The sequence below is a fragment of the Dreissena polymorpha genome, chromosome 7, assembly GCF_020536995.1.
Source record: "Dreissena polymorpha isolate Duluth1 chromosome 7, UMN_Dpol_1.0, whole genome shotgun sequence".
Taxonomy (NCBI): domain Eukaryota; kingdom Metazoa; phylum Mollusca; class Bivalvia; order Myida; family Dreissenidae; genus Dreissena; species Dreissena polymorpha.
The window spans coordinates 99,659,226-99,731,314 of record NC_068361.1 but is presented as its reverse complement, the minus strand read 5'-3'; the positions used below and the strand labels follow the sequence as shown (position 1 = coordinate 99,731,314).

Here is a 72,089-nt window from a genome sequence, read left to right as displayed (position 1 = left end):
CGAAATCTGTAATGGTCTGACACAGTTTTCAATTGTGTGCTTGTGAAATGAGATTGTCGAGCAGATAAATGTTCCTGTTCGCCTAACACCAGCGCTGAAAATACAATACGCAATCTTCAGCGTGGTTCATCGAATGTTGATTGTAGCATAATTTCGTTTTCTTGCAAACAACCCGTATCTTTACAAATCTAATATCAAATATCGTATTTTTGAATTGATACTAGTTTACCTGCAGTGAACCAGGATTGGTGAAAGATGGTCTTTCTGAGTATCCCCCCGCTCTCCAAAGTCAACAAGACACCAGGCCGTGTCAGAAACACCTTGTCTAGCCACGATTTAAATGTGAACTGCTTGACCATCCTGGTATCATGTCCCTATTGACTCCAATACAGTCAATACATACTTACAAATACCGAAAATATTAAAGTGAAGGAAAACAAACAAAATAATGAATGATCAAATTAATGCTTGCAAATTATTAAATACCCGTTTGATACAGCACGTTTGTGTAATGAAATTAAATGACCGCTTTTGTTGACCGGTTGCAGTAAACGATAACGAGGCATGGTATAGGGGAGAATACCCTTGTCTTATGTGAGTTAGGGTTAGGTTAGGGATCTGGTTAGGTTAAGGTTATGGGTTAAGGCTAACCCAACCCAAAACCGACCCTTACCCTAACCCTTACCATAACCCTCTACCCCCCCCCCCCATGCGCATTACAATACCATGCCTCGCTCGTTGTCGATGTCCGCTTCCCAATTAAAACATACCTTGTGATTGTAAATGTCCTGATGTTGTAATCAAGCATCTGCTCTCGACATCAACGTGCTTGACGTCAATTCGTCCGTACTTGCACACCCGTTCAGCGCATCGGGCCAATATTGCAAGCATTTTATCTGCATTATAATACGTTTTGTAAAGCACTCTTAACTTGTGTTTCATCATACAAGATACAATATCAACGAGTCTTTAGCAGTTTTATACGTTTGTTTTTATTGTCAACATGTATATCAACAATTATCACATATGATGCACTGTTAGTATGCTTATGCTTTGATTTTAAATAAACATGAACTGTAAACAAAACATCAGGTATAATGCAATACCGTTCCTGTTTCAATCAAATTTGTCAGCATCACAATGATGTCCATCCTTTGCTGCCATATCGTTCGCCAGAAGTCATCTAAATTTTTCTCCGTTGCCCCCTTTTTTTACGAGACTTGAAAATATGTGAGTTATACTAGCCGGTGAGTTTAAATTGATAAAATATATTTGCGAAATGTTTTTTACCAAAAAGAAGAAATTCGCTACACTAAACGAACAAAATTCACGGAATATACTCTGGTATGATGTGTTTGTTTTTCAATAAATACGATGCTTTACTTACCCTGAGAAGCAATGCATTTCTTTGCCTGTTTAAAGCCCTACATTAAAAATTTATAATTTAAATATTTAATTACTTTAAGTTTTCTAATTTTCATATTTCAGATTGTTTAATTCATTAACTTATCTTTAAATGTTTAATTGAACACGCGATGTCTGTAACAAACAGTTCAGATGAAAAAAACATTAAAAAAAAACATGAAAAGAAAAACATATTGATGATAAGAATAACACTGATATAACCGAAATAAAACGTTTACGTGTATATAGCTCGCGTTGATATATTCAGATTCTCCATCGAACTCTATCGTCAACGGCACACGGTTATAGTCGTCTGAAAACAATTGAGCGTATGGTATATCCTTAAGAACCAATATGTAATTCGACGAATTTTTGGTCTAAAAATGTACATATATGATTATTGTAAGTGCTTCTGAAACAATGACATTTGAAATGTATATGACGATAGTGTATTTTGAGTCATTTGCCTTTAAAATATTGTGAAACTGGACCTGACGAAATACAAATAAACTTAACGTACAAGCAAACATCAGCTTGTAGCGATTCCTGCCTTTGTTATCTTCGGAAGATGCTATGTCGTGCTTATGGATATGCCCGCTTCTTAATTTCTTAAATAGAATAATTTTATTGTTACGATGATGTTTAATAATTAAACATATAACTGATTATTAAAAAATTATATTTAAACTATTTTTTTACTTTAAATTCGTCTTCAAAGAATGTTGAACCACTTCGCAATTCCTCGTGGATGTAGTCCCAGAGTTTATGATTTTTATTCCACGGCTAAGTGTCTTGAAGCTGTAGTAATCATGGTCATCACTTGGGACGGGATTCTCTTTTCCAGACAATAAACTGCTGACATCTACAATTTCAGTAGACATTTTAAAAAGATTTTGCAAAGAACAAATGTTATGCTCTATATAACATATTAACATGCTTGTTTATTAAAATTAAACGTTTATTTGCATATTCGTTTACGCCCTATGGTGCTTTCTGATAGTATGTGCCACCTTATATGGGCAATTCGGCGTTCATCGTTTATTTTTCGAATGTTTATGATGATGTCCACTGCTCGATACGTATTCTTAGTTTCGCTTATACATGTATTCATCTTAAATGAAACATTTTAAGTTATGTGCAGTTATTTTTCAAAAATATGTCACGTATACTGTTAAAGCGGCGTTCGCTTTGTCTTCTACGGAGACGATTTTTTCCATCATTAGCCCGATCGAGATGATCAAATCTCGTATAGGAACATGTCTCTATCTTGCTGATGTAGAATTTAGTATGACATTCTTTACTGAAATTAAATCAATCATAAGATCTGACAGAATGATATTGTTTTTAAACAATGGCCTAAATAAAAGTCCGCGACTTGATATTACTTTGTATTGTAACATATAATATTGTAACATGCAAAAGTACTTACGCATGTAGCTTTTGCCGCCTGCAATATAAGGTAAATACAGTCATTCCTATATGATAACAACAGCTGCGACGCAACCGCCAACTATTCAAGCCACGTTTACGGTTCTACTTTCTCCTATCTGTTTGTGTTCTGAAATTGAACACTATATTTATAAATTGGTACTTTACATATGAAACCTGCTTTATATTTTTCTCTCGTGTATGTTCATGCGCGTGTTCTGTGAAGGGTAACGAAAAGTTTCGTAAAGCATTCACGGTTAATACTGAAACAATACTTTTTTACGTGTACAGAAACCATTTTCCATCATGAATCCATCGTGGCATTGAAGAGACATTAAGCAGGATCCATTGACGTGATGACACTTGTCGCAGTGGACAGTTGATAGGGCAGCTTTGCCGTAGAAACCAGATATACAGGCTGTGTGACAACAATAAAATGAATATAATGCGAATAGTAGTATGCGAAAAGAATTATCTACACACCATGGATTGTCACAGGAGTAAGGAATATTCCTCGACGCCGCAGGTCGTTATATATTTGTAATATTAAATTATGGGGCATGTTTCGACGTAATGGGGCAAGAGGCATGAACTATTATTACATACAAATATGCTGTTTATTTCTTCTCTTGTTTGTCCAAGCAGGAGTTTTGCGAGGAAAAGGCAAGCTTCGCGGAGCATTCACAGTTAATCCTTTAACAATACTTTCTTACGTGTACAGAAACCATTTTCCACCCTGAACCCATCGTGGCATTGAAAGACCCTGCGCACGATCCATTTACGGGATGGCACGTTTCGCAGTGACAGTTCATAGAGCAGCTTTGTCCGTAGAAGCCGGGTGTACAGGCTGTGTTACAACAATAAAAGGAATATAAATTGAATAGTAGCATGCGATAACAATTTTCTAAACACTAATGATTGTCATATGAGTTAGGATTATCCCTCAACGCCGCAGGTCGTTATATAGTTGTAACATTTAATTTCGGGGCATGTTTTGGCCTAATGGGGCATGAAGCACAGTATATTATTACATACCAATGTATTAAAATTTGTGGACAGAAGTTTTCAGAAGGACAAGATTTGTAAGGTATTTGCTGTACATGTCTATATAAAATACATGACGCTTAAGGTTTTCAGAGTGTTTGTTTAACTTAAGTTAAATGATGTAATAATACATTGTACGATTTTAATATGTTATATATCGAATATACCATGGTCGACCTTTTGTTTTCAGAGATGTTAATTTTTTAAATTATATCTATATGCATTCATTACTAATCATCATAGAACAGCTATTCTAAATGGAAAAAGGGGCAAAAGTTATGTGTTTGTTTTGAAAACCATAAAATCGCACATAAAAAACTTCCTATCTGAAGAAAAATTTAAAAACTTACACTGTGTTGAAAAGTGTACGAGTACTTATGTGGAAACATGTGGCAAAAAACTGACGGTAAAACAGACAGAAATCATATATTAAAACGAAACAACTAGAACTGAGGAAAATTATATGATAACTTATTAAGCGAAAGTAACCAGCTATTTAAACAACACAATTTCACAATTGTAATATCATAATTAATAAAGTGCAATAAGTCAATAATGTGGAGGCTAATGACGATCGAGCACTGCACATTCCCTTAATAAAATGTATATGCCAAAGATGTATCACCAAATCATTATTTTATTTTTGAAGTGAAGGGGTATAATAATGAGCTTAAAACAAATCTCATAGGAACAATTTCGTTACGTTTACGGGCTCATTTATATCTGCGAAATCCATAATACATTATAGTTAAACAGAATGCAACATTATAAACATGCATTTTTGTGGAATTCCAAGGTTGACTTAATTAAATCTAACTTAAATCAGGTTAGTGTTCTTTCAAAATAAGTAATTAGAGCACAACTATTGATTGCATTATTCAAATGTATGTCAACCTACCCACGCTGAAGTTAACACGTGTCGAAAAGGGACGCCATCCCCATTCTGACATTTACCGGAATTTATCAATATAATAATGACATGCTCATTTGCAATCTACGACAAAGATTAATATTTCATACATAAGATAACATTACAAATAATGCAAACTCCATATGAATTAGTAAATATTTTTTAATATTACCAACGCTACAGTTAATGTTAGTCAACCCAGGATCACATTGCTCATCGGGACAGTTACCGGAGACATGGTTACAGTTGGCACCTTGTAGACAATGACACTCTGAGGAGCAGTTCAAACCAAATAACCCTTCTTCACATGCTGTAAAGGTGGAACAAGAGGAAGTAATATTAGTAGCTATACAGTAATAGTTAACAAGGTTAATCTAAAATCATGTATCGAAAACAGTAAGAAGTATGCTTATTATTCAGGTTTTTCGTGCAATTTTATAAACACCGTAGCAACGTTAAAATATAACGTTTAGCTGTCAGCTTTCAAAAAATTTACTCTTTCCAATGCTACAGTTACTATGAACATAAAGAACAGGCCTGAATCACAAGCTTTAACATATTATTATATTATTAATATAGTTTAAATTAAGATTAAAACAGTAAAGGTCTACCCGGCATAACTAAACAACAATGCGAAATACAATTTCAAACTGTTGAAGTATAGAAAAACATTATATTGAGAGACGACGAACCCCCACACAAGTTAACGTCGTAATATTGATCGCGCGTTAAACACGACTTGAACAGAAACCTTTAATATTCCTTATCATAATTATATCTAAATCGCTCGCTAAAAAGTCGAACACGCTTTGTTTACTTGTTTTTACATATTACAAAAACATTACTCCGACATTCGCTGAAATATAAATTATGATAATAAGTAGTGCAAACATATTCACATTTAACCTTTAATATTTTTGACTTTACTAGTCTTAAAATAATACTTCATTGAGTAAATTAGATACGAAACCGCATGTTTTTACATACCTTCGCTACAGTTGCCATGCGTCCATCTAGCTGCACATGTGTTATTGGGGCAGGTACCATCAATATGATGGTAAGTTTCATTGTTGTAACAATGGCATATATAAGAGCAGTTAACACCAAAAGTTCCAGGGCTGCAGGCTGTAATAATGAAATGTCGATTCATCTATACAAAATCAAGTCTGCGACGTGCTTTAACTTCAGTTTTACGTCAAGACAAGAAAGGAAGTTTGTAAGAAAAATGGTTCTTTATTAATAATGAAATACAGATAATTTATAAATGCAAAGTTGTGAACATTATTTCTGATAAAATTTTCATTTGTCAAGTTGATCTTCAACGGTTCTTTTTGGCGTTGTGGTAATTTCTCTCCTTGGAAGAAAGTTTTATTGAAGACAGTGAAACAGAGGAGATCACTTGGTAATTGACATATGGAATACTATACATGTCTTTTTTCTTTACATAAGATAACATTTACAATTATACGATCACCATTTGATTGAGTAAAGCATCGTGGTAGGATTAATCTTGTGTTTTAATCTTACCAACCTTACAGTTACTCTTGGTCCACCCAGGCTCACATTGCTTATCGGGACAGTTACCGGAGACATGGTTACACTTGGCACCGTGTAGGCAATGACACTCTGAGGAGCAGTTCAAACCAAATAACCCTTGATCGCATGCTTTAAAGGTGAAACAAGAGGTATATTAGTAGCTATACAGTAAAAGTTAACTAAGTTAATCTTTAATCATGTCACGAAAACAGTAAGAAGTATGTTTGTATGTTATTATACAGGTTTTTCATGCAATTTTATAAACACCGTAGCAACGAACAAATTTAACGTTTGGCTTTCAGATATCAAAAAGATCTTACCAACGCTACAATTACTATTAGTCCAGCCAGGGGCACATTGATCATCTGAACAGTGGCCAGAAACATGGTCACATCTTTCCCCCTGTAGACAATGGCATGGGAAGGATCAGTTGTTACCAAAAAAGCCTTGATCACAGGCTTTGAAAGTCGAACAAAAGAAAATATCTTAGAGAAAATATCATATGTAATAGGCATTTGCAAACACATTTGCTTTGCATTCAACATTATAATACATTGTTTTCGTGCATACACATTATAAAAAACTACATAATTAATCATCTAGCTGCCAAAGAGTGTCAATATTAAATCTTACCAATGCTAAAGTTGCTTTCAGTCCATCCAGGTGCACAAAGGTTACCAGGACAGTGACCAGAACTTTTGTCACAACTTGCTCCGAGCAAGCAATGACAACGGGAGGAGCAGTTCTTACCAAACATGTCTGTATCAGCTGTGATAGTCGAAGTAAAGATATTATTATAATAGATTAGTTGAGGAAATGACAACAGTATTACATGAGAAAGTATATTTGCATTCATGATTTACCTGAACAATGAACGTAAACGGCTTTTTCTATAACACATGCTAATACATGCCCTTATTTATAATTTAGCTGGCGCCAATCGTCAATTAAACTCTTACCTACGTTGCAGTAACTTTTGGTCCATCCAGGTTCACATAGACCATCAAGACAGTGGCCCAAAACATTGTCAAAACTTGAACCGTTGTTACAATGGCATGCATATGAGCAGTTCTCACCAAAGAGCCCTTGATTGCAGGCTATAAAATATTATACTTACAAATATTAGTAGCGATTAAGCAATAGTTGTTGAAACAGTTTACCCTGAACTTTGAATAGAAGCAGAAAAAATGAGTATTTGTACCGTAAGAAAAACATGTATTGGTAGTACAACTATAATCTAACGAAATAATAGAGATTGAGCATTTTAAAGTTGTACCCACTGTAAGTCCATGCATGAAGTTGCAATCTATAACAAAACTATTTACTCTCGCTACACACTATTATGAACACAAACATCAGCCCTAAAGACGACACATATCGCAAATTGCGATCTTATCTACGCTACAGTTAAATTGAATCCACCCAGGCGCACATATACCGTTGGGACAGCGGCCAAAAACAGGCTCACAATCGTTCCCTTTTGGGCAATGACAGGGGAAGACACAGTTCAAACCGAACATGCTTGGATCACAAGCTGTGAAAGATTATTTTAATATTAATATATTCTCAATTAAGGTTTAAACTGTACAAGTCTACTCGACAAAACTTAACATCCATGCGAAATACAGTTCGAAGCTAATGTTAAAGTATAGACACTGTTTCGACGTGTGCAAAAATGATATTGAGAGACGAACCCCCAAAAAGTTATCGTCGTAATATTGATCGCGCGTTAAACACGACTTTAACAGAGAACTTGAATGCCGTATTATTATTATATCTAAATCGCTCGCTAAACAGTCGAAAACGCTTATTTTACTTGTTTTTGCATATTAAACAAACAGTACCCCGACAATCGCTGAAATATAAATCTTTCTAATAAATAGTGCATAAATATTCACATTTAATATTTAATATGTTTGACTTTACTAGTCTTAGAATAATATTATATCGAGTCAATTAGATAAGATAGCGCATGTTTTTACATACCTTCGCTACAGCTGTCATGCTTCCATCCAGCTGCACATGTGTTATTGGGACAGGTACCATCAATATGATGGCATGTTTTATTGTTACAATGACATATATATGAGCAGTTAACACCGAAAGTACCTGGGTTGCAGGCTGCAATCATAAAACTTCGATTCAGCTATACAAAATCAAAGCGTTGAACACTGGAAGATTGCGACTTGCTATAACTATAGTTGTACATCAAGCCAATATATAAGGACATTTTCGAGAAAAATGGTTCTTCATGAATAATGAAATACATGTAATTTATAAATGCAAAGTTGTTAACATTATTTCTGATAACTTGTCAAATTGATCTTCAACGGTTCTGGTTGGCAGTGTATTAATTTCTCTCCCTGGATAGTAATATTGAAGACGGTGAAACAGAGGAGATCACTTGTTAATTGACATCGAATTCTATACATGTCTTTGATAGCTGTACTAATGACTCCGCTTGTCGCAGCAGTCTAAAACGATCAGTTTATCTTGTAAGAACAGTTGCGAAATAGTTATGACCTATTTGGTATTATTTTATTTTTGGTAAACTGATTTTGATGAATTGATTTCAATCGATTATCTCATCGAAAATTCCATAAAACTCAATACATTTTAAGAGTCAATCAGTGTCAATCTGTGGCAATCTTTCTAATGATATCATTATTCTTTTTTTCATTACAGGCAAATCCTTTCCAGCCGTTTTTACATACCGCAGTCATACATGTGCCAGTTACACTTTCACATGAACCCAAAAGGCAATTACACTTTTTGGAACAGTTTGTACTGCACTTTTCGGGTAGACAGTCTGGAAAAAATGCATTTTGAATAGTTTAAACATGGTGTTAATAATAATTACTAAGAACACCATTATATTAAAATAACTATTGTGACATATGCGGCAAACGTCAAAAAACATAGCCCGACTATATGATTGTGATGAAAAATAATTGAATTTATAGTTGGACGCATAGAGCAAACAACAAAACAGTAGAATATAGAAATGTTTCATTAAGGCAGGAATAATCTCACGTTCCGCATTGCCTGAGATGTTGAAACAAGAAATGTCTTATTAGCAAGACCATTGGCACACAAGGCCGGTAAATGAAGTTCAAACAAAAATAAGTGAAATAGTAGCTTATGGTTGGTGAGATGTCTCTGAACTTACCAAATGCAAGTTAATGATTTACCTATTCGGGTCCATTGGCGAAAAATATATTTAACATTCCATCAAATACTGATTAAGGTCAATTATGGTAATACAGAAATGCCGAAAAGCAGCATAAGGAGGTAAATTTACACGCCGGTTTATATGATTGTACAGTTTCAGCAACCTGACAGCAAATTGATATTAGTTATGCACGACACAATGGGTCATGGTGCGAACCAACAATTTAAATTTTTGCATAGCGCGACAGATGTAAAAATCACATAACATTGGGCAATAATTTCGATTGTGACGAAAATCGGCGAACCAAAATATGGCGATGTCCAAGTTCAAATGCTATTAAATGTGTTTTAAATTGATATAAAAAATGGAATGGGCAGACGGAAGCGTCCCTATTCTTAAGGAAAAATCAATATGCCCCATCTAAGAAGGGGGGGGGGGGCAAAAAGCAACGATGATAAGAAGTACACATTCAACCACCTTGAAGTTAACATTGCTTTAACATTTGAGAACAAAACACGTACAGAATAACGATGTTATGCTCAATCGAGTTACGGTTTGTTTCCTGTATTCAATATTTTTTTCTATAATTAGCCTTTTATGACATGTATACGTATTCATACATTTTATTTCCTGGTTTATTTGTGTAAAAAAAAATTAATATGCAATTCGAATATAAACCATGATTTTGATTGCATTTATATGCGAATAGTATCCTAAGCGCAAAAGCCATGTTGACATTTGTGTACATACACATATAATAGATTGCAAATTTAACAAGACCAAAATTGATATCGTATTCAGGAGACCTGTTTTAACGTTCACGTTCTTAAAAACGATAAAAAGCCTACTAAGCAAATGTATCCATAATACCCGCGTAGCTATGTTTTCAACGACTTGAAATAATCGCGAGTTAAGCAAAATATATCATTAAAATAAATGTAGGCAATCTTACCGTATCCTCGTTTGACAATGCAAATTCAATATTATATAGCCAGATATTAGAAAAAGATAACTCTGCACTGTAATTGTTTCGGGATTATATCACTTCTTTGCAAGTCGGTATCAACGATAAAATTATCACGTTTCCGATCTCGACGTCACGTCAATCCACACCACATTTCGGTTATTGAAAAAAAGAAAGATAAAAAGGTTCCATTATTGATATCATTCGAAAACACTCAGCGTCGAAACACTTAACCTGCTTGTCGGTATATCATAATCGCGCATATTGTCGTATATGGATATGATGTCATGCCACCCGAAACTCGTACAGCATATACTTCGCGTGGGGGAGCCAGTACCGGCATAACAAAAGACCGGTTTTGCAAATGGACGCTTGGGCCAGAAGTGATTGATCATGTCTTCCCAGTAACAATGTGATGTTTTTAAACTGACTAAAAGCTGCAAAAAATATATAAACGTACATGTGCGGCGTTTATGAAGGTTATCTTGATTTTATTAGATAATAATTAGTTGTTTAAATAATCTTTGTTTCTTGCTATAATCAAAATAACTTCATGTTATACAAAGCTCATATCATTATAAAATACCGTCGTTTAACAGTATCTATTAAACACGGAAAAGTATTTATTTTAGCTGGAAATAGTAACACAATCTAACATTTGATGTTACAATCGCCAGTTACCTAAAGCCGTTAGTGCTGATGTTATACCAACTATGGAGGTTGACGAAATGTATGATAATCGTTGTGACATTATTCGAAATTGTGCAGAACCTTCGGTAACGAGGAAATAATTTATGTGATAAAACAACGTAATGGAGGAAAGCAAGGTGACGGACTTGTTTTTAATGGATCTCCATGTCTTGAATGTATTTTGAACACAATATTTCAAAATAATGCAATCCGACGGACGCTTCTCAATTCGATGAAATGTTACAAAAGCTGCAATGGGCGAAACTAAAAATGCAATTTACGAAATCATCATTGACCCGGACGTATTAATAGAACAAACCATAGTGCAATCATGAAAACAAACGTTTACACGTGGAAATGCTAGTATGCCAGCTGATATTACGCACGAATATTTATGGCACAATCACTTTTGCCCAGCCAATGTCCTGTTAGTACAAACACATGCTAAAAAGCGGATGTTTTTCAGGCAACATGAAATAGTGAATTTCTTTTTACAGAAATGCTGGAACGACAAGAAGGGCGACCAAAGCAGTTATTGATTAATTCAATGTGTGAAAGTCCAGCTATTTAAATCTGTAAATGACCCAACTGTACCGCAGTAAAAGGTTAAATAGATTGAAAGTTTGTTTTCAGGACTAGCTCAGCTGTTTTATAACTAGTTTTGCGCTCCGCTAATATCATTATTTCGCACGATAAAACTCGGCTTCCTTTTACTTATGGTTAGGATTAGGGTTATGGATAGGCTCGACAAGCCTTATGTGACACGAACGACTGTTTTATAAGCTATATCCATCAAATAACGACCTTATATAAATACTGTTGACAGCAATACGTCAATTAACGTACGCCATATTTACCGCAACACACAAAATCGTGTCGAATACCAAGAATTGTTTTCCGGTAAATTAGTGTTCTCGCCCGAGAGGAAAGAGGTCACCGCGCCGTTACCTCGCATACATCTATGGGCTTATAAGCGAGATTATGAAATGTTGAAATAGTATATATCTATTAAGTAAAATACTTGTGTGCTCCGACAGTTGCAGACAACATGGATCTTTAGGCATTTTGCAAAAAAAATAAACTAGATGAAATGTTTATATTCGATTCAATTATTAAAACGTGTTTTTTTTATAAAAGTCGAATCAACGTGCAGCCGTTGCGTGTTGTGAGCACGGCCATCAATTCAAACAGCCAACATTTACGATCCCGTACCTATAGCAGATAAAGTCACACACCTGTATATACATGTAACAGTGTGTTTTCGAAAAAGGAGCTTGTACATGAGGCATGCAATAAGCTCCATAGGACAAACTGTGACTTGAGCATAGCAACAGATACTTTAAATGCCAAAACATAAATGACGATAATTATATAGATCATCCGCTCTGCCCAAAGCCTGATATGAATGTGACCAATGCAGTAACTGCACTACCAACGCTTTCTTAAAACAAGAAGCCGCGAATAGATTTATGCAGGAATTCAATACAAGTATATCAAAATATATCTGCCTGTGTACAGCGAACACCACTTCAATTGCAATGCTGGTGAAAAGTTAAAGTTCATAGGCCAGGTTTACTGATTTTTACCTTTGTATCAAGTAAAGGAACACTTTATTGCTTCAAGAATTCGGACAAAGTACATGTTTAGTTCCAGATGTTAAAAGATTATTACAATTTCTATGAATGTCTTAATGATTGCGTACTCTCGGGATTCTTTCCACCGAAGAAAACAAAGATCGTGGATAACGCAGACAGTGATAAATAAAAATTGTGGTGACTTCAGAGTCACAATCTCTTGTAAAGTTTGATATAATCACAGAAATTCTCAACAGACGTAGGCTAAGTTAAAATCCAAGCCTTTGGTCTTTATAAGGAAATACTTAATAACATCAGAGTAAAGAAGTGTTCTCCATACAATTACTGCGAGATTAATATAACTGTGCGTTGCATTTGTTTCTGTTATTCTTATTAAGAAGCGCTCCAAAGCTGTAATGGGAGGGTGTTTAAACATGCCTCTTCAGTTCTATCCGATTATAGTCATTGATTCATTGTAATCAACGCTTACGATAAAATCGTTATATTTCTGAATTGAGCTCAAGCAATAAGGATGCAGGTTTTGTTATATATATATAACTTTGACATTATAATTACGATAAGAACTGATGAATGCATCCCGTTACATACTAGTATTAGTATCCCTATTTCAAACCGTTGAAGCTGCATGGTTACTGTTAGTGACATGCTTTGATTTTAATATGAATGCACTGTTTGGATTTGATCATTTAGTTAAATTAAAATATTTAATACATATAAATAGTTCAATTATGTTTTACTAATTATATATATATATATATATATATATATATATATATATATATATATATATATATATATATATATATATATATCCTCTTTTTTAACATTTGCTTATTATAAGAAATAAGTGTATGCGTGCACAAGTAATTATACATGTTTTAATTATTGTAAATCATTTATGTTAATATGTAATGCTTTCCTTGGAGGAAGTTTTAGTTTTAGACCAATGATGTTAAACTGTAATATTAACATTACTAAACCTAAATATGTTTGTATTGATTCAGCTTTTGTTTCTACGCACGTTGATCTGTACGTCCTAGAACTTCAATCTTTTCCACGAGATAAGTCTAGTCCAGTGTCAGTTGCACCCATGTTGGTCTTTCTAGAGCTGTGCAACATCTACAATCGTCCGCACTGCCATTGTTATTCACAATACCATCGTTGACCTTATCAGCAATCCAGTCATTGTAAAATGGAGCCCCGTTTGATGTCACCGCGATGTGTGAATTAAGGATCTGGATGGGATCTGAAGTATAAACAAACAGTTCTGATTATACAAATATAAGTGTGATTTAATGAATCATATATCTATCGTACACGGTATGTTTGTAGATGTCAAGAAATATTTATTTTATTGTAAGTATGTCGTTGTCTAAGAAAGCATATCTTAATGCTACGAATTTTTCTTTAGATGTTGTTCGCACACTTTATATGGAGTGATGTTATCGTTTGAAGAGGATCTGTATGTGTGGGTACTTATGTAGATAAACTTCATGCAATGTCTGCACAATAACGAGTGAATCTACGAATTCATGCCTTTTTTGTTTTGTTGATCTGAATTTCTGATACCTTAGTAGACCACATTATAAAATAAAAAGGTATATGAAGGTTCACCAAAACGGCTTATCGGCTTAAGAGATGCCATCAGCACTTACACAATAACGTTCGTTTGAAGATATTTAACGTATTTATGTCGAGCGAATCTATTTTAATTGGATATGCTGACCTATTCACGTTAAACATAACATAAATAAACGGGATATTATGCTCAATTAACGAACACACATCATAAAAATAAATACAAATATAGTATACAATGTTTTTTATTTGGACCAAAGTTTAGTGTACGGTATATGTCGTAAGTGTAATAAGATACTCATATTCTCGTGTATTCATATCGTACAAGCCAACTCATACATGGTGTCATCTCGTTAAATTGACACTTACATCTCTAGAATATGAAATTAAAATATTGTTTGTTAAAATACTAGCCCGGGAATATGGCAAAAGTCGATAGATTAGTAGAAAGGCACGCATGCCTTATAATGATTGGTCCTCGCTTGGAAATTGCGGAAAATAATACAAAATTGTGATGGATAATCAAATCCAAAGTTAGTAACGCAAACATCAAGGAATATGTCTCATAAGACTCTAGAGCATAATTTTTATTTTTAGTCTGCATTCAGTTCATGAATATTCTTGAATACCATTAGATCGGCATCAACAATAAGTATTATCATTATTACTTGGCAATACATTCAATTAAATTATTTATCCGGTACGATCTACATTTGCAGATTGAATCAGTATATGTTTGTTAATGCACCCACTCTAAACACCTGACACGCCTTCTGCTGAGCAGTTTTGGGCTTTTTCTATTGTTTTATGATATGACGCTACAGTTTTTACAAGCTGTACCATGCCTTATATGACATGTGACCTCTTATTATAACCATGACTCCTGAGTAAGAGACAAAGATCGATTATGACGCCTCAGCATAGTGAAATGAACGACTCAAAAACTTAACATTGAACTTAATTAAATTGTATGATGCCTTTCCTATAACCATATCTTAACTGGCAATATTTTTTCTATATTTTACATCGCATAAATAAAAACATCAATGTGTACGTTGGAGCGGTCAATTATTAGCAAATATTAGTTCATCTCTTATTGCTAAAAAATTAACCCGCTAACCTTGTTACTTTTTTTGACAACTTGGGCATTTCAACCATGAGTAGTAATGCTAAACCTGATATGGGTTATGGTAATACAATTAAACTACTCTCAGATGTCATTAATTTTAACGATTACGTCTTCAAGTAATACTGATGCTTTTTTAACCGCATTACCAATGGAAAGCTAACAATAACATCAAAAACAAAAATGACTACTAAAACTTATATTATTACACCAAATACTGCGATAACTACTACAGGAAAAGTGAGTTGGTAAGTGTAAAAATACAACAGGAAAAACTGCATATCAAGTATTGTAATGAAAACGCATCTTATTTAGTGTCTTATTAAAACTTCAAATAAGAGTGTGATTGTTTTGCATTAACAGAAATAAAGGGCCATATCAAGTTTGTTCGATCCTAGAAATGTACACTATCAATCTAATTGTAATTGTTTTTGATGCATGACATACATTATTACGCTCATAAAGGATACATATTTTAGGCTTTTTTAAATCACGTTTTCTGCAAATATGAAAAGCCTGGTTATATAAATAGGATATGTCCGATAGGCTCGGGTTTTGTCGGGCGGCTTCAAGCAGATGGTTAATTGTACAAATTTTGCATTTGCGTTGACCAAACTTGATGACTGATTGGATCTAGCAGGCTAGGGAATTTACTTAACGCTATTCGGGAGAAGGTCAAGGTTTTTGGTCACTAAAATTAAAAGAACATTTTCTGCCAATTAACTGGAGATTCGACAGAGATATTGCATTTACATCTGTGTTGTTGCTTACACTAACATATAGCTTGAGATTGCTTTTGGGGCGAGAAGAATCGAGGGATATGCAACTGCTACCATAACTAAAAAAATGAAATCATATGGTTTCCGGTCCATAACTTTAATTTGTATTGACATGTCTTGATTAAACTTGACATGCGGGGAGACCTATCAATGCGATTTTATTTGACGTGTGTCGGCTTAACGTCAATTTTGCTGTTTCTTAAATTTGAAATTTAGCGTTCACTCGATAACTATAGTTTTTATAGAGGTATTACATTAAAATGTATGTGTACTTAGCTCACATGCAGACCCAGTTTGTGATTACCTTTGGAGCAGGTATAGTCAAGGTCAATGTATATTGGGATTGCATTTGAGACTTTGTGGATTAAGGTCAATGTCACTGCAATGTATAATCATTTTTATTTAGCTTCATAATTTGAGTTCGGATGGAGCTATTGCGCTAAAAGGTGGGTATGTCGCTTAAATGCAGACTTAGCGTGATATTGCTTAAATTACATTTTTAACTAAAGCCATGTTGTTGTTGGTTTTTTTTCCAATATATGTTCTTTTTTTATTGTTATTACTTGAAATATTAATAGCATTTCCGTAACATGCAAAATATATACCATTGCCACCATTTACAATGGACTGATACGTGGAAAGTATATGTTTAGTTTGGTATTCTTATCCGATTCAAATAAACAAAAAAATATCGTCAGTCTCCGGAACGGCTATAGATTTTTTCCGCTTGTAACATCAGTCAAATTTAAACGAAAAGTATGTTACAGCAATGCTACGGTCTTTATTATGATTTATCATATTGTTATTTTTTTCTTATTAAGCAAGTGTTCATATTTGAAAATACAAGTATGAAACGTTTATGTTAATGCTTTCCCTTTATTGTCTATGGTAATAGATCTGATGCCCTACAATTAATTATGCAGTTTATAAAATTGATCCAAGGTCGAACAATACTGTGCAGCTTCAAATATGTATTTACGATTCCATACGTATTAACTTGAAGACTTCAGCGGAAAAAATGTTTATTTTTACAAAATTGCGCTTTAGCAAATAGAATAATTTACATCAAATCATTGTGTATCCCTCCGTGTTCCGAATTCGAAAGTAGTGCCTATTAATTCAGGCTTCTATTCCTATTGTAGCTGGTATAAAAGCCATGGAGCATTCGCATATATACTTAAGTAATTATATCCTGAACCTAGTTGTGTCCACAAAATGTTGGTGTTTCGGGATAGCGTTTAAATCTGAATGTTTAGCGCTTGCTCATTGAGGGATTTGGCTTTTTGATATTTCACTAGCTAAAACATGAAGGATTTTTCCGAAGGAGTTTGCATTCAGGCAATATCCCTTTTCTTAGAAGTAACATGACGCACTGTTCATTTCAATTTTCAACAAGTTACATCGTTCTTTAAATTATTATTTTTGCACATTCATAAATAAACGAAAAGCAAGAAAACATTTACTTTGGCCGTGTTATGATGACTAGTATTATATTGAATTGATTCTAATCCAACCAAAAGCCTGACCAAGAAACTCTCTCTCTCTCTCTCTATCGATATTTTGTAGATTGCTTCAGCAAGCGCTCTCAGTTTGCATTAACACACGTCAATGTATTATTGCATTATATGATCACGTTCAAATTGGTTATTAATGTTGAGGGATTAGTAATCGTTTTAAATCAAAATATATACATTATAGTTGCTTCCCATGTTTGCAAAATGGCGTCGACACAACAAAATTAAATGTGAAAGACATTTTTTGTATTGATTATTTAGAAAATGTAAATAATCGAGCTTTGAACAACTGGATATGATTTACAGAAGCCTGGTGATAAACACTGAAGTCAATATGGTATGAAAGGTACAATAGTAAAAGTTAATTGTATCAGGCATACATGATTGGAATAAGAATGATTGATGCAAACGAACCAGTCTTATCTGAATTTCGCAAATACATGTAAACACATGAACATTATGTCTTTGCGTCCAGTGCGTTAATTATAACCTTAAAAGTAATGTCTAAGTAACTTAGTCGCAGAACAGCAGTCCTACCGATAATATTATCCGGTATCGTTTATGCAATATTTATATTTTAAGAACTTTAAATAATATGTGAACCTTTGAACGTTTTTTAAATAGACAATATTTGCTGAAAGTTTAATACAGCGGAACTCACAATATACCTGAGCAGATATATAGACATTACAAATGTCTCGTCTCATGTTAAAACTAGATTTGTAACTGACCAATCTCAATGTAACTAAATGTATTAATTAAGATAAAGCAAAGCGTTAGATACGTTTTATAAAAAAAGAGTATATACACATATTGATGCATATTGCATCAGATTTTCGGATTATTTTTTAAGATATTTTTATTGTTTTAACATCAATAGTATATGAGATATTTAAACATATAGACCAGTTGAGTGTGAATTGTCAAAGATTTTTCAATCCTAATTCACAAATGAAACAATTTTCAAACAATCATTTTAAGACTTTATTCAAGTTTAAAATACCACTTTATGTTTTAATCTAAACACCTGTAGTGTTGGCTCAGTTAATTGTTCTAGGACGACACATGTTGTTATGCAACAAAAATGATAACGATATAAAGATATTTTGATCATAATTCATGATTTTTAGGATATTTGATCATTTTAAAGGAGTGTTGTATGACTGTCTTGCATTGATTTGAATGAATTTGTTTTACGTTTGATAGAGTACTTAATCAAAAAGTCAAGCTTTATGGTAAATAAACTATTAAAGTCGCTTTATTTTTTAAGTCACACATGTTTGTATCGTTAAACGAATGGATTATGAACATGACACATTGACCACAGATATATTTACAAGGCGATGATTAGGTTAAATAATAACGAAAGTAATTAATACAAAATAAACTGTCAAACAAAGCAGGAACTATAACTGAAAATTTACAAACACTGTAAGCAAAGCAAACGCAAAACAAATTTTAAAGAGTTTTCAAATAATATTGAGTAAATTGATTAATCAAAATTGACAAAAATAAAAAAGCACGTATTACATTTTGCAACCTATAGTTGATAAAACGATATTTCATTGAGTATAGTTAAACATCAACACAATTTATATTCTTTGCATTAATAATACAAAATAAGTACACAGTAGTAAGCATGATAGTATATTTTCAGTACAAAGTCCTTTATAAAATGCCAGGTGATCAATAGCCGAACTATAACGATATTGCATGGCAATATATGGAGATTGAATTAGATGTTTAGACCTTATAGGTTATCCTAAACCTTAAACAATTACATCGCTAAGTTTTATAGTGTCGACACCAGGTCTATACACTTCAAAACTAGTTGCAACAATGTCTATACACACATATTTAGACAGTATAAATAAAACCCATATTATATGAATAATGCAACTCATGCAAACATCAGACGAAACAAATTCGTAACAAATTCGTAACAAATTGATACATGTTCCTCATCGGAAGTAACAACGAGTCTATATACTGTAGCACATTATATGGCATTGTAACATTAATAGTTCTGATAAACCCCTTTATGCTGAACATAGTCCAATATCACATCATAGCAGAACTTGAACTGCATCTGCAAAAGACAATATGTCATTGTAAAAGTAGAGCACATTTCGTAAAGTGTATAAACATTCATTAATTAACTGGGTTTCAACTACTTTCTCAACTACACAAACAATCCGTGTACTTGCAAGTGTATCAAGTAAACATACCATGCTGCGGATGAGAAGGCTTTTTCCGTACATCATTGTCTTGACTGATTGTAAAATGTTGATCTGCCCATTCTGTTGTAATATGCGATAAATCTCGTTCAATAAAACAGCAACGACTCCGCATTTCTGGAATCCACCGCTGCAAGTCATCGATTATCGGAAATAACGTATACATTTGAACAATACGTGTTTCAAACGCTTAAGAGACAAAAGGAATACATGTACATGTACACCTTAGTTTTTAATAATTAATATTTCGGGTTGGTATTCGAAAAATATTACATGTTTACCAGCATACAACATTAGAAATGTCCAATATATAACATTTCAATAGGTAGGTATACGAACTTGTTTTAACAACAAAATATGTCAACTAGCTCTACGTACTTGTCTAGTATCACTATTGGTGTGTCGTCTGACATTTCAGGCTGCCAAGTTTGCACCGCCTCTATCATCTCAAGCACTTTTGTCCTGTCTGTCGGTATATCTACTCCTTTCCACGAAGACAGCACGAAGTGTTTTATGATTTTGTCGCGGCAAGTCTAATGTTTTGTATTTAAAAGAGAGAGTTATTTTCAAAGTAAATAATAGCAATAATAGAAAAAAAAATGTTATAATTGAAATAAGTTAAAAAAACACGATTAAATAATAATTATCTTCAATGTACCTCCTGTGTCATGGAATAAGTTATTTCAACAAATCCATTTTGTTTTTCCTCTTTCATAACATGTGTGCCTTTTGTTGCATGTTCCCTGTCTTTTCTGTCTATTAGTATATGTTTCTAGCGATGTAAATAGAAACGCTAATAAAATTTGTATGGAATAAATAACATCATTATATATATATATATATATGTATATATATATATATATATATATATATATATATATATATATATATATATATATATATATAAGAAAATCATATTATTATTAATTACTCGGGCTCTTAGTGACGCCTTATGGTGTGATACAAGGTCAGTAAATTAATATTAGGCGAGAGCGTAGCTCGGCCAAACATAAATACACCAACGTGTATCACATAGTTCGGAGATAAGAAGTCGCGTAACGAATTTAACTTTTTGTTTCAATAAAAAGGTCCATTTTACCCCGAAACGAACACAAAAATAAATTCGATAATTATCAAGGCATGCTTAGTAATGCCAAAAGTTGTTTGTATAAAATGACTTTTTTTAAATACAAAAGTAAATATTACCAGTTCAATGTCATCCGATGAAAGATCAATCACCGTTATAGAGCCAAGCTTTTCAAGACGTGACCAAAACATTGCCAGCTGTTTCTCAGTTGGTTTGGGTAGCACAATCATACCCGTCTTTTCATTGAATGTCTGTGCAATATACGTACATTACTGTAAACGTTTCACATTATATAAATAAGTTCATCAATCGCATTAAAGCATTTTCCTTTCTATCGATACGCTTTATGAAAAATGAAACAACACCATAATATAAATCTCTACCAAATAAGACAACCTTAGATTAAATCGATAACAGTGTTTATTACCTCACCTGAGCACAACGTGCTCGTTTTGAGCTCTAGTGAACACTATCGAAGTCACTTTATTTGTCCAATCTTCATGAAACTTCGTCAGAACATATGTGATCTTGTGATAACGGGATATAGTTCGAAAATGGTTTCAATCTGTTTCAAACATGGCTTCTGGGGGACTTTAAAATTGCCCTTTTGGCTTAAGTAAAACATTGTTATCACTTTAGAAGTCATATTTATTTTCTAATCTTCATGAAACTTGGTCGGAACAGGTGTTGCAATGCTATCTCAGCTGTGTTGTAAAATAGTTCCGGTTTATTTAAAACCATTGTACTCATTGGGCATGGAAGTTTTCCTAATATAACTAAAGTAAAACCTTCTTAACAATCTTGATGTTAGATGTATTGTCAAAGCGTCATGAAACTTGGTCAGAACAGTTTTTTATGATATTTAGCCAAGTTCGAAAATGATTCCAGTCTGTTAAAAACATGGCCACCAGGGGGCGGGGCGATTTTCCTTATATGGCTTTAGATGAACTTGTTAACGCTCTGTTGGCCAATGCTAGTGTCCAATCTTCATGCAACCTAGTCTGAACATTTGTCCTAATAAAATCTCGGCTTAGTATGGATCTGGGTCACGTGATTTAAAAAACTTGGTCACTGGATTAAATCTAAAAAAACATTTTATTGACACTCTTGAGGTCGCATTGTTTGTCCATTCATTCTGCAATTTGGTCAAACACGTGTTCTTATATTTGATACCTCAGATATCTCAAGTTCGAAAATAAAAATGTGATTAGAAATTATATATGTATGTGTTTATGAAGTACTTTTGTTATTCTCAGAATAGTTTGGTTCCTTCGGGTCTAAGGTGAGCACCTTACGGTCCATGACCCTTTTGTTAAACCACTTTCTCGTTAATTTAAATTCAATAGCATATTCTATTGAATAAGATGAATTAAACGTTTAATTTATGTGATGTTTAAATGCAAATAACAATAACTCGTATGTGTTGTTTCACATACAATATCAAATATGCTACATTAAACGTTTTACATTTGGGATCCCTGAAAACAATAAAACTCAAACAAAAGAACCACATCATCAATTTACATCAACTTAAATAAATGAAAAGGTATGTAGAATTAACGTACAGGGAGATAGATTTCAGCTGGCGGTTCACTCCTCCTATAATGTTGGCGTCGATATGCATCTACTGCAAATTAAAAGAAAAATACGTATACTTCATAACTTCACATTAAGTGGATATTTAAGAAAACATAGTGTGTGTTTTTGTTTCAAAAATACGAAACGCGTCTTACTTTCAGCCACGTGTGCCCCAATGTTGCCATATTCTGTCTCTTGGCTGGCCACTGGTTGCAAATGTCCCTCATTACTTTCAACACTACGCATACACAACTGAAATCCAAATTGTACAGCCCTTGTATTGAAAACAAATCCGGAAAAATACCTTATTAGCAGGCCGGCGACATGCAAGTTTAATTTGTACAAGTCCTTCATAGCCCGAAACACTTTCGCCTTTCAGTATTGTATATGTAATCGTAAAACATCTGTACATTTATCTCATATGTTAGTTATTGTTTTTCATTATAGTGTGTGTGTTGAAGTTTGTGCTATTAAGAAAAGTGTGCTCTTATTACATATAATTATATACGTCTTGTTTTGTAATAAGTAATTGTACTTGGAAAAAGGGCGGATGGAAAAGGGGTGGACAATGATTTTGAATAAAGGATACTCATTTATTTATATCTGTTTTACTTCGAATTGTTTTTCCAGTCTTGTAGTTGTCAAAATACTGTCTTCTACAATCATGAACTGGTGGACACTTTCAAACTGTCTGGTTACCACGTGGTGTGTCCCAATCAGGAGAGCTTCCGCCAGGGCCTCGTGTAGGTAAGTGTATTGTTCCTGTATATAGACTAGTACAGTATTGGTGCAATTTGCAAAACTACAATACGGTTGTGAATGGGCCTTCATCAATGCGTATTTGTCATAAATATATATCAGGTACGTCCTTTATTTATTCTAAACACTTTGAAGGCAACATATGTTCAACACCATCACAGGCGCAAATATTTGATAAAGAGATATTGATCGTTTAAAAGTACATATCAATTTACCTTTGTCTGGACCATGCTAACCCTTTGTTCGCGCAACGCTTCGACAATCTGGAATGGTCTGACACAGATTTCAAGTTGTGCTTGTGAAATAAGATTGTCGAGAGCAATAAATGTTCCTGTTCGCCCAACACCAGCGCTGTAAATACAATACGCAATCTTCAGCGCAGTTTATCGAATGTTAAATGTAGCATAATTTCGTTTACTTGCAAAAAACCCGGACCTATATCAATAAACATCAAAGATCGTATGTTTGAACTGATACTGGTTTACCTGCAGTGAACCAGAATGGGTAAAAGGTGCTCTTCCTGAGTATCCACCGCTCTCCAGAAGTCTACAAGACACCAGGCCGTGTCGGGAACACCTTTGTCTGGCCACGATTTAAAATGAAACTGCTTGACCACCCTGGTATCACGTCCCTGTTGACCTCAATACAGTCAATACATACTTACAAATACCGAAAATATTAAAGTGAACGAAATCAAACAAAATAATGAATGATCAAATTAATGCTTTCAAATATTTAATACTCGTTTGATACAACAAGTTTGTGCAAATAAAAAATATAACCGCCTTTTGTAGATCGGGTGCATTAACCATAACGAATTAAAACAGACCTTTGTGATTGTGAATGTCCTGATGTTGTAATCAAACATCTCCTCGACATCAACGTACTTGACGTCAATTCGTCCGTACCTGCACACACCGTTCAGTTCCTCGGGCCAATATTGCAAGCATTTCATCTGCATTATAATATGTTTTGTAAAGCACTCCTAACTTGTGTTTTATCGTACGAGATACAATATCAATGAGTCTCTAGCAGTCTTATACGTTTATTATGATTGTCAACATGTATATCAACATTTATCACATATGAAGCACTATTTTTATGCTTATGTTTTGATTTTAAATTACATGAACTGTAAACAAAACATCAGGTATAAAGTAAATACCGTTCCTGTTTCAATCAAATTCGTCAGCATCACAATCTTGTCTAAACTCTGCTGCCATATCATACGCCATAAGTCCTCTAAATTTTTCTCCGTTGAACCTTTATCAACGAGACTTGAAAATATGTGAGTTATGCTAACCGGTGAGTTTAAATTGATACAATATATTTTGCGAAATATTTTTTTACCGAAAAGCAGAAATTTGCTTAACTAAACAAACGAAAGATACGCGGAATATACTCTATTATGATGTGTGTGTTGTTCAATAATTACGATGTTTTACTCACCCTGAGAAGCGATGAATTTCCTTGCCTTTTCAAAGCCCTGTATTTAAAAAAATCTAATTTAAGTATTCAATTACTTTAAGTGTTCTAATTTTCATATTTCAGATTATTTTTTATTCATTAAATTATCTTTTAATGTTATTGATAATGAGATGTCTGTAACAATTTAGATGAAACAAAATCATGAAAAGAAAATCATATCCATGATAATGATTACACTGATATGACCAAACTAAAACGTTTACGTGTATATAGCTGGCGTTGATGTATTCAGATTCTCCATCGAACTCTATTGTCAAGGGCACACGGTTATAGTCGTCTGAAAACAATTGAGCGAATGGTATATCATTAAGGACCGTTACGTAATAAGACGAATTTTTGGTCTAAAAATATACATATATGATTATTGTAAGTGCTCCTGAAACAATTACATATTAAATGTTTATGACAATAGTGTATTTTGAGTAATTTACCTTTAAAATATTGTGTAACTGGACCTGCTAAAATCCAAATAAACCTAAACTTACATGCATACATCTGCTTGTAGCGATTCCTGCCTTTGTTTTCTTCGGACGATGCTATGTCGTGCTTATGGATAAGCCCGCTTCTTAATTTCTTAAATATAATACAAATACTATTATTACGATAATGTTTAATAATGAAACATGTAACTGATTTTTAAAACTTTATATTTGGACTATTAAATAGTCCAAATATAAATACAAATAATTTCTTACTTTAAATTCTTCTTCAAAGAATGTTGAACCGCTTTGAAATTTTTCGTGGATGTAGTCCCAAAGTTCATAAATTTTTATTCCGCGGCTAAGTGTCTTGAAGCTGTAGTAATCATGGTCATCACTAGGGACGGGATTCTCTTTGCCAGACAATAAACTGCTGACATCTACAATTTCAGTAGAAATTTTAAAACATTTTGCAAAGAACAAATGTTAAGCTCTATATAACATATTAGCATGCTTGTTTATAAAAAATTAAACGTTTATTTGCATATTCGTTTACGCCCTTTGGTGCTTTTTGATAGTATGTGCCACCTTATATGTGCAATTCGGCGTTCATCGTTTATTTTCCGAAATGTTAATGATGATTTTCACTGCTCGATACGCATTCTTAGTTTCGCTTATACATTTATTCATCTTAAATTAAACATTTTAAGTTAAGTGCAGTTATATTCAAAAATATGTTCACGTATACTTGTTGAAGCGACTTTCGCTTTGTCTTCTACGGAGACGTTTTTTCCATCATAAGCCCGATCGAGATGATCAAATCTGGTATAGAAACATGTCTCTATCTTTGCTGATGTAGATATTTTAGTATGACATTCTTTACTGAAATTAAATCAATCATAAGATCTGACAGGAATGATATTGTTATTCAACAATGGACTTAATAAAAGTACGCAATTAGATATTACTTTGTATTGTAATATTATAATATTGTTACATGCAAAAGTAACTTACGCATGTAGCTTTTGCCGCCTGCAATATAAGGTTAATAACGTCATTCCTATTATGATAACAACAGCTGCGACGCAACCACCAACTATTCCAGCCACGTTTACGGTACTACTTTTTCCTATCTGTTTGTGTGCTGAAATGGAACATTATATTTATAAATCGGTACTTTACATATGAAACCTGCTTTATATTTCCTCTCTTGTATGTTCATGCGCGAGTTCTGTGAAGATAAAGAGAAGTTTCGTGACGCATTCACGGTTAATACTGAAACAATACTTTCTTACGTGTACAGAAACCATTTTCCATCCTGAATCCATCGTGGCATTGAAGAGACATTAAGCAGGATCCATTGACCTGATGGCACGTGTCGCAGTGACAGTTCATAGAGCAGCTTTGCCCGTAGTGGCCAGATTTACAGGCTGTGTGACAACAATAAAAGAAATATTATGCGAATAGTATAGTATGCGATACAAATTGTCTACACACCATGGATTGTCACAGGAGTTAGGAATATTCCTCATCGCCGCAGGTCGATATATATGTGTAACATTAAATAATGCGGCATGTTTCGACCTAATGGGGCATAAGGGTATAATATAGTATTACATACAAATAAATGCTGTATATTTCTTCTCTTGTTTGTCCAGGCGAGAGTTCTGCGAGGGAGGGACAAGCTTCGCGGAGCATTCACAGTTAATCTGTTAACAATACTTTCTTACGTGTACAGAAACCATTGTTCATCCTAAACCCATCGTGACATTAAAAAGACCCTGCGCACGATCCATTAACGGGATGGCACGTGCCGCAGTGAAAGTCCAGAGAGCAGCTTTGTCCGTAGAAGTCAGGTTTACATGATGTGTTACAACAATAAAAGGAATATAAATTGAATAGTAGCATGCGATAACAATTTTCTACACACTAAGGATTGTCACAGGAGTTAGGAAAATCTCTCGACGCCGCAGGTCGTTATATAGTTGTAAAATTTAATTATGAGGCATGTGTTGACCTAATTGGGCATGGGACATAAACATTTATTACATAAAAATATGCTGTATATTTCTGCTCATGTTTGTCCAGGCAAGAGTTCTGCGAGGGAGGGACAAGCTTCGCGGAGCATTCACAGTTAATCCGTTAACAATACTTTCTTACGTGTACAGAAACCATTTTCCACTCTGAACCCATCGTGACATTGAAAAGACCCTGCGCACGATCCATTAACGGGATGGAACGTGTCGCAGTGACAGTCCATAGAGCAGCTTTGTCAATAGAAGCCAGGTTTACAGGCTGTGTTACAACAACAAAAGAAATATAAATTGAATAGTAGCAGACAGAAAAACAGATATAATAACGAAACAGCTATATCAGAGAAAAATTATATGATAACTAATTAAGCAAAAGCAGCCAGCTGTCTAAACAACACAATTTCAAAATTAAAATTAACTAAGTGCTATAACTCTATAATGTGGACGCAATAGCAATGACGATTGAGCACTGCACGTCCCCTTAATTAACTATAGATGCGAAAGATGTTTCACCAAAGCATCATTGTATCTGTGAAGTGAAGAGGTATAATACTGAGCTTAAAACAAATCTCAGAGGATGTTTCGTCACGTTCACGGGCTCATTTATATCTGCGAAACCCATAATACATTATATTTAAACAGAATGTACCATTATAAACATGCCTTTTTGTGGAATTCCAAGGTGATTTAATCAAATCTAACTTACAATCGGGTTAGTGTTCATTTCAAAATAAGTTATTAGAGAACAACTATTGATTGCCTTATTCTAATGTATGTCAACCTACCCACGCTGTAGTTAACACGTGTCGAAAAGGGACGCTATCGCCATTCGGACATTTACCGGAATATAGCAATACCATAATGACATGCTCATTTGCAATCTACGACAAAGATTAAGATCTCATACATAAGATTACATTAAAAATAATACAAACACCATATGAATTAGTAAAAAAATAATCTTACCAACGCTGCAGTTACTGTTGGTCCACCCAGGCTCACATAGCTCATCGGAGCAGTTACCGGAGACATGGTTACAGTTTGCTCTGTGTAGGCAATGACACTCTGAGGAGCAGTTCAAACCATATAACCCTCGATCGCACGCTGTAAAGTTATAACAAGAGGAAGAAATATGGGTTACTATACAGTAATAGTTAACTAAGTTAATATTAAATCATGTCCCGAAAACAGTAAGAAGTATGCTTCTATGTTATTATACGGGTTTTTCATGCTATTTTATAAACACCGTAGCAACTTTAAAATATAACGTTTAGCTGTCAGCTTTAAAAAAATTAACTCTTTCCAACGCTACAATTGCTATAAACATACAGAACATGCCTAGATCACAAGCTGTAAAATATTATTTTATTATTAATATAGTCTCAATTAAGGTTAAAACTGTAAATGTCTTCCCGTCATAACTTAACTACGATGCGAAATACAATTTCAAACTGTTGAAGGATAGACACTGTTTCCGACTTGTGAAAACATGATATTGAGAGACGACGAAACTCCAAAAATGTTAACGTCGTAATATTGATCGCTCGTTAAACACAACTTTAACAGAAACCTTTAATATCCCTTATTATTATTATATATAAATCGCTCGCTAAAAAGTCGAACATGCTTTGTTTACTTGTTTTTACATATTACACAAAAATTACTCCGACATTCGCTGAAATATAAATTTTTAATATAATTTTTTTTAATAAATAGTGTAAACATATTCACATTTAACCTTTAATATTTTTGACTTTACTAGTCTTAAAATGATACTTCATCGAGTCAATTAGATAACAAAACGCTTTTTTTACATACCTTCGCTACAGTTGTCATGCGCCCATCCAGCTGCACATATGTTATTGGGACAGTTACCATCAATATGATGGCAAGTTTCATTGTTGTAACAATGACATATATAGGTGCAGTTAACACCAAAAGTGCCAGGGTTGCAGGCTGTAATCATAAAATGTCGATTCATCTATACCAAATCAAACCGTTGAACCTGGAAGACTGCGACTTGCTTTAACCTTAGTTTTTCATTAAAACAAGATATAAGACAGTTTTCGAGAAAATGGTTCTTTATAAATAATGAAATACAGTTAAAAATGCAAAGTTGTTAACAGTTTTTCTGATAAACTTGGCATTTGTCAAGTTGATCTTCAACGGTTCTGATTTTCGTTGTGTTAATTTCACTCCCTGGATAAAAGTTGTATTGAAGACAGTGAAACAGAGGAGATCGCTTGGTAATTGACATATCGAATTCTATACATGTATTTTTTCTTTACATAAGATAACATTTACAATACGAACACCATATGAATGATTCAAACATCGTGGTAGGTTGTATCGTGTTGTAAATCTTACCAACGCTACAGTTACCATTGGTCCAACCAGGCTCACATAGTTCATCGGAGCAGTTACCGGAGACATGGTTACAGTTGTCACCTTGAAGGCAATGACACTCTGAGGAGCAGTTCAAACCAAATAACCCTTGATCGCATACTGTAAAGGTGAAACAAGAGGAAGTAATATGAGTAGCTATACAGTAAAAGTAAACTAAATTAATTTTTAATCATGTCTAAAAATCAACAGTCGGTAGTATGCTTGTATGTTATTATACAGTTTTTCATGCAATATTGTAAACACGATTGCAACGATAAAATAGAACGTTTTGCTGTCAGATATCGCAACGTTTAAATCTTACCAACGCTACAGTTACTATGACTCCACCCAGGGGCACATTGATCATCTGAACATTTGCCAGAGACATATTCACAGCTTACTCCGGGTAGACAATTACACTGGGAGGAGCAGTTTAAACCAAACATGCCTTGACCGCATTCTTTTGAAAGGAGAAAAGATAGGGACTACCGTACAAACTCTAAGTTTTCGGTCTATCTATGTTTTCGGACACCCTTCGTTTTAGCAAAAATGATTATTTTTCGTGACTCTATATTTTCGGACATACGGGTTTTCGCCCATTATTAATGACTACAATTTTTCGGACAGTATATTTAACAGCGTTCTTTTACTAGACTACTGCCCCGTTTTCGCTTAGCTGGGACCCTTCGATCATGGAGTTTTACAACCGGATTAAGGTCATAAAACCTGACACAGAATGCTCTGAGGGCGATGGACCATAGCAATTGCGTTCTTGGGTAGATTACCATCTATACCGCTAATAAACAATGGTTTCACCCAATACCAATTGAAATGATATCGTATTCACGAAGCAGTATGGTTGGTTTTGTATAACATTTTATATACCATTTCAAGTAAGAGATTGCAAATAAGTGAAATTGTATTTTATTTAAAGCAGAGAAAGGAGAGTACAACACAATTCAATTAGTGCACATTAAATAATTGCTTTTAATGCAACATAATAATTGACAAACAAGCATAACATATATGTCTCTAAATTTTTGGACACTCGAACTTTTGGAATATTTTTCGTATCTAAATTTTCGGACACCAAAAAGAATTATTTTTAAGTGTCCAAGAACTTAGAGTAATTACGGTAATTGCAATTTATAGAAGAGTGCGTACCATTGGTAACAAAAAGTAATAATTATTGAAGTAATATGTATGTAATACATTTGATATACCGTTCAGAGTTAAGTACAGGTTGATATAATAAGACAGGTGTTTGCATGCCTGCACCATTTCATAAACATAATAATAAGCGTCAAACACGTCTTTATCAATCGGCAATGTTATATCGTACCTGCGCTACAGTTACGAAGGGTCCATCCAGGCGCACATTGGTCATTAGGACAGTGGCCAGAAACATGGTCACATCTTTCTCCATGTAGACAATGGCATGGGAAGGAGCAGTTGTTACCAAAAATGCCATGATCACAGGCTTAATAAGTCGAACAAAACAGAATATTTTAGAGCAAATATCATATGTAATATGCATGCGCCAAAAGTTTTGCATTGTATTCAACGTGATAATAAATCGCTTTCATGTATACTCATCATAACAGACTACATAATTTATCATCTAGCTGCCATAAAGTGTAAATATCAAATCTTACCAACACTACAGTTGCTTTTAGTCCACCCAGGTGCACATAGTTTACCCGGACAGTGACCAGAACTTTTGTCACAACTTGCTCCGAGAAGGCAATGACAACGTAAGGAGCAATTCGTACCAAACATGTCTGGATCGCACGCTGTGATAGTCGAAACAAAGACATTATTATAATAGATGAGTAGAGGAAATGACAATAGCTGTATATGATAAACGATATTTGAAATCAGTATTTACCTGAACAACGCACCAATCATTCATAAAACTCTTACCTACGCTGCAGTTACTTTTCGTCCATCCAGGTTCGCATTGATCATCAGAACAGTGGCCCGAAACATGGTGACAACTTGAACCGTTGATACAATGGCATGCATAAGAGCAGTTCTCACCGAAGAGCCCTTGATCGCAGGCTATAACATATTATATTAAGAAATATATGTAGCGCTTTATAGAGTTGTTGATATAGTTTACCCTGGACTTTAAATAGAAGCAGAAAAATGAGTTTTTCTTCCTTAAGAAAAATATGTCTTGGTTGTACTGCTATGGTCAAACGAAATACTAATATAGCATTTTAAAGGTATACCTTCTGTTAATCAATGTATAAACAAATTTACATATTAGTTGCAATCTATGAGAAAACGTTTTCTAGCGCTACACACTATTATGAACACCAACAACAACCATAAAGCTGAGTTATATCGTTAATTGTGATCTTACCAACACTACAGTTATGTTTTATCCACCCAGGCGCACATATACCGTCGGGACAGCGGCCAGAAACATGGTCACCATATTTCCCTTGTGGACAATGACAGGGGAAGACACAGTTTAAACCAAACATGCCTGGATCGCAAGCTGTTAAATATTATTGTAATAGTAATATCTGCTCAATTAAGGTTAACACTGTTAAAGTCTGTCCGACATAACAAAACTACGATGAGAAATACAGTAACAAACTTATAATGAAGGATAGACACTGTTTTCTGACTTGTGAAAACATGATATTAAGAGAGGACGCACACACAACAACGTCATCATAGTAATATTGATCGCGCGTTAAACGCGACTTTAACAGAAAACATGCATTTCTATATATTATTACATTTTAATCGCTCCCTAAAAAGTCGAACACGATTATTATACTAATTTTTACATAATACATATTATTAAAATAAAAAACATTCTAATGAATAGTGCATAATTATTAACATGACATCTTTATTAAGCTTGACTATACATGTTTAAAAATAGTAATTCATCGAGTGAATACGATGAAAACCGCATGTTGTTACATACCTACGCTACAGTTGTCATGCGTCCATCCAGCTGCACATTTGTTAACGTTAACGGGACAGGTACCATTAATATGATGGCATGTTGCATTGTCGTAACAATGACATTTATAGGAGCAATTAGCACCAAATGTGCCAGGGTTGCAGTCTGTAATCATAAAATGTCGATTCAGCTATATAGAATCTAAGCGTTGAACGTAAGAAGACTGTGGCTTGCTATAGCTTTAGTTTTACGTAAAGACAAGATATAAGGAACTTTTCAAGAAAACTGTTTCTTCATGAAAAATGAAAATACATGTTATGTATACATAATAAGTTGTTAACATATTATTTGTGATTCAATTTGCATTTATCAAGTAGATGTTCAATGGTTCTGATTGGCGTTGTGTTTATTTCTCTCCCTGGATATTTATATTGAAGACAGTGAAACAGGGTAGATCACTTGGTAATTGTCATATATAATTTCATTTCGAATTCTATATATGTTTTTGATCGCAGTACTAAAGACTCCGCCTGTCGCCGCAGTCTAAAACAATCCGTATATGTTGTTATAACTTCGAAGGAAATAGTTATGACCTATTTGGTGTTATTGTATTTTTGCTAAACTGATTATTGGTGAATTGATTTAAATCGCTTAACTCATCAACAATTCCATAAAACTGCAATACATTTCAAGAATCAATGGTATTCAATTAGTGTAAATCGTTCGCAATCTTGCTAATGATATAATTATTCTTACTTTCATTACAGGCAAATCCTCTCCAGCCGTCTTTACATGCATCAGTCATACATGTGCCGGTGACACTTTCACATGGTCCAGAAAGACAATGGCACTCTTTGGAACAGTTTGCACTGTACTTTCCGAGAACACAGTCTGTAAAAAGGGCATTTTCGATTCTGCGAATAGTTCAGTGCTTAGAATAAGTTATTTGTGTAGCTTAATTAGCCGTTTTAAAGCAATGCAGCACAAACTATTAGGACTTCATTCTTAGCTCTAATAAGAATACGAATTGCAAGGTGGTTGTATACGCTATTTTTAGACGCGTATTCTAGTGGTAGTATTCCATCACGGTCACTGTACTTAACAACCTTTTTTTTATTACGTGAAATACATCATAATATATAATTAAAGACCCAAGCACGTCCACACTTAATGTGCAACTGAGGGGCCGAGTAGTTTTTAAAGCGAAGTACGCCGGATGTTAAACGAACGACCCGGGTTCGAATTATGAGTGTTATTTTAATAGCTTAAACATGGTGTTCATATACATAACTAAGAACAGCAAATAGCCTGATTATGTGAGTGTGATGACAATTAATGCAATGTTTTGTTAGAAGCATAGAAGCATAGAACAAACAGCAAAACCGTAGAATATAGAAATGTGTCAGAAAGGAAGGAATAACTCCACATTCCGCATTTGCCGGAGACTCCACATATGTTGAAAGAAGAAATGTCTTATTAACAAGAAAATTATCGTAATTTAAATTATAATGCACACTAGACCGGTGAATGAGGTTCAAACAATAATATTTAAAAAAGTATAATTACATCCATTACTCAAACACTTATAAGATACCATTATATAGCGGTAAATATAAGATGCCAAATATATGCGTTTATATGCGTTGTATATAACATCCTCGGTTTATGTAATCAGAATATTTTAAATATGTGTTATTCATGATCGCAATAATTCACGATAACTCGAGTCATATAGCTGTCCACGGCAACAAAAATAAACAAAACGCAATATTGAACAAATATATAAGAAAACAGTCAAACGTATACACATGCTGACAATAAAATGATGAGTTTATAGTTAACAATTCATCACAAAAACGAACATACAATACACCAGGAATATTTACAAACCATTGTTGTACATTGCTACATTTTGAACTTATACATATACATCACTTCATATATTATCTCCGAGTGTTAAAGTCATTGAGCATTTTCTATTAAAAACCCGATTAACGGCATTCAAATCATCTGCCTCGACGTAATGAAAAGGTCGATGAGCAATGGTAAATCAGAGATCTGTTGGTGATTAGTGAAGGAAGATATTTTGGTACATGACTGCATTACATGAATCAAGGCGCTGAAAGCACTGAAGCTGTTCGCTATTGCATAATTTTAGACGAAACTCATTTTTCAAAATTAGCGTATAGCTTTTTAAATCGCAAGTTTGAAATGAACACAACCAATTCACATTTATTAAGAGTGTGTCTTTACGCACAGGTCGAGATGTGTGTGCACTGTTTATCATCACATTTATGCTATAGAGATAACTTGAACAAAATAAAAACAACATGTCTCTTTTTTAAACGTTCTGAAAGCATTAAAAATATAATGAAAATGGTATAATGAGAAGCAGTTAATATAAAATAAAATTTGCAATCACCATTATTTTAAATGAATAATGTGGGAATATCCAATACCTATCACACTAAGAATTTAAATTCATTATGGAAATTCCCTTTTCAAAACTTTTGACACCATATACAATTCAAAATAAACAATAAAATAATTTATAAAAATACAAAAATCAATTAATCTGCGAGCAGTTCGTTTTACTCACGAATTAGGTAGTCATAAAGACAGCGCTGTTGACCTGTATTTTGTTGTTTATGCTTTACTTGTTACCTTAGTAGTTTTCACGGTGTCAACCAGTCGCTGACCTTAACATCGGTATAGAACACTCGTGCTTTTTTTCGGCGTAGTTGTTTATCCCAGCTTTTCACCTTAAATGATCTATACATAATGCCATCAGGCACGAATTAATACATTCGAATATGTCATTCGATTCGAGAGAAATCCTCTGAAATTTGGCTGCATCACTGTGTCTGTGCACAGCGTAAAGGATGTAACACTGTTCAATGTACGGAAATCCGGACTACTCTCTACATGTTCAAACGACACATAGACACAAATTGTGGTCCAGTTACAATTACGCGTTAAAATCCATCTCGCAGAATTTCATGGTCTGTACTCGGTCAATAAATCTTCAGGGGAAGACATAATTGACTAATTGATAATCAATAAACACAGTTTTGCTTTCAAGATGAGAAAAAAACACCACCGAAATAGTAGTGTCACGTTAAGAGGAAAATCGTTTAATTATCTAACCACAAATGTTTGTCGTACTCGGTCAGCACGTCTGGAAATCTTTCCTGAACGCCTGAATAGGCTACCCTCATTTGCCAATTTGCTGTATTTGCTTTTTGAAATCAATTTTATATCGAAATGCATTGTGCTAAAATATACCATTTACAACTCGCAATGAGATTTTTTAAAAACCCGCGTTATGCGAAAATGGGTCTTATTCAATATGCGCCCATCATAGCTATAGTCCATCCAGCTTGTACATGTCTCAGTTTGTTCAGAAGATACATAATGAGAAAATAAAACCTTGAGTGATTTTATAGCGGACAGCATCGCCTCTGACCGGACTACGCAAATGCACATGCTGGGCTTTAGCTACGCTGGCCGAAACGCCATAAGACCTATGTTCGCATGACGCGGTTATGAAGTGTGATTTGAATTTTTCGAAAGAAAACTGCGTGTAACATATTAACGCAAGATACATTTCGATGATGGAGGAATAAACTCATAACGAGCCATGTGATGAAACAAATGATGTGAACTCCCGTAGTATAATTTGTAATCTACTGACCCTTATGTGTGGTTTGACTCTAATGACACACATTTGATACGGTAAATATGCGACTAACAAGTGAAAAAAACACACACAATCGAATAACTTTTTTTTTTCAATTTAATTATTTAGAAACATAAATTTCAAACTTTATTTTAAAGTCAGTATGTTCGCCGAATATCATTTTAAAAGATATTTCTAATTATATTTAGTTGTTTTTTAAATTCGTTTTAGCGATCATAAAGCATTTTTGTCGTTGTCCATATTATACCTGTAGTTACTGGAGAAATCCATGTGACTATGACGTCGTATTTGTATCATGAAAAAAATATACACTTCCGCGAGACGTATTATTCGCAAAAACTTCTATGAAGCCTTTGTAAACTTCTATTAATAACCAACCAATGTAACTTAACATATCCCGAAGCCGGGGCCTTATGAATGGAATTATGTAAAGATTTGACCTCAAACTGAAGTAAGCAAAGGAAGAGAAGCACCTAGTTGACCCTTCCTTCGTGCGAATGCAGGTTGAATGTAAAGTGTGGTGTTCACTATCGTATCTCACTACGTGTGTTTAACCGTCGCTTGGCTTGAGTCTACCAAAGAATGAACCACAACATAATTATAATAATACATGTATTGGTATTAACCAGCATTGCAAAGTCTCAAGCAAAGCAAATTAAAACTGGAGATACGCTGGCCGAAAGACCATAAGATCCATTTTCGCATGACGCGGCTATGAAAGTGTGATTGAAATGTTTGGAAAGAAAAAAGCGTGTTCAAGCATTCAAGCAAACCACATAAATTTTCTTTATAATATTTTTCGCAAGAAATTAAATGCTTAATTTAATTTATTCCATTTCTTTTTTATTAATTTTCATTTATTGACATTAACGTGTAACTCCTCTACCCCTATCCCGTAACCAACATTAGTACTAAAAATTACGTGTTTTAATAATTTATTTCATAAAAAGGATGGAATTGTTGTTGTTGTTGTCACTTGTTTGTCGCATATTCCCGCATGAAATGTGTGTTATTATGGATAATTTATTTCCGATTGTCAAGATTGTTTCAATTAACAGCGTATTAGGTATCATTATGAAAAATAATGAAATATAATTTACATGTATATGCATATTACAATAAAACATTTTCTTTAAACATTTTGCTTTCCATAATGAAATAATGGTTCTATTGATCACTTGAGTAAAATGGTATTGAGTTTTTCCGTTTTTCTCCCGTTGATCAAAAACGAAATTGGCTGTGTTTGTGTTTATTATCCTTTCAAAAACACACACCGTATAAACCGCTATTATTTAAATCAAGCTATAATTTGTTGATATAATGGACCGGTGTTGTTTGTACCGGGATGATAAGTGGGGTTTTCTAAACTCGAGCGAATTCCGGGATCAGTCTATTGCGAACCTCCGAACATTTCCCAGCCATATCAGATCCCTCCTCCTGCTGCACTACGAGAAATCAGTCAAGCACTCTCAAAGAGTTTACACAAAAGACGCATGCTAGTGTATTGCAATTTTGACATCATATTGTTATTCAGCAGTCGTCTATTAATAGCCTCAGATTTGGAATGAACTGTGTTGCGCAAAAATACCACTTGCCTTACGTAGCACGTAGTGGACTATTTTAACCATTCATAAACTTTCTCTTTCGCGATACGTATAGCTGAACAATTGTTTTCTGACTTTTTATATAAACGATCATTTCAAAATTATTTCATTTAAAACGATATTAATATAATGTTTCAATTTGTAACTGAGTGTAGTAAAAAAAACTGAAACAACGCCGCGAGTTATTTCTCGGCGCGTATTCAGGCAGTGATCAGATTTCGGGTCATGATCAAATCTGGCTTGCAAAACTTTTTTTTTTATTATTCAATATAATACATACAATGTATACATGTATATGATCAACCAACATAGTGATTGTACAAAGCAATAAAGTTCAGACATGTTATACAAGATATGCTAATATATATATACTTTTTTTCCATGAAATTAAAAAAACAACAAAAAAAACTGGGCTAAAATGTTTTTTCTTTGGTTGTTTGGGATAGGTTGTTTTTTTAAGAGAAAAGAAAAGAACAACAGAAGAACAGTTATGAAAAATGATGAGTTGTATAAAATGGGAAGAAAGCATACTGGGCTTGTGTGTTTTGTTATATATTCATAATGATCTTATAAGATTGAAAAAAAATATACAAAAATATTTTAGAAAGATAAACTAACATTAGAGTGAAATGTATATAAGTGGACAAACATTATGAGAATTTAATCCGATTCCATTTTTGTTCAAAGATTTGTAATGTGTCATTACTGAGGGCTATTTCTTTTTCAATCTGGATTTTTAGTTTAAGACTATGGACAAAACAATTAAAATTTGGTACTTGTTTTTTGTACTTCATGTTAAAGATAAAATATGTCATCAATATAAGAATAAAATTCACAATATTATTACAGTCTATTGATTTCAATGAGTAAATTCCGAAACTTACATTTAAGAAAGATAGTTTAACGTTTAGTTGCTGTTGTTCAAGAAAAGATACTAATTGATTCCAAATAGGCTGGATGTGTTTGCACTCCCAAAAAAGATGTTCTATAGTTTCGATGTATTCACCACAGAAGTCACACAGATTTGAGTTAGATAATTTGCATTTAAAGAGATATTTATTTGTAGCTATAATTCTATGGATGTATTTATATTGAAAAATTCTCAGTGTGCTTTCAATAGTTGCTTTATATGGCATGGTAAATATGTGTTTTCAATTAAGTTCATGTTCTCCGAAAAGGACTTGCCATTTATTATTTTGGTTTTGGAGTTTTCTGTAGGGTTTTTAATTTGTAGTTTGTTTAATACTTTATTCGTTTTGTTTTTTCTTCCAAGTATGTTTTCTGCGAATGTTGTTTGAGTACATGGTGTATTATTTGTATTGATTTCAAATTATATATGTAAGGGTATGCTTTTGATTAGTGTGTAGTACTTCAGAAAAGTATTTAAAAGTATTCCGTATATGTAGCATATATCATCAAAAGAGTAGAAATCCTTAATTCTGTAGTAATATTATTGGTCGACATATTTAATGCTTCGTTCAAACCAATCTTTTTAGAAAAACGTCTTATTGTTTGAAGTTATGTCTTTATTGTTCCATAAAATAGTTTTACTGCTGGTTTGGGTTTCTAGGTTATGAGTGACATCACTCCATGCTGATAGAACATCAGACAGAAATATGTTTTCTTTTGCAATTTTATGTTAGATAGTTTTACTGATGTTACATTCAAAGAGTAAGAAGGCAGCATATTTTTTTAAGATTTTCTAGTAGAATAATTTCCATTTACTCGTATTGGTATTATTCAGGTATCTTTTAACCCAGCTGCATTTGATTGCATTCAAGAATGAGTCAATGTTCGTTAATTGGATACCTCCATTTTCTACAGATTGAATTAACTGAGTTCGTTTTATTTTATCAGACTTACCGTCCCATATGAAATTAAATATTGCTGATTTTATATCGTTAATAAAATCATTTGGTGGATTTGGGAGAACTGTTAATACATAAATTAATTTAGGAAGTGCAAACGTGTTCAATACTGTGTTTTTCCGATTAGTGTAAGTTTACGGTGATTCCATGATTTTAAGCAGTTTTTAAAATTATTTAATTTAGGTATTATGTTTTTAAGAACTGTATTCTTTTCATTATTTGTGAAAGTAATTCCTAACGTTGTGGCTTCATCGGATGTCCAATTAAATTTCATTTCTTTTTTATATCGGACATTACTTTGTTTTTATTTACCTACTCGTATCACAGTACATTTCCTTTTTTTTAGTTTAAGACCCGATGTCATTCCGTAAAGGGTTAGCGACTCTATTAGGCTATGGAAAAAATCGTTATTGTCGTTTAAAAAATAAGTTGCATCGTCAGCAAACAGGGGCTGTTTGATGTCTTCATCAGGTTCTAGTGGTATGCCCTTTATGTGTTTATTTGATTGGATGTGATGTGATAGATACTCGATGCAAATAATAAATAGCGTTGATGAGAGTGGACATCCTTGTCGAACCCCTCGTTCGATGTTAAAACTGTTTGAAAAGAAGCCATTGTTAATGATTATACTGTTAATATCGGTATAGAATAGTTTGACACATTGACTAAGACTTTCACTAAAGTTCATATTTTCTAAGCAAGAGAACAAAAATGAATGATCAAGCGAATCGACTACTTTTTCAAAGTCTGCAAAGAATATTAGACCAGGATTATTTGAATTGTTGAAATAGTTTATGCATTCTTGGATAAGACGAACGTTTTCGCCAATGTAACGTCCTTTTATGAAACTAGATTGAGATTTTGAAATGATTGATGGTAATATTTTTTTAATTCTCTTTGCTCTACTTTTAGTTGCAATTTTATAGTCATGGTTTAGTAAACTAATCGGGCGCCAGTTTGATAAGGATTCTAAGTTGTTTCCAGGTTTTGGAATAAGTGATATAATACCTTGTTTATGTAGCGTAGTTAAGTTTTCGTTGTTAAATGAATAGTTAAGCGAATTAAATAGATGTGTTTTATATCATTCCAGAATATTTTATAAAATTCGATTGTGATGCCATCAGATCCTGGGCTTTTGTTATTTTGCACTTCTTTTCGGGCTAATCCACATTCATATTCATTAAGCAATCCGTCGCACAGTTGTTTTTCCTCCTGGTTTAAAGCGTGATGTGTGTTTTTAAAAAGGGTGTTATTTTCAACATTTTTTCGTTTATAGAGGGTTTCGAAAAATGAACGTTGTTCTTCTAGTATTTGAGTTCTGTTTGTTATATCTTTGCCATTGACTACTAATTTGTGTACAGTTTTTTGTTCACTTCTACGTTTTTCAATGTTTGCGAAATTATTTGTTGTTTTTTTCATTGTGTTTAACATGCTGTGCACGCGCTCCTAGTATTATTCCATTGAGATGTGTATGATAGATTCCATCTAATATTTGTTTTTTAATGTTATTTCATGTTCAATGTCGGTGGTATCATTTGTGTTTGTTTGATGCAATTGTTTTTCAAGTGTTTCAATGGTTTTGAAGGTTTCAGTTTCAAGTTTGTGTGTTTCTTTTTGTTTAAATGATGTGTATCTAATTGTTGCGTTACGTATATTTCCTTTAATTACTTCCCATAAGGTGTTTGGGTTTGCATCTTTATTATTTTGAACTGTATTTAATATTTCCTGTTTTATTTGTGTTTGATATTGTGTATATAATAAGATGCTGTTGTTAATTTTAAAGTATCCTGGGCCTCTTTCAGGTTGTACTGTGAAACCATTTATTTTCGTCGGCACAAAATTTCGCCCTTTTCATAAAAATGACTATTTCGTCCGCTCTTAAATTCGTCCATTTCTGGTTTTGAAAAAACGTCCGATTTGTTTGTAATACATGTAACACGCGGTTGCGAAAAAATCGTGCTGGGGAAAGAGAGGTGACACTTGGTAGTCACTTGCAGGAGGTGGGCCTTGTTTGGCATATGCCAATTAACAAGTCTGTTATTTTAGGTGATAGTAACTGTCCCTTATATGTCATTGACACGTTCTTTGTCATGATTAGCGGATAAGTGGGACTGAATAATCGTTAACGAGTGTTTTAAACAACGAAGCCAATTGCCAATTAGTCTTTTTCCATTACTATCACGGTCAAACTCATAACAATCTTACCTTTATCGGCGCCAATTAGAGAAGAAAAATGTTTTTGTTATAAAAAAAAACAAAGGTACGGGTTTTTATGTATATGTACAAAAATAGTATATGCAGTTAACACCAAACAACCAAACACAAATCAAAATGTTCTTTATTAATTTGTAACAAAGCGCAGAATATATTTCAGTAAGGTGTTGATCACACATCGTCATATTTTAATTGCGTTTAATAGTATTGTCTTTAATCCGGATTCGCCGCGTGTAGGCTGTATAATCTGCAACACCCCTGAAAAACACAATACACACAATGGGTAATAAATTTGTTAACAATTAGCGCTAATCAACACTATTATACCTAAACGAAGTCGGCGCAATCGATACAGCCTTATTGCATTCGCGTTTTACAGGAAATGTCAGTTGTCAGTACACTGTATAATGAACACCCCTTTGTTTCAAAACCGGATTTAACTTGAGTGTGAATAGTCGACTGTTTCATGTTCTTTGTATCAATACCATCTGTGTATCTGTATTATAAGTATACCAGTCAACAAACAAGGTGCGCGCTTCCGCATATGGGTATTCGGACGTTCAAAAAATTGTCGTACGGTTTAGCGTTCACGCCGTCGAACGCATTAAGCAATATAACTCGTTTTTTTTTCACTATTTCTTTATTTGCAAAAAATGCTAGTGGCTTATAACTTTCCGTGCAATCTTTTTTTCTCGCATTTTTTGCGAGTATGCGAGTGTTAATTTCGAGCCCTGTGTATATGCGTGGATTACGCTGGATTTAAATGCCTCATGCCTACGGTAATTCAGTCTTATTTGTTTCAAATATGGGACATGATTGTTCGTTAGGATCTTGAATTCGTCCATCGGTCGAAGGACGAAAAAGGCGAAAATTAATGTCGGACGAATAATAATGGTTTCACAGTATATTGTGCAGTTTAAGTTCAACTAGAGAGTGGTCAGTCATAAATCCTGGTTTTATGTTACATGTGTCAATAATGTTGCAAAGAGATTCAGATATTAAAAAAATAGTCTAATCTACAAAATATTGTTGTGTTGTGTTTGAGTGCCAGGTGAATTTGCTTTCGTTTGGGTATACTGTACGCCAGATATCTAACATATTGTAGTTTTGAATCATGTTATTTAAAATGTTTCTATTTTTAGGATGAGTATAAAGGTTTCCCTTCTTTTTATCTAATAATGGGTTAAGAACAGTATTGAAATCACCACCGACTAAAATATTTTTATCTTGGTTATTAATTATAAAGGATTGGAATGTTTCGTAAAATGTGGAATCGTCAATGTTAGGGCAGTAAACGTTGATTAATGTTAGTTGTGTTTCATGCATTTTGATATCTATACTTGCTTGTCTGCCAATTATTATTTCGTTAAAGTTATTGACTGTGATCCCTATATTATTTTTTATCAAAAAGGCAATGCCTTGTTTATTAGAATGCTGTCCACTGAGATAGATGTCTCCGTCCCATTCATCTTTTAAGGTTTGTGCTAAAGTATTTGTCAAGTGACTTTCTTGTTATAGGCATATACTCTTTTTTTTCGTCTAACCATTTGAAGATTTTTACGCGTTTATCTTTATTGTTTAGCCCTTTACATTCAAAGTGCATAATTTAATCAATTAAAGAGGTGGGGGTGATGTAAATGATAATTTGTGTGTGATTGTCCAGTTAGTTTCTAATTTAAAACATGTCCAGTTGTTTTCTATTATACGACATAAGATGTCTACATATACAAACAAAAATAGAAAACAAAAAATAGGGATACAAAAATATGAATATTCCATAGAAATGAAAAAGTAAAAAGAAATAATCACAAAAGTGAGAATAAAAAAACAATAAACAACTGGTCCCCAATAGAGACACAAAAATACCATATTATTCCTCCGAGATTATTATGAATAAAGATACATTCGGAGCAAACTATAAACTTCAATGTATCAATAAAACAACAGTTTACATGTACTATAAGGTATATGTACATTTAGGCAGGAAAGGTCACTAAAAACAATAATACAAGCGCATGCATATTGGATAAAAATTCTCAATACAAAAGCAAATATCGTTGAAAAGTGAATGAAAATTGAATCGCAAACAAAACACAATAAAACTTGTTTTGTATGGCCCAAAACCATTGACCCGGCACCAGTGAACTAGATTAACATTTTCAATTTTACGCATATGTTGTTCCTTTTATGCATATCAGTAATAATCGTGCACGTTTTGCACGAGTTTAATGTTGCAAGAACAGTATACTTAGTGAGAATAAACCCCCACAAAACATCAAGTTCACAAATAAATTGATTCTTTGTTACGGTACTTTATATATTCATAAAGTTAGGGCAGTATATGTACTATAAACTATATGTAAAGATACACAGAAGAAAAACAAACTCGCCAAAAACAATACAAAAATACATACACATGCCTATTGAATTATAGTACTCTTTATAAAAATAAACATCATTGAAATATAATTGACATTTTGATATTTCGAACGATATAGCAAACTAATGCACTATGAAAACAAGCCCTGAACTGTTAGCAGAACATAATGAAAATTGTTTGTGGAGTTCGACAATATTTATCCGGCATCCTTGATCTCCATTAGCATTTCGCTTTTTTTACACGATAGTTGCTTCCTATATTTGCATTCAGTTTAATCGGCACGTTTTGCACGATTTTTATGTGGTAATAACAGTTTACTAAGCGAGAAGTAAGGAGACATACTTAACCAATAATACAAAAGTATATTCGTACTATAAACAATGTGTAAATTGACAAAGAAACATTCTTCAAAAACAGTAAAAAAAAATGTGATCATGCATGTAGAAAAACAACAATATGCAGTATTATAACAAACATCGTTGTAATTCATTTGACAATGTGCTATTTTTAATGTTTTAGCAGTATAGACGCAAGAAAACTGGAGACAAACAAAAAGCACTGAAAAAAGGATTCGTGTAGCTCGACAGCATTGAACCGGCGCAAGTGAATTCCATTTGCATTTATATTTCATGCATTGCCTGTTCCTTATATTTTCATACAGCCTTAAGTGTGCACTTTTTGCACGAGTTTTATAAGGCCATAACAGTATAATTAGTGAGAAAAACGTTTTAATTGAAGGAAATCGTTTGTAATACGAAAATTAATTACTTTGTTTTCCGTAACAGTATTTCAATGAATGTAAATTGTAAAATTATAGTAACTATACCCAACTAAACTATAATATGTCTATGTACATATACCCAACTAATTTATAATATGTATATGTACATACAAATGCAATAGGGAATAAATCTTATGTAAGGTATGCACTTAAACTATTTAGGTATGTAATTACGCAGGAAAGTAAGTGCGGTATGCTTACATGAAGGTAGGTATGTTTACGGGAAGCTAGGTATGTTTACACGAAGATAGGTGTGTTAACAGGAATGTGGGTACATAATTATACAGGAGGTAGGTACATGTAATCATGACATGTTGTGGCAAATATTAATATTTGTATAAGTGAATGCAAACACTTGAAAAAAAAAGATCTTACTAAAATAATGTTCATCATTTATGTACAAATCGGTGTAAAGCTGGTGATTTCAATACGATCGGCTATTTAAATGATGTAATAAACTGCCGTCATTTTAGGTTTACACACTTTTATTTTGTCACACTTTTCACATTTTTTTTGTGTTAAATCTGTTTTGGTGATCGGGGAATAGTAGATGCAGCTTTCTTGGCGTATGTGGTGGTCTCTTTTTGTGGCCACGGTTTGCTTAGCCAGTTTTGATTCTGTTTATAGTCCACATGTTCATTGCGATCAATGCCATTGTACCTCACAAACAGTTTGCCTTCGTGAGACCAGGCCCTTTCAAAATGGCTTGGCTCCTTGAGACGCAGGGATGCTAGCACCTCGGCGTTTATTTTGGTCAAGTCTTCGTTGATGTAAATGCCTGTGCCCTTTAGTTGTTTTGCGCGCTTCATGACATCAATTTTTGTTTGTCGACGCACAAATTTAACTATCACAGCTCTATTTTTGTTTGGTATATATTTCCCGAGCCTGTGGGCGATTTCGATGTCTTTGTATTCAAGATGTACGTTTAAATGGTGACTCATCATTTTCGCCGTGTGTTCAGCAACTTGAATCGATGTTTGATTTTCTGAGTCAAATGAGAGGCCAGAGATGCGAATACTGTTCCGACGGCCATACTGCTCGAGGTGATTGATACCGGCTTCGTAAGTCTGATTTTTGGATTGGTAAGATTGTTTTAGAATGTTAATCTCCTGATCCTTCGGACTGAGCTGCTGTTAAAGTGAAACCAATTCTTTTGCCTGGTCAAACATGTTGCTTTCGAGAATTTCGATTTGTTTAACAACGGATCCGAGCAATTGTTCTTTGAGGCCTTCGAGCGATTCTTTAATTATGTTTTTAATAATGTCTGTATCGCTTTTTGTAAGGACATTGGGCAGTTTGGCGCTTATTTCGTCTAAACGCTTTTCAATACTAGGTGATTTTGTATTGATTTGTTTGGTTTCATTTTCTTTTGTTGTTATAAATTCTGTCATGCTTTTTTGGCCTGCTGTCTCTTTATGTGTTTTATTTCTTTTTATTAGAATTTTTGCCCTGCTTGTGTACTTTGGGTGATTCGAAAAGTGACGAATCTAGAAGGCTCGCGTCAGTAACCGCCCCTTCGCTTGCTGTAGAGAAATAGGCCCTTTTGTTCATTTTAAGTTACAATACACAACACGTTGTTTTACACATCAGACTATTATTCAACCACTGTTACCACATAGATGTAGCCGAATGGATATGATTGGATGCGCTTCGCCGCCTCGCAGCATTGGATGGTTGTCGCCGATTAGAGTTCAATAGATTTGGTCATGCGTGACGAAGTTACCGACAACTCGGACGTTTTGGTCATGCGTGACGAAGTGACCGACAACTCGGGCGTTGAAATGACCCGGTTTTGATGACATGTCAAACAAGTCCAATCCCCCACCCAGTGATAAATGCAAAGGAACAACTTTTGATAAATAACTGATTTTCTATTGTATATTTCAACAAAGTTCCATACTTGCTCGTTTGCCTGAAGTCCACACACCTTACATATCCCTAAAGTTTATAGTTTGCGCACCGATAACTTAACTTTATTCCATGTTTAAATCCATCTACATTTTTGTGTCTTTTCACTACCGGAAACGGAAAAAACTTGCTCTTACCCTTAATTGTTCGCAAGAGAAAATGTGTCTTTCAAAGAATAAACAGTAAACAATCGTAAAAAAAATTAAGATATATGTCTGACTTCCAAGTCATTCTTCCGAAAAAAGAGAAAGGTAGCCAATAGTTGGTGACATGTCTCTCAACTTACCAAATGCAAGTATAGGATTTACTTATTCGGGTCCACTGGCGGACGGAAAAACTTATTTAACATTATATCAAATATTGATTAAGGTCAAACATGCTTAGACAGCATTGCCGAAAAACTTAAAATCCCAAGATAACGAGGAACATTTACAGGCCGGTTAATATGATTGTACAGTTTTAGCAACCTGGCGGAAAACGTTTATTAGTTATGCGCGACACAAGGGGCCCTGACATCGGTCCGTACCAACACAAAAAAATGCGTGGCGCGACAGTAAAAAAAATCACACAACATTGGGCCTCTCAAAATCTCGATTTTGTCGAAAATCGGTGAACCAAAATAGGGCGGTGCCCAAGTATTCACGTATTTATACTTTTTATTTCCTAATTTATTTGTGTATAACACATTTTTAATTTAAACCATATGAGTTCGATCGCATTAATATGCGCATAGTATACTAAGTGCAAAAGCCCAGTTTACATTTGTTTACATATAAATATAATATATTACAAATTTAACAAGACGACAATTGATATATTATACATAAGACATGTTTAAACAAGTTGAAATAATCGCGATTTAAGGAAAATATCTGAATGAAATAACTTGAGGCAATCTTACTATTACCCTAGTTGGCAATGCAAGATTCATATTATTATATAACCAGTTTTTAGAAATAGCTCTGCACTGTAATTGTTTCGGGATTATATCACTTCTTTACAAGTCGGTATCAACGATGAAAATAAATCACGTTTCTGATATCGACGTCACGCAAGTCCACAAAACATTTCGGTGATTAAAAGAAAGCAAAACAAAACAAGTTCAATTCTTAAAATAATTCGAAAACAGTCAGCTTCAAAGCATTTACCTGCTTGTCGGTATATCATAATCTCGCATATAGTCCAGTGTTCAACTTTTGTCATCTTATTTGGTGCCTTTCCACCCGAAACTCGTACAAAATCTACTTCGCGTGGAGGGGAGAGTATCGTCATCGGAAAAGACAGGTTTGTCCAGATTAACGCTTCGTTCCGGAGTGACTGATCCTGTCTTCCCAGTGACAATGTGATGTTGTCAAACTGCTCAAAATCTGCAATAATTTGATACATACGTGTACGTTCTATATGAAAGTTATCTTGACTTTATTAGCTATTAATGAGTTGTTTGAATAATATTTGCTCCTTAATATAAGCAAATAACTTAATGTGAGACAAAGTACATATCATTATAAAATACCGTCGTTCAATAGTATCAATTAAACACTGAATAGTAATTGTTTTAGCTGGAAATAGAAACACAATTTAAAATTGGACGTTAGGCCAGTAACCTAACGCCGTTAGTGATGATGTTTAACAACTATGGAGGTTGGCGAAATGTATGATCATTTTGTAACATTATGCACAAGTTTGCAAAAACTTCGGTTACGAAATAGGACACCGTGTTCTTCCTGAAAATGAGTAATGCGACAAAACAGCGTAACGGAGCAAAGCAAGGTGACGGACTTGTGTTTGATGGATCTGCATGTCGGGAAGATATTGTGAACACAATTGGGACGATTTATTTCAGAACTTTCCAATCTGACGGATGCTTCTCAATTTGATGAAATGTTAAAATAGCCGTAATGGTCGAAGCTAAACATACCTTTGACGAAATCATCTTTGATCTGGACGTTCTAGTAAAACCAACAATAGTTCAATTATGCGTGCAAACGTAAGATATATATATAAATATAAATGTTTCTATAATTATATTGATTCGGATGTCTTCTTAATGTTTACATTTGTTAAAGCATTAATTCTATGATTGCTCAAGTAATAATACTGTTCAATTATTGTAAATAATTATGTAAATATTTTATGCATTCCTTTGAGGAAATACAAAAATAAATATATGTAGCGGATTGCTAAACGGCGAACGAATTTGTTAGTTTTAGACCAATGATGTTAATCCAATATATTAACATCACCAAACCTAAATGCGTTTTTATTGATTATGCGTTTATCTATACGCACTTTTATCTGTACGTCCTAGAACTAGAATCTTTTCCACGAGATAAGTCTTGTCCAATGTCAGTTGCAGCCATGATGGTCTTTTTAGAGCTGCGCAACATCCACAATTGTCCGCACTGCCATTGTTATTTTCAATACCATCGTTGACCCAAGCTGCAGGCCAGAATTGATCCCCGTCTGATGTCACCGCGATTTGTGAATTACGGATCTGGATGGGGTCTGAAGTATAAACAAACTGTTCTGATTATACAAAGATACGTGTAATTTAATGAACCATATGTCTATCTTACACCTTGTGTTTGTAGATGTCAGAGTAATATTGTATTGTATTGTAAGTTTGTCGGTTTCTTAGAAAGCATATGTGTATGTTACGAATGTCTCGTTTGATGTTGTTTGCACACTATATACGGAGCGATGTTATCATGTGTAGAATATAAGAATTTATGACATTTGAAATTTATAAGAATTTAGCAAGACGTTTGTCATCGACCATTTGTCGATTTAATAACAGTTGATATACTAGAATATGTCAATTTCATACAGTTAAGTGTGATCAAGCTTTAAATGTTATTTTGTGACCAAGCTTGTTTTAGCAAACCCTTAATTTTGGCCCCACGTCTATTTGGAATTGCAAATGTGTCTTTTAAGATGTGTAAACCGAGCGCAAGAGCGCTTTTCTAAATTTCTACTCACATGTGTTAGACCTATAGATCTAAATGGGTTCAATAAAATAATGACAAAAAAACGATATGATCTTAATATTAAGCAGCAATTATTCTGAAGAAAAAAATGTGATGCAATACAGCTTAAGAAAGAAATACTTTAAAATATATCATGTGACATAAACAAATATCTTGAACATAACAAGCGTTTCGGATTTGATTTATACAATAATATAATAATATGTATCTAAACATCTTCTTACGTTTCGATTATGAAAACTTAAACTCACTGAAAGTATTAAATTATGGTTTCATTTAAAACAATGAATTTGTATCTACGTCATAAAACACCCCTGATGAATGCATGCATTCAAAAACACGGATCTGTTCAGCATGAATGCTTATCGTATCTCTTTACGAAGGTTCAACCTTTCCTAAATATTGTTCCATTATAGAAGGAACCGGCAGACCCAACAGTCGCGATTTATTTGACGCAGTCGCTGTAAATGTTTTCCTTTTCGTTCGACAAGCTCCACAACCATGCTTATTTACTAAATCAGTATTAATAAACAACTGTATGGTGTTATGTAGTTTTCATAAAATGTCCAACAACGAATTAAATCGAATGAATACATTAAAATGATGCCCGTACCCGATTTTGAGGCACAATGTGTCAATCCAGTTAGCTATTTTGGAATGTCAATGTTGGTGAATAAGAACACATGTATTAACATGTATCAATGCATTCATTGTCTCTATCAGGTACGTCATTAAGGATGAAAAAGAAACAGCAGACACAGTTTTAACTTCTTAACCTACGATATAGGGTTCCTTATCTAATTGCAATAGTCCACAGACGGTTTTAAGATATACTTTTTTAAAATGTAAGGAAAAGTAAATGTTATAACAAATCTTAAATAAATTAAGGTTGTTACAAACTTAGATAAAATAGTTCTTCATAAAATGCATGACAATATATATCGAACTTTTAAACATTGCCTCTTTTGATGACGTTTAATAACAGAGTTCGTGTTACGGTATCAACATATGGTGACAATAGAGTAGGAACAGAAATTTGGAATTTCACTAAACAAATGTACTCGGTTTACCCCATTTGAAGTTTTCAAAACATTTCGATAACAAGGACACACCAACATCCGTTGTTCTGCGCATGCGCTTTACACGGTTCACATATAATTTACTGGCAGCTAATTAATTCTTTGGTAGCTCATTAATTCGTCAAGTGCATGAATAAATTCGTTTGCATCTGTGTAGTTACTAGACACATACATCTGAATTTTGGCATTTCTGCTATCACAAGGCTAAACAGTCATATATAAACTGTTTGCAACTATACGCTTTAATTTTAGCAAGTGATCATCATATGAAAATTCTGCCGCTCCTTCCATAAAACATGGACTTATACAAACAAACGGCATAAAGTTGGACAATTAAACCCCCATGTTGTACTACGTAAGTCAACCTTCGCTACTTTAATGATCAGCCATATTGCTGGCCCATAATCCGCGGCAATCAGCAACAAATGTGTCATAAAACAAATAATGATAATAAAAGAAAAAGATCTGATTCACTTTTAGAGATCAATTATTTGAGGCAATGCGGTGAAAGAAAACGTGTATGCAATACATTCATGCAAAATATCATTTTGTTGGCAATCTTACAATGTGAAAAAGGGGGAAGAAGAAGATGATGATGATGATGATGATAAGAAGGCGGAGGAGTCGGATGATGATAAAGTTACCTGTTCTCACTTCCAATAAATATCCAATTATAAGCAAAGTAAGCATTCCTTGTTTAGACATAATGACATTAAATTTGTCTTCAGTCCCAACTAATACAATCAATATTAAGTATAATACATGTACGTCCTGTTCAGTTTAAGCGATTTCGAAAACTTCCTTCTATAAATATTAAGATACTAAAATATTTTAATTTGAGTCACTTGATCGTATAGAAATCTTCCTTGTTACATGTACCTCCTTTATGATAATCAAAGCGCTGAAGGCTCAACAATTGTTCATACTTTCTGGACGTTGTCTATACTTAGAGTACTTATTATTGGACTAATGTTTAATGTTATATTAACTAACAAGTGCGAAGAAGAAAAAGCACTAATATGCACTATACAATATTAGTCTGATTACTCGCACATTTGCTGATGATTAGAAGAATTGAGTCAACTCTGCCTAAAACTATACCACAGCGTCTTCCCAAAGTTGTTAGCCTAAATGCTGTAGGGTTGAGTTTTCAAAAATCAAAACCTTAACAAAAGCTCAACATCGAAAAATGCTCAAAGCCTCATCCTTGGGAATAGATTGATGGATCTGTGAAATTCCTGACAGATATGCAAGAGATATCAGATTTTAAGACAGGGTTACTAGCCAGAACTTAGTCAAACACTTATAACTAGATTACGGAACAGACACGAGATAGTGTATAGGAAATTCAACAACTCACTAAATTTTGGTATGATTGTGTTTGTAATATATTTAGTTAAATTGAAAATTACAATGCAGCTACAAGATAAGAGCATCCTTTTTTTGATGACGAAATCCTTTCCTTATATCCCAAAACAGGGCTTACAAAATTACAAAACGTAGCATCGTTGTCTAATTTCTGAACAATACCTATTGTATGCCTTCAATCGTGATCAATGTTAACATTAATAAGAGAAAGATATTAAATATTTAAAGAAATGCAGATCGTGTTTTAAGGATGATTAAGAAATCTGTAATTTATATATTTTCGCGACCCAACAACTCTGTCAATAAAACTGACACAAATATGTAAACGCGTTGCAATACGTGTTGCAAAATAATATAACGATAATAAAAAACAGTAAGTTTGTTAGATTTAAATCACCTTACTGCAGACCTGCTAAATCATGGTGAAAAAAATCATTTTTATTTACACTCTTGAACGGTTTCCATATAATTTTTGTAAGAGAAACACGATATCTCCAAGTTTGTACCAGTTTTATAGGCCTTATTTCAAGAAACGTAGTAAAAGACCAAAATACGAAGTTATTCGCTAAATATTACACCTCTTGGTCTATTTCTTTTAGTGAAAATTCGTAAAAATCTGGCTGGAAGAAAAAGTCGTTCGAAGAAAAAGTAAAAGAGGTACCTCACGCATAAACGTACGATGGACATCTCGAAATGATAGAGGCCCCCCATGAGCCTTATTTGCTCAAGTGAGCTTAACACTTTTGTGGCGCTAAACGGTAAAATCATACATCGATTGGCAAATGAATATTCTATAACACACTGGATTACGTAACGGAAATATGGTCAGATAAAATATTGATTAAAAATGGGATCCAAGGACTATTTGAGATATTTTCAACATTGTGAAATAATAAATCATGATATAAACGGACGTGCATTTTAACGGACAAATAAAACTGGTAAACAAACATTGGCAAATATCCAATCGCAAAAGAATGCGAACTTTGTAAAAACATAATCACATTTCTTTAACTTTACTCGCATTTTTGTGTATACAAGTCTAATTTGGAACCCTTGTAAAAACAAAGCTTACCAATTTACAATAACAAGGAATTTAGTTACACATTGGTATGCACCTTAACAATAGTAAATGTAATATGCTACCCCGATACGGAGAGCAATGTGGCAAACACGTAATCATAGAAGTTACATTCACAGAATTAACTTAAGTTGTACTTCAATAACGATTTAACAAACAGGGCGGTTTGAATGTGCTATTGCACAGTTTCAGACAACATATACCAACAAGAACACGTAATACTTCATTCTTTCTAGAATTCCAGATTCAACATATTTTGACCAATCCTGCCTCTGTATCCTTAAGACAATTTGTATAAATTTTATTCGAAGAATCAGGGCTTTTTTTCAAAATTTAGACATTTTGGCCACTCTAAGTATCAAACACTGAAAATTAATGCGGGAAAAATAATCAGAACAAAGTTTGATGTATTACTGTATTAATGTCATACTTGAGTCCCCTACCAATTTAATTCTGATAAAATCGAGTTCATGCACAATACCCATATTTACCTTTTTATGTACACACCGTTTCATTATAAAATACAAGTAGACAATATGGTTTGTTATAAGACATATGAAGAAAATTGTAACAGAATACCTATTTGAACCAAATAATTGTACTGGTGTTAATTTCCTGTATAAATTTGTATCACTATTTACCAAAGAAGCTAACTTATCTAAGCAAGTATCTTTTCTATATTTTCTAATTATCATCTTACTGAAATACTTATTTAAAAAGTTTGCTCAATTGCCCTAGACATATTTTTAAACACATTTAAAAGAATCAATTAATGGATTTACTATCTGTAGTTAAATGTTGCATCACAATAACTTCCATCGACTTTTGTATTGGCCTGCACTGTAATCTCGTCGGGACGCAAATTGACACTTAACTTTCAAACGATGCTGATACCCTCCAATATGCAAATTATCTAAACTATTATTGTGTTTAATTTTTTTAAGTACTGAAGACGTATTGAGAATAGGATGTGATTAAACAAATGTCCGACTGTTCATGAACAAAGAAATAACAAAATATCTTCAGTAAAAAGTAAGAATAAACAATTATGTACGTATTAATTACCAAAATTACCAACACTCAGCTTAGAATCATATCTCTATATCGCTTCTGGTGACATTGACACGCCTAAATGGGGATAATGGATGTATCGTAAAACAAAGTAAATTAATATAAAGAATAAAAAGAAAACTTGTTTTTATGTGTACTGACTTGATAATTTTAAGACGAGTGTGTCTACTACATAACGATATTTCGAACAATAAGCCTATTTGATGAAGGTTTTCAATGAAATAGCACTAGATGTCAAAAAACATTAAAAGTGGTTTGTGGGCTAGAAAAATATAATCCATTCAGGTCAATGTCATATATAAAGGCTTTTATAGGGATTCTGTTTTGTAAAACGTTACCATACATTCATTGATTTCAAAACAAATTAGCACAAATGTTCATTTAAAATACGGATTTTTGATCAATAACCTTTAATTCTTTTCATGAAGGTTGAAACGTTAATGTCACCTTACAAATCGCTTTTGGTTTTCGAAATGTCCTTTGAATTTAAACATCACGTTTTAACGAAAATTCGTGTATTACAGACGGTTTATCAGTCGTTAAAGTGCTACTTTGATAACCAAACGTGGAGATCAAAGGTTTATCACTCAGTAGAAAAGGTTATTAAGGTAATAAGCATTACCCATGTTGCATTTAATCTCACCAAGGTCATTGTCACTTTTAAATCCCAGACTTGGTAATTTAGTAAGTGTAGTGTATTCTATGCTGATCAATTATTAAAAATATTTTGGGGAAAAACACCAACAACTTTAGCAACACACATGTATTACCACATTAATAGATTTCTTCTGGAAAAATATTTGAAAGTTGCATTATATATGAAAATTATCTAAATGAAAGAAATTCCGATGATCGCATGATATGTATAATAATATAAGTTTGATTAAGCATGTCGATTGCTTGTTAAACAAAATGAGTAGATCTAACAGTTTGATGAATGTATTATTATACGGAATGCCGGTGATAAACAGATATGTGTTTGAGTTGGATCTTTTCAGGTCATTAGCATGACTATTTCAATTTAATCTGAGTCGATCTTAATACTCAGATAAGTGCTTAGGACTGTCATAGTCCGCTTTATATTATCCGTACTCTCTGATATGAAATAAGTCTGCATGGTAGAATGTGCATCTTCGTCCATTACACGGTGGTAGGGTGCTTCGTCCCATGGAATTATTTACGTTTTATTTTAGCAGTGTTGAAAGACAGGCCATCCTCACGAAACAGATTCGTATGAAAAGATTTTAAGTAAAGTTAAACGAAAGTAAATCAATACTAAAATGTTGGTCTTCAACATTATTTCTTGTTATGGGAATACCATGGGCTTTCATGAAAAAATAAATAAATGTTTGTTGATATAAATTGGAGGCCAAGTTCAACTAATTGCACAAAATACAAAACAAAATCGCCGTTTCTGTTCTTTAACTCGTGCAATTTCATAGAAAATTCACAACACTTTCTGAAGTCGAACAAGACACTTCAGAGTTATTCAGCTTTGTATATCCATAAACAATGTAAAATTCGCCGTTTTCGCTAGTGAACATGTAGTTTTCATAGGATCTTCACCAAACTGTCTATTACCATCCAAATCGCACTATGCCTTTTAAAGTAATTGCCATTTGTTTATACAAAAAAATGCGAAATTCGCCTTTTACTATTTTGTACACAAATATTTTGCACTGAATCTCCATTAAACTGTCTGCAAAAGTTTGTTGGCATGAAATGTGGACCAAGTTCGATTACCAGCCAATTCGCACCAGGCACTTTATAGTTATCGCCTTTTATTTATAAAAAATGCGCATTCGGCATTTCCGTTTTCCGCTTTTTACTCGAATCTTTACCAAACTTTCTGCAAATGATCGTCGCCATACAATTGTACAGTTTCACGTTCTACTTCCAGAAAAATACATTACGAGCTCTGCAGCTGGATGAGCGTATGGTCACCATGGGACTATTGGACACTTGATAACCGGGCACCACAACAAGAATGGTTACTAAATTTAAACTGTATCCAACACTTTGAACATATATTGGTAAATGTTCTGTTGTTATTGTGTTGAATAGAATAATTAATTGTTTAAACAATCAAACTTGTGTGTAATTATGCGTATGAATTCCCCCATTTTCATAATATATATGATTCACAAATATTTGTTTAATTATTTAACTAAAACATCACGTCGGGCAAAATAGCGGCTATGTTAAAGGCCACACACGGAGATCAAGCAGCTTTTAAAATACACTTGTGTTAAACAAGAATACGTCGTATTTTATATTATATATCTAGTGAGATATATTATTAATATGCCTCTTTTATTGATTTCAATGTTCAGCACGAGGAATATAGTGTTGAGATTGGTTCGAAAATTAAGTCTTCAACCAATTTATACCCTAGTCGAATGTCTGAACAGCGTAAGTAAACATGTCTTCAAAATACGCTACGAAAAATGTCATTGTCTGTGTTTCAGTACTAGTTTGTATGATTTTTTATTACTCATATTATCCATCATTAAATCAACTAGCAAGTCGCAGTTTATATTGTTTGATCAGTGTTGCGTCGTGTGTCAATGGTTTGAAAGGCGTATTGTAAATGTTATGATATTCTGAATCGGCTCTTAAAATTATATGCCCCAGTCAACTGTTAACAGCTAAATATGTTGCATAATTACTTGAATATTTAAGTTAAATGCCCATGCATGTTCGGATTCTTTTGAGCTGAGCAGTATGGTAAACATCATGAGATAATGTTTAATTAATTATACAGAAGAATCAGCATTTTGAGACGGTGCCAAACGATCAAGAGATGCAACACACGGTTTAATTGCCATTATCAAAAAACCAGTACACACTCCGGAGAATGAATGCTCATCGACTACGATATGAATCGATGTTCCTCGTCTGTCCTTTATAAAACGTACGGACTATTTTTGCCCTGCATCAACATATATGGAAATTGTTCAGCAGGAAATGGAACATGAATGAGTATGTGAGTGGGCGACCATGGTAGCTACCAATTTGGTTACGGATATATGTGTGTGTAAAGGGGTAAGTAGGGATTGATGGGTTCAAAAATGATGAGGGTGTGTGTGGTTGATTGAGTACTTCGGTTCGGTGTATATGTATGCGGGTGTGTTTGGAATCATGTCTGTTTGATTAAACTGACCACAAGAGTTAACCAGATTTCGTTTAAAATGTTCAATGTCAAAAATGCCGATTTTGCTCATGTGACTTACTTATATGTAACGAAACTTTTTTTAAGATGATCATTCCCGTTGCGTTTCATCAATGTTTGCATTATGTTTAGGAGAAATCATTTAAGATTTTCACACCCTAACTCCATTTTCTCACATGTGCAACGGAGCGAAACAATTGTATTTTGAACTCTTTAACAACGTTTTTACCTCAAGGTGTTTTTCGAAAGATCGGACGAATTTATGATGTTTTATAAGCCAACTTAATAATGTTTTCTATGAAGTTTCGTACAAATTGGTGCAGTAGTTAAATAGATGTCGTTTTAAAAATATGTTAATGCACAACGATTGAAACCAGACAAAAGTCGATTACAAAAAAGCACCACATACATTAAATACAGTGGGCGCTAATAACGCATTTTCCATTCGCTCTCAAAAAGCAGTTTTACGTGTGATCATGAGCAATATTCTGGTAAGATGTTATCCATCAGAAACACAGTTATAAACAAACTTTAAAGATATTCCGATTTAACCTTTTAGTCTTATTATCCCTCGCCATAGGCAGAGAGATATTGTTTTGGCGTTGTCCGTCCGTCTGTCCGTCTTTCCGTCCATCCGTCTTTCCGTCCGTCCGTCCGGAGCCATATCTAGGAAGTGCTTTGGCGGATTTCATTGAAACTTGGTATGAGCATATATATGGATAGGAGGATGCACGCAAAATGGCATTGCACACCATCTGTTAATAACGGAGTTATGGCCATTTGTATCTTGAATGCTTTTTTTGAGTGTCAAATATAACACTTTTGTGTCCATAAGCATATTGGCGGGGGATATCAATTCAACGAATTTGCTTGTTTTAAACGTATTTACACATCGTCTGCTCGCTCTTTGCTGATCAATCGTGATACATCGGCTATCTCGGATTCCTCCGTAAGATAGGCCTGTGGCTAACGGTCGCCATATTGCCTTGTATTACTACTTTACTACCCAAAAGGTTGTCAGTCTATTGTTATGAGGCTGTATACGATGCGCGTTGAACTAGCGCCAAACTTTTTACCGAAACTTTGATATTAAGAGCACTATTAACGTTCATTTGTGTTGCATTTTGACCTATTATCCAAGTGATTTACTTTTCCATTATTATTTAATTACCCTATCATCCAATTTTTTAGATGAAATTACGGTGTTTACAAAACCAACCAAACCGAAAGTGAAACTAGATGCATTACGTTTCGCGATGTAAACATTAAATATTTGTTCAGTTTGAGGAAGCGAATCGATAATAGACAGTGGAATATGTATGCAATACAGACTATCATTGCCGATTGTAGTACTAGCTAAAAAATACCTGTTATGACAGGTCATGTATAGAACGTTAATCAAAATAGTGACCATAAATCACTACAAATGTCTGGGTTGATCATTAATATAATTAATGCACGTTTCTGATCTAATTGCCTGTATCTAGTTGTAATTACCATGATATTGATAAAATTAAAACGTTTTTTTTTCATAAATTAACATAACATGTTTTATTTTTATCATTTAGGTTATACATTATTGTATCATTATCATCATTAAATATTCTGAAAATAATCTAAATTATCATGATTACTTTAAAGTAGAATTTTAAATTTTTCTCATTATTTTTAATGAATTTCCACATTTGCTTGATTCAAAATAAAATGTATTTATAAGGGTTTCAGTTTTTAATTTTTATCCAATTTTTAGTTCGATTAAATTTAAAGTACTAACTACATACATGTATGTGAAATGCTCTTGAGTTCGTTTCCTGGGCCTAGAACCAGTACTTGGGTGTCTCTTGGAGATTTCTTAAGAATGCTCCCACACTGGGGATCAAACCAGTGACCTCCAGATCATTAGGTGGACACCACATCCATTACACATCAGCGACCTTTAATTAGTAAATTACTTTAGTATTGCAGCATTATATAATATAATGTTGCTACATATTTTTGGAAAATGATTAATGTGCAGTACTAAATAAATCTAAATGCATACAATTTTAATTGTGTATATTGTGTGATTATTAGTTACAAATTCACTTTTTACAGATATACTGGATTATGAAAGACTGATAAACATAAAATTGACAACTCATCTCCCCAACGATACTTTGTGTGGCTCATTCTCAGACAAAACCCATAGTCAGTGAGAAAACTACAGTGTAAAAAGACCACTTGATTGTGACAATTATGGCTAACCAAGCAAATGTTATCATTTAAAATAAAGAAAACTTCCAGTTCAATATACATTTTATACCAGTTATGACATTGATCAACACAGAAAATAATTATAAGGTTGATTTTCGCAAATTGACTGTTACAATTGGATACTGTTTCAAGCTTCACTGTACTTTGTCTGAAAATAAAAGTCCTAAATGATGTTATAGAAACATACATATTTAATTTTTAGTTTAACAAGTATATATATATCTATATATATATACATATATTATTATATCTTTTTATCGATGGTCAATCAATTTAAGTTTAATTAATATATATATATATATATATATATATATATATATATATATATATATATATATATATATATATATATATATATATATATATATATATATATATATATATATATACATACACATTATATACATGTGTATGCTTTGATTTTTTTCTATTGAAGCCAAATTAATATCCCATTAGATAGATAGATAATATCACAGCAGTATTCCGAGTTTGTCTGCAAGTACTGCAGAAATCATGGATTATTATTTTACTGAGTCAGCCTTAATCTTTATATTATAATTGTTAAAACAGATTAAGATGTGCATAATACAATTGAGGATGCATCAAGATTAAAAAATGGTACATGTATAAATTTATAAAGAATCAATAACAATCAGAAACTGTGCATTTTTTCAGTATTGTGTGAAAGGATTTGAAGTAATTATGTGTTTTTGGTATATGATTTATGTGAATTTGAATAAATATATAAAATTTAGCGATTTTCTCAGACAAAACTGTTAATTACATACCAAAGTATTCAGAATGTATTATTGTAATATTCATTCGAATTTTTTAGTCCAAAAAGCACTTTTCCCTGGGATTTGTATTTATAGTAATTGCATATTTTATTATTCTGACAGCATTTATAAACTGTGTTCATGCAAGCATGAACACGGTTTCATTTTTTGAGTATTAAAACAAGAGGGCCATGATGGCCCTGTATCGCTCCACTGCTGAAAAAAAGGCTGAAACAAATTTCTCTGCATGTGCAAATACTTAAATATAGGCCCTATTAAAGCACATGTACACTTTTGTGACCTTCTGGGCTGGGTCAAATTTAACCCCAGGGGCATAATTTGAGCAAACTTTGTAGAGGACTACTATATCTCACTTCATACAAAATGTGGTAGCCCTAGGTCCTAGAGTTAAGGACTAGAATATTTTTAAAGTTTTCACAAAATAAGCAAGATATAAGCGTATATAATGTTCAATTTTGTGACCCGCGGGTCAGGATCAAATTTGACCCAAAGGGCATAATTTGAACAAACTTGGTAGAGGACTTTACAATGTTATTGCATACCAAATTTGGTAGCCATAGTCCGAATGGTTTTCGACAAGAAGATTTTTAAAGATTTCACAAAATAGGCGCTTTATAAGCGTTTATTCAGTTTTGTGACCTCCTGGGGCAGGGTCAAAGTTGACCCCAAAGGCATTATTTGAACACATTTGGTAGAGGTTTATTAGATGTCACTACATACCAAATTTGTTAGCCCTAGGCCCAATGGTTATGGACAACAAGAAATAGGCCCCATACAAGCGTATGTTCAGTTTTGTGACCCCGGGCAGGGTCAAATTTGACCCAAGGGGCATAATTTGAACAAACTTGGTAGAGAACTATTACATGTCACTACATACCAAATTTGGTAGCCCTATGCCTTATGGTTAAGGACAAGAAGAGTTTTAAAATTTTCACAAAATAGGCACTATATAAGCATATAATTGATTTTGTGGCCCCCGGGGCAGGGTCAAATTTGACCGCTGGGGCATAATTTGAACAAACTAAGTAGAGGACTATACAATGTCGCTACATACCAAATTGTGTAGCCCTAGGCCTAATGGTTATGGACAAGAATTTTTTTTAAATTTTCACAAAATAGGCATTATATAAGCATATGTTCAATTTTGTGACCCCCGGGGAAGGGTCAAATTCGACCCTAGGGATTAAATTTGAACAAATTTGGTAGAGGACTATTAGATGTAACTATATACCAAATATGATAGCCCTAGGCCAGATGGTTATGGACAAGAAGATTTTTGAAGTTTTCACAAAATAGGCCTTATATAAGCATATGTTCAATTTTGTGACCCTCGGGGCATAATTTGAAAAAACTTGGTAGAGGACTGTAAGATGCCACTACATACCAAATTTGGTAGCCCTAGGCCCAATGGTTATGGACGAGAAGATTTGTAAAGTTTTCACAAAATATACCCTATATAAGCTGAGTTCAATTTTGTGACCCCCGGGGCAGGGTCAAATTTGACCCCAGGGGCATAATTTGAACAAATTTGGTAGAGGACTATTAGATGTCTCTACATATCAAATTTGATAGCCCTAGGCCCAATGGTTATGGACGGGAGATTTTGAAAGTTTTCACAAAATAGGCCTTATATAAGCAAATTTTCAATTTTGTGACCCCCGGGGCAGAGTCAAATTTGACCCCAGGGGCATAATTTGAACAAATTTGAAAGAGGTTCACCCCAGGAACATTCCTAAGAAATTTCATCAGAATTGGACCAGTAGTTTAGGAGAAGATGTTTAAAGGAAAAGTTAATGCACGGACGCACGATGGACACAGGACCTTTGGCCAGTGGAGCTAAAAATCAAATTAAACATTTAGTTTTGATGTAAATCAGTTTTTATATGTAAGTGTCTATTTCACTTATACATTAAAACAGCATATTATACATTATTGAAAAGATTATTCCAAGCTTGATGTCATATTTCAACTTTGCATAGTGTAGTTAATTGAACATTGTATTGAACTGTATGGGCAGCTATATTTTTTAATTTATGTATGTTGTATTATACAAAATGCAATATTTCTACCACAAGTAGACCATATAAGGCCTACTGCTACTAAATAGGCACTGGTATGAATTTGAAACTGTTTTTGATGCTCATACAAAACTTTAATTATTACTTCACTTTAGTATATTAAATATTTTCAAGTTTTTGTTCAACATTTTTTTGCAAAAGAGTGTCTTAATGCATTTGAAAATTTACTTAAAACAAACTAAAAATGCATTTTAACATACCTTTTTCCTGGTAAAGTGTATTTGGGATGATAAAAAATACACTTGAAAAGTATTAATGCTGGAAAAATGCAGAAAAAATTACATTTGTTTCTGTTAGAAGTGTGTCTGGTCTGCATTTTTAAGTGTATTAAAAGCACATCAAATGCAGATAAATACAATGCCAATACTGTTACATGTATTGTAATGGACATAAAATGCACTTGCTCTTGTAATTAAATGCTTTAGTGAATTGAAATAACCTTTTATAACGTTTTAACAATTAATAATACCTTTTTATATAAATTTTCTTTTGAAATGTGACACTTAATTGATTTTTGCACCACTAGTAAGAGATATAATTTGTGCTCATAATGCTTTATCATTACACTATATAATATCATTTGTTGTATGAAAATTACCCGTAAAATTCATGTGAAAGCTCAAGAGATCAATAGCAGCGTGCTATACCCTGCTCCTTTTTACATGCCTTGATGGTATTTAGTCCATAATTCTACATGGCCAAGGGCAAATTAATGTGCAGATTTGACAAATAAGTAATAACTGGGATCCAATAGGCAGACTTTCATATTACTTGTATTTAATTTAAATCATGATCTGAATTACTCTTTGGCAAATCTTCGTTGGTCACAGTATTCAACTGAATTTTGTTCACGTTGTAGTGATTATATTTTCAATATTTATCAGACAACAACTTTCTTCAAAAGTTTAACATGATTGCTTGGTTAATTTAGAAACAAGATCAATGTATCATAACATAAAATGAAAAAATGTGTAATAGTAAAAATGGCAGCAAAAAAGCACTAGATTATCTGCCTTAAATCTGAGACGTTATGTTGATGTATTGGAATTTCTCATAAATAATGTGTTCCATAGTTGTACAATTGTATAGTCGCATGCATGAGTGTTGTCAATGTCACAATACCAATTAAAGCCTATAATTTACTAAAACAATTTGAAGTTTGATGTGTGTTTTTTTCAAGATCTGTTATATACATGTATAATTATATATATATATATATATATATATTGTTTGAAAGTTAACATGCAATAAGTTTACTGTTATTAAGTGACAAATAGTTTTACTGATTTGTTTGGATGCATATATGCAGATATATCATGGTTTGTGCAGAGGACAGTAGCAAAAACAAGAGCTGTCTCAGTAGGATGACATACGCCCCCGATAAACGCTTTGATAGAAGTTATAAGCATTTTTCAAAACCTAAACGCCGACCCTAAGTTCAACCTCAAAGGGGTCAAAATTTGTGTGTGTATGGGAAGGCCTTGTCCATATACACATGCATGAAGCGACATAGACGTTATGAGCATTTTTTCGAAACCTAAATGCAAAGTGTGACGGATAGACAGACGGACAGTGCGATCACTATATGCCCTCCTTTGGGAGCATAAAAATGTGTTTCACATTGTTTTGGTAAATTAGTAATGTAGTTAAAAGAACAGAATCATCAATTATAAAGTTATTGATTATAAAGTGTTGCTGGCATATTTGATGCATTCATCTAGCTATAAGAAGGTCCCTGTTTTATCCCCACTGGCACTGAGCAAGGGTTCTCAAAATCTTTAAACAGTATGAATAAGTACATATAGGGTCAAGAAAGCCTTGTTGATATGGGGGCTAAACACCTGAAATCAAAGCGACCCAGGTTAAAGGCCGAGGCCAAATAAATAAACCAGAGGCCGCATGAGCCTGCTATACTCTGAACAAGTATTGTTTCTTCTCAGAAAACTGGCTTAAGTGTCTTACTAAGCTTTAGACTTTGAGTTTCAGTGCAATCTATCTAAAATAAATTGGTTAAATTAAATAATAATTTGTAAAAAATAAACATTCTGCACAAATTCAATTATTTACTTTACCTGTGTGCATGAATCATTTCAGTCTTGATGGTTAGTGAACTATGTCAAAAGCACCATAGCTATGAAACACTTGTATTTTGAATATTGCAATGTTCCACAGAAATGATGCTGATGATAATTCTACACGATCATGACATGAAAAATGATGAATTATTAGATATATTTCTCAATTCCATTTCCACCAACAATTCGGTTATTCCACTACCAGTTCACATGCTTCGTACACAGTTGAAAATAACACTATTCCACTCAACAACCGTGACACATGTACTCAATTTTTCAACTTTTCGCAATTAAAATTGTCTTCTACTGTTATTGTTGTTGTTGTACTTTTGAAAGTAGTTCGAAAGATGGCGACTATTAACCCAGAGATTGATTATGAAATAAATCGTCTGCTGATCCAGAGTGTTTGCTGATATCCCGAAAGGTTACATATCACTATATAAAGTTTAGGCCAAAACCACAAAATCTAATACCGTTGGATTTTCGTACCAAGATATTTCGTAACAAATCTTCCAAATTCGAAATCAACAAAAAAGGACATTTATAAATTGTCTGCATCATTTATCAAATTTTAAGATAGTTGTTTGTATTCCGTTTTTAGAAGCTGTTTGCCAAGGCAAGAGCTGGGCATCACACAAGCCATTCTATCGAACAAAACTGACAGTTTTGGTTACTAGAAATCAACAGAGGAGGGATTCCTGAACTATCAAAGTTGCCAAGCTATACACACAGTTATTAGCTGTGGTGATCTTATTTATTGATTCTGTTGTTTAACTTGGATGGAACATGTTTGAACTTTTATAGAACTTTGAAATGTCTATATCTGTCTATCTATAAACAAACATCAATTATGGCAAATATAAGATCAGATGTGCAAACATTGTCAAAGGGCTGTTAAATTAACAATTTGAAGTCAATTATGCTAAAGAAATATGAAGGTTCCCATGCAAATTTAGTCTGTATATCGACAAGTGTCTGCCAATAAATGTCAAACTAGTAATGCAAAACTTACCAAAAGTATGTAAAAGCACTACGTACCTGTTGTAATCATTTTAGTAAGATAGTGTAATTCTTAACATAAGCAAATATCTTGTTTAGTTAATGCATAATGCCATTAATATGATTTCCTTTCTATTGTGTAATTAATAAAGTGGTAGTTACTTGTTGTTCCATGATAAATGTTTTATGCGCTAGTACAAAACCAGCGTTGTTAATTTTGTAAAAGATAATAAAATGTTACTTCATTTGTTCCACAGTTTTTCAAAAGATAACATCACTTTGTAATGTCATATACGTAAATATTCTTGTAAGTTGATGACAGTGTTTTAGTATTACTTATTGTGTAATTATTATTTTATGTGCAATAAATGATGTGAAGTGTTTTGTATCTCCACACAATACCACATACCTTTTTATATGTGTACTGAATATATATATATATATATATATATATATATATATATATACATGCTTCTGCTAGCGGCTTAGCCAAGAAAGACAATGACTGACAAATAAATAAGCTCATATGGATGATATAACATTATGTTTATTTGCATTGAAATTGTAACTACACTATATACTAAGTGTATGCAGTTTAGACTATGATTTATGAATTGCTACAAAATGGCTAGATTTTTGGTGGCGACATAATTTAAAAACTATTCGACAATAGTTAGCGAAAGAAAATTAGAACCCTGCAAGGTACCTGTATTTATGAAATATTTTAATTGCAAAACAAGTATTCTGCCATTCTGTTCCACATAATTATACATTGATACATTATCTTAACCCAAATCGCATAAAGCTCCCCTTCCCGATTGTTAAGTTTGTTTCTTAATTAATACGCATTGTGTATAACTGTCTGAATAAAGTTCTTATTGATATTATAAGTAATTGAATGGAGCTGATTTGAGTAAGGTCGGCTGTCCGCTTAGCGCAGTGTTTGTTTCGCGCACTTCTCACCTAGGCGGCCCGGATTCAATGCCAGTCGACTGTCCGCTTAGCGCAGTGGTTGTTTTACGCACTTCTCACCTAGGCGTCCCGGATTCAATACCCGCTCCTGGCAGTTGTGAGCTTGGAAAGTGGTCACCATACCAGACAGGTCGGGTTAAGACTGGACACCCCTCCCCCTTCAGCACAAGACCAAACACAATTTGAATATCTTTCTACAAAAACTAATTAGCTCTAGAAATTGCAGCTTTAATTCAAAATTCATCACAACTTTCGTGCGTCCAGTTAGTGAATTAGGTAGGAGTGCTGGGACACACTCCGGGTCTTAACATATTTCAGCTTCTTGCGCGGCAGGACCTCATTAACTTTAAAATACACACACAGATTGAAGCCAGGTCTTAATACAATTCAATTTGACATGACTAGATGGGCGCATTCTTAAGGCTTGTTTTATCCATCTACCAAACGTGTATGAAACGGCATTCCCTTGCGTAATCACGAGTGTTGTCCCCTGTTTACATCTATCCTTAAGGACGTACGCGGCAGTTTAGTTTCACGCAAATATTTTTTTACTGAAACACCGGTTGCGAAATAAGTGCAATATATTTCGGATATTCTGATATAAAAGAATGTAAACAATGTTAGAACGAAAGAACAACAAAACATGCTTAAAATGAACGCAAGGTAAAAAAATGGACAGTTTTTGTCCATGAAAATTAAATACCTTTGATATGACCCTTTAAAGGGGCCGTCCAACAGATAAAGCGTCGTATTGACGCGAAACGATATTTTGGGAAACTACGAGGATTGCTTATATAGCTTAAAAATACATCCGATCTAAATATCACGTGGATGGTAGAGTGGTCTAGGCGGGATGCTTTTTTACTCCAGGAATCCAGGGGTCAGTGGTTCCAGCCCTGTTGAGGGTTACTTTTTTTTACTTTTTTTTTAATTGTATTTTTGTTTTTTACTGGAGATTTTTAGTTCAAATGTTTAAATTTACCAATATAAAGCATTTTAAGTATTTAATGACAAGCTTCACTACATGCCTAAATCTGTTGGACGGCCTTTTTAATATATTGTATACATCTTGTTTTCAGTTATTTACTGTATTAATCTTCTTTTACTCATATTGCTACACATAATTTGTGTTTTCATTTACATTTAAATCTAATCTACTTTTTCATTGGCATACAGCAATACATGTACTAGTAATGTGTTTTGACATGAACCATGTACATGGTTTTCACTGTGTTTTTAAATTGTATTTTAATACATGCAGTTAAACGGCATTTGTGAACAAACGACCCTGGTGACCTATTGATTTCTTTTTATATTTGTATTAAGTCATAACTTATTAAGCATTTAGGTAAATTTGGAAAAAAATCTAGGTGGAGGAAGTCATGTTAAAATAAAAATGACTTTGATGCATTTTATTTATTTTCAAATGTGAAATTCTGTTGTTTTTGTTTATGTTTAAAAATTGATAAAAACACATGAATCAATGAATTCATGTTAAAAACATTAATTTGAAGTCAAATTAAATCAGTATTACATATTTTGTGAGAAATATAGAGGTTGTTTTCAACACTTTTCTCATTAATTTACTCTAGTTTTTATGTTATTACCTTATTGGTGAATTGTGATTGTGCTGAAATATGCTTGTTGTTCAAGTGCGAATAAAAAATGAACAACACTGGTGACCCATGAATTTTATTTTATTTTTCAACAGATGGTTCTACCTAAATACCAAAAATTATCAAATTCTAAGTGGAGCAAAATTTGCATTAAAACTGCCGGGTACGTCCTTAAATTCGGTGACTTTGAGAAAAGTGCATATTAACATATACAGGCATAACAAATATCAATCAATCTTTGAGCAAGCATTCCATAAATTGATGTCTTTGAATTGTTTAATAACGTAACAGAGGGTGTTAAAATGCCGCATTATTTGATTGCGCTTATTGTACTTGGGTATTTTTTATAAAATGATTTGGCATTAAAAATTGCTTTTTGTCAGCTAATATACTATTTAAAAGTAGCTGGTAACTCTTAAGTATATTTCAATGTACCTCTGGTACGGAACATATGCACCCGGCCATACTCCGGGGGTACTTTTTATTACACTTTCCGTACACGGGTACTTTGTAGTATACTTAAGAGTACCCAGGGTACTTTTCAACAGTACCTAAGAAATTAATGGCTAGTCGAGCGGCATTAAAAGGCTACTATTTGACTGAAATGTAAAAAAGCTGATATTCTAAACACTTTTTCTTTTTAAATGACGACATTTACAACTCTTCGTCGTTGATTGCATTGAAATTATAATATTTATAAGTGTTATATTTCAACACAATTATAAAAAACATTTAATAATAAACCACTTTTTATATGTCGAACGATGTATTGCCTGAAACGCACATGTTAGGTCAAACTGTGTAAAGCTTGTCAAACAAAGATAAATCACTTTAAACTTATTTTAATTGTTGTGCATCTTTATTTCTTCATTAGGTTGTAGTGACAACACAATATGTTATCCAATATTTGTTTTAATATAACCATGAAAAAGTATTGTTGCAAGTATTCGACTAATACGAGAGCAGTGTCAAACAAAGGTTATCTGCCTTACCCGCCGTCCACACATAGACGCCGCTTCTACTACGATCAAAGCGTGGCCGAAAACGTGGCCGATCGTGACAAATCGCAGGAGAAACGTAGTGGAGTCTTCATAAGCGCAGTATGATCGCGGTAGAGTCTTCATGATCGGAGAGCTCTACGCTCTCGCCACGCTTATTTTGAACATGCTCAAAACAACCGTAGCGGGATCATGGCAAACAATATTCGGTGTGCATATATATAGGGGCATCGTAGTACGGTCGAAATGAAGACCATAATTTGCCAAATTGCTCGATTTAGACTCCGATCGGCCTCAATCCGCCCGATCCAATCCTTTTTCTCACCGTGGCTTGATCGGGATGATCGTCGTAAAGTCGCAGCTCTGTGAGAACGAGGGGTAACATTTATTTAGAAATTTAAACTGTGAAGTAATATTCAATGTTATTTTTCTTTTCGATCAATATTTTAATCCTACCTATTTACCCATACGCGCCATGTTAGTTTCTCCTTTAACGGCCAACGCGAATAAATAGCTAAGTTATGCAGCTAAAAGATGACAGTAACAATTTGTTTGATCTTGTATAGGAATATTGAAAACTTGTTAATTGTCACTATGTGCAGATCCTTATAGTGACGTGCAATTGCGCAGTAGAATATTAGATTGCCAATTAGGTATTTTCCACATGACATGTTTATAAGACCCCATGGCTAGTGATTTTGAAATTTGTATGACACGCAGGGTAACAGCGCAATGTTTATTTGACGCGATCGATAGCCGCAGACTTACAATAAACCGCTATGAAAAAAGTTAATTATGAACAGTGGGTATTGACGTTTTCGCAACAACGGGAGTTGATTCCCAAGGAAGATCGCCTAGTTTTGAGAAAGGCCTTTTACCTTTGTCGTATTTACACTATTAACTGTATCTTTATTACATATCCAATGGTTTATGACTGATAACAACTTTTAGACCGCGGTGATTTACAGTTTTTTATTGAAACATATCGTACTAAAGAGCATTTGTAAAGTAGTAACAAATGTAAATGAATATCACTTTTATGTAAGGCATTAACTGATAAGGTATTGTGGTTATAAGACTTGAAGTTAGATTTGAAAAAAAGAAGCACATCATATAAGCATACAGCCTGCAACAAATACCAAGTGGACTTATAAAAGGCGTATTGACGCCTTATACGGTATGCGATCAGTTAAAGGGGCCTTTTCACAGATTTTGGCATTTTTTTTAACTTATTCATTAAATGCTTTATATTGATAAATGTAAACATTGGATCGTAAAAGCTCCAGTAAAAAATCAAGAAAAAAATAAAAAAAGGAAAAGAACATTGCCCGGAGCAGGTTTCGAACTAGTGACCCCTGGAGTCCTGCCAGAGTCCTGAAGTAAAAACGCTTTAGCCTACTGAGCTATTCCGCCGAGTACACATCCTTCATGTATTTTATACGTTATATAAGCAATCTTCGTAGTTTCACAAAATTTAACGACAAAAACAGAACTCTCCAAATTATTCAATCGTTTCGCGTTGCAACGCTTTATAATTTTTAGGTTTTAAAATCGTCAAAAGATGCATATAATGGCTATATTAGAGCATGGTTAATGTTCAATATTACTGTTTCCTCACAAATATCATAACTAAAACGAAAACTTACGAATCTGAAACAACTTTTTTCAATTTTGTCAATTTACCAAAGCGTGAAAAGATCCCTTTAAGAGGTAGGAGCATGCATCTTAAGCAGTATGCATTTGGTAATAGGAAGTCTCGTTGTGTTTGACAGAAGGTATGTCAATTGTTGGGATTCGATCGTTGTTAAGTCTTGCTGGGAAAGATAGTTGAATGTTTAGACTTTGTAAACAACTCGTCCACAACTCCATGAGTGTTTGTAGAACACTTATAAATGCCTTTTATTGAATAATGCCGATATTTGGTCTGAATGTTTATCATTTTTTGGAAATCAACTTAAGAGGTTCAATGATGTTTGCTTATGTATTGTCGTCAAATATTCCATTATCAGCATGAAACCCATGTCGTCGATAAAAGAGATCTGAACTTAAGAACCTTAAGTTTTTAGAAATTATAATATGTTTACATTTTTATTGCAATTAGCCAAGTTAAAGTCGGCACTCTTTATAAAGTGATGTAAAGTATACTCAAATCAGCATAACTTTGTAACGGCCGGATATGAAGAGGTAATTAATGATCAACTGGGTTTAGCTACATTTGTGCATTGAGATAGACATGTATAAAGCTGACAATTGGTTGAAGGTAAGGTTATCTTTAAATTTTAATAAGCTTTATAGATCACATAATCAAGCTTTAATGTGAGACCTAGTTTACATGTAAGTATAGAATATTTGCGACATTTTAATGAACATTCTATAATCAGAATCGTGAACAAAAAAGAAGTGCATCTTAAATTACACTTTCACAATTTGACAAAT

The 72,089-nt window shown here is 33.5% G+C and overlaps 2 protein-coding genes and 1 pseudogene across 2 annotated transcripts; all 3 read right to left on the bottom strand.

The window, feature by feature from the left end:
* The window catches only part of LOC127839963 (spectrin alpha chain-like), a 19,979-nt pseudogene extending 19,620 nt beyond the window's left edge, over window positions 1–359 (bottom strand).
* Window positions 360–18,711: 18,352 nt separating this feature from the next.
* Window positions 18,712–31,152, bottom strand: LOC127839962 (receptor-type tyrosine-protein phosphatase epsilon-like). Its single transcript, XM_052368354.1, has 24 exons — window positions 31,069–31,152; window positions 29,709–29,789; window positions 29,160–29,297; window positions 28,308–28,406; window positions 26,930–27,017; window positions 26,604–26,738; window positions 26,323–26,452; window positions 26,057–26,190; window positions 25,585–25,748; window positions 25,375–25,462; window positions 25,093–25,166; window positions 24,851–24,887; window positions 24,567–24,664; window positions 24,231–24,356; window positions 23,887–24,032; window positions 23,617–23,752; window positions 23,255–23,404; window positions 22,798–22,894; window positions 22,630–22,691; window positions 21,184–21,315; window positions 20,636–20,749; window positions 20,356–20,510; window positions 19,969–20,107; window positions 18,712–19,829 (listed from the first exon to the last, which is right to left on the bottom strand). The coding sequence occupies exons 1-24, from the start codon at window positions 31,150–31,152 to the stop codon at window positions 19,758–19,760; spliced, it is 2,679 nt and encodes an 892-aa protein (XP_052224314.1). The 3' UTR covers window positions 18,712–19,757.
* A 6,562-nt stretch (window positions 31,153–37,714) lies between these two features.
* Window positions 37,715–51,963, bottom strand: LOC127839961 (uncharacterized). Its single transcript, XM_052368353.1, has 4 exons — window positions 51,818–51,963; window positions 49,397–49,612; window positions 48,256–48,474; window positions 37,715–37,797 (listed from the first exon to the last, which is right to left on the bottom strand). The coding sequence occupies exons 1-4, from the start codon at window positions 51,876–51,878 to the stop codon at window positions 37,715–37,717; spliced, it is 579 nt and encodes a 192-aa protein (XP_052224313.1). The 5' UTR covers window positions 51,879–51,963.
* Between the last annotated feature and the right edge of the window lie 20,126 nt (window positions 51,964–72,089).

Bases quoted from the DNA above. Each gene is read 5' to 3' on its own strand.
- LOC127839962 (XM_052368354.1), bottom strand. From the start codon at position 31,152: ATGGAGAAAGATGTGACCATGTTTCTGGCCACTGTCCTAATGACCAAT. The intron at 27,018-28,307 runs GTAAGATTATTT...TATTGTTAACAG, and splicing joins CAACAGTAACTGCAGCGTTG to ATTAACTGTGAATGCTCCGC. The intron at 26,453-26,603 runs GTAAGAAAGTAT...GTTCCATTTCAG, and splicing joins GGAAAATGGTTTCTGTACAC to CACACAAACAGATAGGAAAA.
- LOC127839961 (XM_052368353.1), bottom strand. From the start codon at position 51,878: ATGTCTAAACAAGGAATGCTTACTTTGCTTATAATTGGATATTTATTG. The intron at 49,613-51,817 runs GTAACTTTATCA...TTTATACTTCAG, and splicing joins TTTATTGGAAGTGAGAACAG to ACCCCATCCAGATCCGTAAT. The intron at 48,475-49,396 runs GTGCGTATAGAT...AAATTATTGCAG, and splicing joins TCTAGGACGTACAGATAAAA to ATTTTGAGCAGTTTGACAAC.